Genomic DNA, 72,089 nt, shown 5'->3' on the forward strand with positions numbered 1-72,089 from the left:
GGTTACCCGAGAGTAAAGTGATTATTCACGGGTGAAACATTTGCAAAATACTGGGAAAATATTCAACTCTAGTCTATAACTTATTCTTTAGATGTTTGGGGCTGCTGCCAGAGTATTTAGGGTGTCTATAGGTTTCCATCCAATTAGCGACAGATTTTCATGCAAATATTCCAAACTCTGCATAAAAACAATATGCACTATTCAGGATTTCCTTTTTGGAAAATCTGTCGGTGGACAATGTGACCGGAAATATTTTAATTTACCAGACATTTGAGAATTTTACCGGACATCCATATGCATTCAGATCCGACGAGAGATATTGGCTAAATGAGCCACATTTACGTGTCCTTAACAGCTTATAACAAATTACAAAAACCTTATTCCTTGTGTTTCGATGTGTAGGATACGTATGCAAAATGTTTTTTGTTTTGTTTTGTTTTTGGGCTACTTTCCTAAACAAATCATTGTCCACCTCACGGTTCACCTGTCTGAGATTTGAGTACCAAAATCATCAGGGTATTGCATGCATAGGCCTATAGGCTTAGGTGTCCACTGTATGATATTAATATTTAAAAATATATATAGCCTATATAAAGGAAGAGAAGCTTAAGCCTAGCCCCAGAGTGAGAGATAGATAGATATATGGCTGCGGCATGCCATGACACCGACATGCATTTCTTTATGTCAGATGGCTACTGCGTCTGCTATACAGATATAGATGTACAGAAGGAGGCTAATTCATACATTTTTTGATCAGAATATTTTGTATAAGCATTATATTGTTAGATTATAGGAGTAACTCTGGTAGGACAGGAACATTTTTCCTCACTTCAAGTTCAACTGTTGGAGTCAGTTGGTGCGCAGGCGCACACTGCCTTCCTATCATAGGTCTGCAGTAGCTAAAGCTTAATAATAGCCACACCAAACCTTCACAAAAGTTTCTAAACTTTATTAGGGTAATATCAAAAGTAAGTCAAGCCATTGTGGCAAACACACCAGTACAGTTGGAACTTAATTTGGCCAAAGAGAATGGCTCAACAGAATGAAACAAAACACTTGCAAACTGGTTTAAACCTTCACAAAACGTTTGAACAGTCTATATTGCAGTAACTACCAACAAAGACAAGTGCCTACCATAACCAACAAATGACCGAAATAGGCTAATGTTATTTATTTTACAACAAACTGCTTAAATTAAAATATTAAAATAACTGGTTTCGATTAATAAATAGGCTGTCACACCCTGACGTATGGGACTCTAGTATGTTGAGTCAGGGTGTGGAGTTCTATGTTGTATTTTCTATGTTCTCAGTCTAGGTGTTGTACTTCTATGTTTGGCCGGGTGTGATTCCCAATCAGAGGCAGCTGTCGCTTGTTGTCTCTGATTGGGGATCATACTTAGGCAGCCTATTGGTAATCATTAGTTGTGGGATCTTGTTCCGTGTAGAGGCTTGTGTTGTGTTTAGCCTGAGGACTTCACGTTACGTTGTTTTGTTGTTTTGTTCTTTGTGTTTATTTTGGTTAATAAACATGTATGCATTTCACTCTGCGCCTTGGTCTGACCCGTCCTTAAACGACCGTGACATAGGCCTACAATAATAACAATGATATACAATAATAATAATAGTGATTATTTATACATTTAAGTTCCAAAATTGCATCCTACCTGAAAAGAGAGTTGCACAGTAGCCTGCATTCTTCTCATCTTAGTCCACTACAATATTAAAACGTACATTAAATTCCCTTTCTAGGCTTTTCACGACAGGCATACTCTTTTTCCTCTAACTTTTGTTTTACTTCAATGAAAAAAGCCTCCATCTTCGCAATCAACAGTAGCCTAGGTCAAGGCTCCTCTGTTTCTCTCTCCACAGCAGCAGGCACACGTGCACGCACGGCGTGAGAAAATAGTGCTGAAGAGCGAATTCGGGGTGTAGTCTATGATAGACAGCCTCTCCTCGACAATTTTGCCTGCTACAATTGTATTGACAAAAATAAAATTACCAGCTAAGGGAAACTCTGGAGCATTTTCCCATCAGAGTTATGTTTCCATCAAATTGACTTGTTGCAGATAAAAGTCTATGTGTAAAAATATATTTTCAGGTTAAATTCCCATGTACCAAATAAGAAATACAACTTAAATGGTTTCCATCACATTTTCAACTCTAGGCATACTGATGGTTTTGTCACTAAAAATGTTGCGTAGGTATAGCGAGTGTGCCCACTCTGGTTTTGGTTGCGGATACAGTGCTGGTATAGCCTACTACATGATGAGATTATTATGGACAGAAGTGAAAGATTATTTTTATTTGTCAAATGGCAGCCAAGCATCGATTATCATGTCACCAGAATAAGATCCTCAATATTTATCGAAAGGAGCATCAACCTCATCACTGTGCACTTTCACCATCATGTGAAGTTCATCATAACTTATTTCATCTGTAGCCTAATAAACTGTATGCTTTCCCATGATGTGTTGACATTTTTTAACAGACATGTAGGCTACTTTACTTGCATAAAAAGGTTGGAAACCTGGTTAATGTCAAGCAATTTTGAGGATGCTGGAATAATATTTTGGATGAACGTGCGCATGCCTATAGGAGACTTTTGAAGTAGCCTAATTAGATTAAAACATTGTGACTGGTTGTGTTTATGCCACATATAAAAGATAATACATTTCAAAAGTTAAATGATAAATATTTAGGCTATATTAAAGTGTTAGGTTCTAGGTGTGTGAGGAATAGCCGCTTGGATTGGAGAGGAGGGAGAGCGTGTGTTAAGCTTTCCTGAATAACTGGGCCTGCCGAGAGTATAGGTGGCCACATTATTATAGGACGACTTGGGAGAATGATGATCTACAACAGACAGCGCATTCAGTATCAGAAATAAAAAATACAGCCATACTGGCCTGCTACTGTGCCTTTCTAGACCTTATAAACTGTTGAGAGTAGGCCCACAACTGATCCAAATCGAATGAAACATTCAAATCACAGGGCTTTTGCGCCGTTATTCAAATGACATTTTCACTGCAGCCTAGAGTAGGCTAGAATGTTGTACTCAATTGAAAACAATAATGCAATTGTGGTGTTGTAGGCTAGTCTAGGTAGGATAATTGTATTGTCCCTAAACAAGATCAATAGGGGCGTTGTTTTGTTGTCACATCTTCACTGTTCTTTTATGTGCAATGATGCACCTGGCCTCTCCGCTGCCTATCAGCTATTTCTATTTGTTCTTGTCGATTCATAAAAAAATGTATGCAGCTTTGAATGTTTTTATGTGTGATATGATTGCTAGTTAGCCTATTGCAGATCTGGACAAATACTATTGTCATTATGAATGGTGGATAGAGGGCAGGATAGACTGTTAGACTGGTAAACTCACTATACTTACCTGTGGTATAGTAAAAGTTAGCACACGGAAAAGCGTAGTGCATAAGGGAAGTACCAAAACACTTTGATAAAGGGGAGGCACATGCAAGCAGATGAGGAAATGTGGCTAGTATGGAAGAAATTATATAGTAAAATCTGCCAAAGTGCGAATGTAAAACACAGAGAAAACACACTACCCTCCCCTGTGGCCATGAAAAAACCACACAACCCTCCCCTGTGGCCAATAAAAAAACACACAACCCTGCCCAAAGCAAAGAAAAAGTGTGACAACCCTCCCCTATTTTGGACCACCCCTCCCCCCAGTAAATTGTGATCTGTCCCTTACTGAAACTACTGTACATAGCCAACTGTGTACTTATCGTTCTACATACTATTTAGAACATACTGTTTAATAAAAACAAATGCAGTAAGCAACATATATTAACATACTAGACTCAAATGCACAATTGCGTTGATTCCCGCCATTCGTTCATTTAGCTACAGTGCGTCATCATATCTGATTATCAGTTGTTGTCACTCACACTTGGGTCTGGAAAGAAGATTCTCTTCCTCAATAGTGTGCAGCGAATTCTGCTAGATGAAAAGCAAAAATCAGTATGATATCCTGGCATTTAAAGCCTATTCCATTTCTGAAATTCCACATACTATAAAACGTTCTTTTTTCACATACTCAAAATGCCTACTATTTAGAACGCAAGTATGGGTATTCGATTTCGGACACAGCCTCTGTCAGGCCAGGGTCAGTAATGCTTGCGTTCCCCTGCTCAGACGTTGCATCTGTCAACCAATGGTTGCGTGGCACGTCATTGACTGTGGTTAGCGGATAGGTAAAACACCTATCCAGGCGTTGTAAGATCTGACATGCGTCATCAACGTCTGAGCAGGGGAACACGAACAATATGTCCACTGTGTTCCGTGGCCTTCCGTTAACAAAGGCAGACAAATTCTGATCTTTTGCTCAATTATTGTCAAAAGGCCAATTAGTGGAAAATTATATCATAATTGGGCTACCTGTGTAAACGCAGCCATAGAGAGCATGTAATTATCATTGTACACGACTCTGTCAAGGAAGCAATGTGAACTAAAGGATCAATGAGTCTAAGGGGAAGTGATTGTGGCCTTGGAAATCGTTTTGAAAAGTAAACTTTCCCAAATGTAAAATGTAACCATAAAGCTGCCTCAGTAAATGGGTTTAAAAAGTCAAAAAAAACTAAGTATGGCCAACTTGACTGTGACATTTTTCTTGCCTTATCTGTTGTTTTATTGAAAATGGGCGTGGCATTACTGCTCCATTATACCCACCCTGTCCTTTCCTATGAGTGCCCACTGGCTTGGATTATCTTTTTCTGATTGAGCTCATCTCTACAGCATCATGTCTAAAATGAGTACCACGTAAAAAATAACAGTTTTCAATAGCCAATCAAGATAACGTCAAACTGACGCTGAACTAGAAGAGATGAATTTCGGATAACTCTAATAAATTGATTAAAGGAATGTAGGCTACAACTGAACTCAAGATGACCGGCCACTTTTAGACCCTGGACTAACTTAACTGTGCTAAGGCTGGTCCCATGATGGTGGTTATTGACTTGGCTCCTGTCCTGCTGTCTTGGCATAACCTCATATTCAACAATAGGAAAGCCTTTAAACCATGGATGTTATACCATGTTAAACATAGACAGTAACCAGGTTTCCATCCAAACTTTTTAAGCGAGTAAAGTACGTCGGATAAACAATGTCACGACAGGCCTGATGGAAACAGCAAATGTGTCGATAAACTTTCCAAATGACAACAAAATGAAATCCGCTAGATCTTTTTGTGTCTGTACAATTAATTATGCGAGAAATGGTGATGGAAATGCCTTTAGGCGCAAATATTGATATAATAACCATCTTATCGAAGTAAACTTGGAGTCATGTGTTGATATGTTGTGTTGTCCTCCCACTATTTTGACAAATAAAAATAATCTCGCTCTTTTGTCCATTATAATCTCATCATGTAGGCTATCCTACCCACACTGTATCTGCGAGCTGTTGGCTAGAGTGCAGGTGCCAAGACCAGAGTGGTCACATTCGCAATATAACGTTTTTTTTTTTTTTTACAAAACCATCAGTAGAGTTGAAAATGTGATGTAAACTCATTTAAAGCTGCAATATGTAACTTTTTGGGCTACCTGACCAAATTCACATTGAAATGTTAGTTATAGATCTATCATTGTCATTGAAAGCAAGTCTAAGAAGCGGTAGATCTGTTCTATGTGTGCTATTTCTATGCTTCTCGTTCTTAAGTTTCATTTTTGCATCTTTTACTTCAAACAGCTGAAAATACAATATTTTTGCTTATGGACAATATATTTCACAGCGGTTTAGATGGTACAATGATTATATACACAATGACTGCATGTTTTGTCATTTAACCACAAAAGTTATTTTTATGTGCACTATGTCATCAATATTAGGGAGAGCTTAGTGAGATCTGACCTGGCCCCTGAGCCCACTCAGACACTCTTGACACTCATTCCAAATGAGAACTACAAATGTGGCTCATGCGCACAGTGCAATAGCATTACAAAAACATCCTTCTTCAGACACCCACATACAGGTTGAAAAATCCCTGGAGTAACTCATCACCTGTTCATGTGGGAAAGCCTACGTAGGACAAACGAAAAGACAATTAAAACAACGCATAGCTGAACACAGCAGCTCAATCAGGTGTAAGAACACTGACTATCCAGTAGCAGCTCACTTTGTTGAAGCTAACCATCCCATCTCCTCCCTCAAATACACAGGCATTGAGCATGTTACTCTACCAAGGAGAGGAGGTAACATCGAGATCTTACTACTACAGAGGGAGGCCTACTGGATATCCTATCTAAAAACATTGACCCCTAGTGGTCTGAATATTGACTTTGATCTCAGACCCTTCTTATAAACAATATTCTTATAAATGAATATATTCTTTCTACAGGTTTATTATTTTTTTACCTTTATTTAACCAAGTTCTCATTTACAACTGCGACTTGGCCAAGATAAAGCAAAGCAGTGCGATAAAAAACAACAACACAGAGTTACATATGGGGTAAACAAAACATAAAGTCAAAAATACAACAGAAAATATATACAGTGGGGAAAAAAAGTATTTAGTTAGCCACCAATTGTGCAAGTTCTCCCACTTAAAAAGATGAGAGAGGCCTGTAATTTTCATCATAGGTACACGTCAACTATGACAGACAAATTTAGGAAACAAAATCCAGAAAATCACATTGTAGGATTTTTTATGAATTTATTTGCAAATTATGGTGGAAAATAAGTATTTGGTCACCTACAAACAAGCAATATTTCTGGCTCTCACAGACCTGTAACTTCTTCTTTAAGAGGCTCCTCTGTCCTCCACTCGTTACCTGTATTAATGGCACCTGTTTGAACTTGTTATCAGTATAAAAGACACCTGTCCACAACCTCAAACAGTCACACTCCAAACTCCACTATGGCCAAGACCAAAGAGCTGTCAAAGGACACCAGAAACAAAATTGTAGACCTGCAACAGGCTGGGAAGACTGAATCTGCAATAGGTAAGCAGCTTGGTTTGAAGAAATCAACTGTGGGAGCAATTATTAGGAAATGGAAGACATACAAGACCACTGATAATCTCCCTCGATCTGAGGCTCCACGCAAGATCTCACCCTGTGGGGTCAAAATGATCACAAGAACGGTGAGCAAAAATCCCAGAACCACACGGGGGGACCTAGTGAATGACCTGCAGAGAGCTGGGACCAAAGTAACAAAGCCTACCATCAGTAACACACTACGCCGCCAGGGACTCAAATCCTGCTGCGCCAGACGTGTCCCCCTGCTTAAGCCAGTACATGTCCAGGCCCGTCTGAAGTGTGCTAGAGTGCATTTGGATGATCCAGAAGAGGATTGGGAGAATGTCATATGGTCAGATGAAACCAAAATAGAACTTTTTGGTAAAAACTCAACTCGTCGTGTTTGGAGGACAAAGAATGCTGAGTTGCATCCAAATAACACCATACCTACTGTGAAGTATGGGGGTGGAAACATCATGCTTTGGGGCTGTTTTTCTGCAAAGGGACCAGGACGACTGATCCGTGTAAAGGAAAGAATGAATGGGGCCATGTATCGTGAATTTTTAAGTGAAAACCTCCTTCCATCAGCAAGGGCATTGAAGATGAAACGTGGCTGGGTCTTTCAGCATGACAATGATCCCAAACACACCGCCCGGGCAACAAAGGAGTGGCTTCGTAAGAAGCATTTCAAGGTCCTGGAGTGGCCTAGCCAGTCTCCAGATCTCAACCCCATAGAAAATCTTTGGAGGGAGTTGAAAGTCCGTGTTGCCCAGCGACAGCCCCAAAACATCACTGCTCTAGAGGAGATCTGCATGGAGGAATGGGCCAAAATTGGGCCAGCAACAGTGTGTGAAAACCTTGTGAAGACTTACAGAAAACGTTTGACCTGTGTCATTGCCAACAAAGGGTATATAACAAAGTATTGAGAAACTTTTGTTATTGACCAAATACTTATTTTCCACCATAATTTGCAAATAAATTCATTAAAAATCCTACAATGTGATTTTCTGGATTATTTTTTCTCATTTTGTCTGTCATAGTTGACGTGTACCTATGATGAAAATTACAGGCCTCTCTCATCTTTTTAAGTGGGAGAACTTGCACAATTGGTGGCTGACTAAATACTTTTTTCCCCCACTGTATACAGTGTGTGCGAATGTAGTAAGTTATGGAGGTAAGGCAATAAATAGGCCATAGTGCAAAATAGTTACAATTTCGTATTAACACTGGAATGATAGATGTGCAAAAGATGATGTGCAAATAGAGATACAGGGGTGCACATTAGCAAAATAAATAACAATATGGGGATGAGGTAGTTGGGTGGGCTAATTTCAGAATGGCTGTGTACAGGTGCAGTGATCGGTAAGCTGCTCTGACAACTGACGCTTAAAGTTAGTGAGGGAGATAAGAGTCTCCAGCTTCAGAGATTTTTGCAGTTCGTTCCAGTCATTGGCAGCAGAGAACTGGAAGGACTGGCGGCCAAAGGAGGTGTTGGCTTTGGGGATGACCAGTGAGATATACCTGCTGGAGCGCAGACTATGGGTGGGTGTTGCTATGGTGACCAGTGAGCTAAGGTAAGACAGGGATTTGCCTAGCAGTGATTTATAGATGACCTGGAGCCAGTGGGTTTGGCGACGAATATGTAGTGAGGGCCAGCCAACAAGAGCGTACAGGTCACAATGGTGGGTAGTATATGGGGCTTTGGTGACAAAACGGATGGCACTGTGATAGACTACATCCAATTTGCTGAGTAGAGTGTTGGAGGCTATTTTGTAAATTACATCGCCGAAGTCAAGGATCGTTAGGATAGTCAGTTTTACGAGGGCATATTTGGCAGCATGAATGAAGGAGGCTTTGTTGCGAAATAGGAAGCCGATTCTAGATCTAACTTTTGATTGGAGATGCTTAATGTGAGTCTGGAAGGAGAGTTTACGGTCTAACCAGACACCTAGGTATTTGTAGTTGTCCACATACTCTAGGTCAGACCCGCCGAGAGTAGTGATTCTAGTCGGGTGGGCGGGTGTAAGCAGCGTTCTGTTAAAGAGCATGCATTTAGTTTTACTAGTGTTTAAGAGCAGTTGGAGGCTACGGAAGGAGTGTTGTATGGCGTTGAAGCTCGTTTGGAGGTTTGTTAACAGTGTCCAATGAAGGGCCAGATGTATACAAAATGGTGTCGTCTGCATAGAGGTGGATCCGAGCGTCACCAGCAGCAAGAGCGACATCATTGATATACACAGAGAATAGAGTCGGCCCGAGAATTGAACCCTGTGGCACCCCCATAGAGACGGCCAGAGGTCCAGACAACAGGCCCTCCGATTTGACACATTGAACTCTATCTGAGAAGTAGTTGGTGAACCAGGCGAGGCAGTCATTAGAGAAACCAAGGCTATTTAGTCTGCCAATAAGAATGCGGTGGTTGACAGAGTCAAAAGCCTTGGCCAGGTCGATGAAGACGGCTGCGCAGTGCTGTCTTTTATCGATCTCGGTTATAATATCGTTTTGGACCTTGAGCGTGGCTGAGGTGTCCCCATGACCAGCTCGGAAACCGGATTGCATAGCGGAGAAGGTACGATGGGATTCGAAATGGTCGGTGATCTGTTTGTTAACATGGCTTTCAAATACTTTCGAAAGGCAGGGCAGGATGGATATAGGTCTGTAACAGTTTGGATCTAGAGTGTTACCCCCTTTGAAGAGGGGGATAACCGCGGCAGCTTTCCAATCTCTGGGGATCTCAAACGTTATGAAAGAGAGGTTGAACAGGCTAGTAATAGGGGTTGTAACAATTATGGCGGCTAATTTTAGAAAGAAAGGGTCCAGATTGTCTAGCCCAGCTGTTTGGTAGGGGTCCAGATTTTTCAGCTCTTTCAGAACATCAGCTGTCTGAATTTGTGTGAAGGAGAAGGGGGGGGGGGGGGGGGGCATGGGGAAGTTGCAGCGGAGGGTGCAGAGCTGGTGGCCGGGGTAGTGGTTGCCAGGTGGAAAGCATGGCCAGCCGTAACAAAATTCTTGTTGAAATTCTCGATTATTGTAGATTTATCGGTGGTGACAGTGTTTCCTAGCCTCAGTGCAGTGGGCAGTTGGGAGGAGCTGCTCTTATTTTCCATGGACTTTACAGTGTCCCAAAACTTTTTGGAGTTAGTGCTACAGGATGCAAATTTCTGTTTGAAAAAGCTAGCCTTTGCTTTCCTAACTGATTGTGTATATTGGTTCCTGACTTCCCTAAAAAGTTGCATATCGCGGCGGCTGTTCGATGCTAATGCAGTACGCCACAGGATGTTTTTATGCTGGTCAATGGCATTCAAGTCTGAGGAGAACCAGGGGCTATATCTGTTCTTAGTTCTGCATTTTTTGAATGGGGCATGCTTATTTAAGATTGAGAGGAAAGCACTTTTAAAGAACAATCAGGCATCCTCTACTGACAGAATGAGGTCAATATCCATCCAGGATACCCGGGCCAGGTCAATTAGAAAGGCCTGCTCGTCAAAGTGTTTTAGGGAGCGTTTGACAGTGATGAGGGGTGGTCGTTTGACCGCGGACCCATTACGGACGCAGGCAATAAGGCAGTGATCGCTGAGATCCTGGTTGAAGACAGCGGAGGTGGATTTAAAGGGTAAATTTGTCAGGATGATATCTATGAGGGTGCCCATGTTTACAGATTTAGGGTTGTACCTGGTAGGTTCGTTGATAATTCGTGTGAGATTGAGGGCATGTAGTTTAGATTGTAGGATGGCGGGGGTGTTAAGCATATCCCAGTTTAGGTCACCAAGCAGTACGAACTCTGAGGATAGATGGGGGGCAATCAGTTCACATGTGGTGTCCAGGGCACAGCTCAGGCTGAAGGGGGTCTGTAGCAAGCGGCAACAGTGAGAGACTTATTTCTGGAAAGGTGGATTTTTAGAAGTAGGAGCTCAAACTGTTTGGGCACAGACCTGGATAGTACGATAGAGCTCTGCAGGCTATCTCTACAGTAGATTGCAACCCCACCTCCTTTGGCAGTTCTATCGAGACAGAAAATGTTGTAGTTGGGGATGGACATTTCTGAATTTTTGGTGGCCTTCCTAAGCCAGGATTCAGACACTGCTAGAACATCAGGGTTGGCAGAGTGTGCTAACGCAGTGAATAACTCAAACTTAGGGAGGAGGCTTCGAATGTTAACATGCAAGAGACCAAGGCTTTTACGGTTACAGAAGTCAACAAATGATAACGCCTGGGGAGTAGGAGTGATACTGGGGGCTACAGGGCCTGGGTTAACCTCTACATCACCAGAGGAACAGAGGAGAAGTAGAATAAGGATACGGCTAAAGGCTTTAAGAACTGGTCTTCTAGTGCGTTGGGTACAGAGAAAAAAAGGGGCAGGTTTCCGGGCGTTGTAGAATAGATTCAGGGCATTATGTACAGACAAGGATATGGAAGGGTATGAGTACAGTGGAGGTAAACCTAAGCGTTGGATAACAATGAAAGAGATAGCATCACTGGAGGCACCGATTGAGTCGGTCTCCGCGTGTATGGGAGGTGGGACAAAGGAGCTATCTAAGGCAGGATGAGCTGGGCTGGGGGATCTACAGTGAAATAGTACAATAAGAAATAACCGAAACAGAAATAAGCAAGGCATATTGACATGGGAGAGAGGCATAAAGCAATCACAGGTGTTATTCGAGAGAGCTAAGACAATAGCTGGTAATGGTGGCAAAGTTTGGGCTGAGGCTAAACATAAACAGGATGTGTTACCGTAAAAAGGAACAGTCCATTAGGCACCAGCTGTATAGCTGAGTTATCATAAGGTCCGGTGAACAGTAATAGGAGAGTTCGGAGGTAGTTTGGGGGTTGCTATAGCACTGGCGAGCAAGAGGCCACCGCTAGCGTGTGTTAGCGGGCCGGGGCTAGCAGATGGATCTTCGTGGTCGACGTCGTAACGGGAAGCCTGTTTTAACCACATCAGACGATTTCGTCGGCAGACCAGTCGTGTTGGATCGGCGGGGCTCCGTGTCAACACTAGGAGGTCCCGTCTGGTTGACAGAGAGGTAGATAGCCAGGAGATGGGCCTGGCTCTAGGCTGATTAGCCAACAACAACGTCCATTTGGTTGCAGCTAGCTAGCTGCGATGATCCGGTGTTAAAGGTCCAGTGATTCAGTGATTCCGGCAGAAAAACCAATATGTTTATCAGCGTACACCCAATATGTTCCCCCTGTTGATGATGCTTACTATGCATTATGGTTGAACCAAAAGATTACATGTAACAAAAATTAAATTAAATTGGAAACAAATAAATATATATACAGTATATGTATAGATATATTTTTTATCACTATTTCATCACCCACAGGCCTTTTATCCACAACAGGTAAATTTGATGGAAACACATTTCTGGTGGGAAAATGCGTGTATTGTTTTTATGTGGATTTTAGAATATACGCATACATATCTGTCACCAATTGGATGGAAGCCTAGCTAATAACCACAATTCCATCAATAGTTTTTATATCAGTAAAGTCATTCCGTATAATTAGATAAAGAAATCAGGACACCTGTGATGAAAACAGGAAGTTTCGGTAATAATAACCATCATATCGAAGTACACTTGGAGTCACGCGATGATATGGTGTGTGGTCCTCCCACTACAACTTGGGAAACCATGCAGTTTATTAGGCTACAGATGAAATAAGTTATGATGAACTTCACAGAGTGGTGAAAGTGCACAGTGATCTTGATGCTTCTTTCCAATAAATATCGAGGGTCTGACTTTGGTGACATGATGATCGATGCTTGGCTGCCATTTGACAAATAAAATGATTCTCGTTCTTACCCATAGTTATCTCATCATATACAGTGAGGGAAAAAAGTATTTGATCCCCTGCTGATTTTGTAAGTTTGCCCACTGACAAAGACATGATCAGTCTATAATTTTAATGGTAGGTTTGTTTGAACAGTGAGAGACAGAATAACAACAAAAAAATCCAGAAAAACGCATGTCAAAAATGTTATAAATTGATTTGCATTTTAATGAGGGAAATAAGTATTTGACCCCTCTGCAAAACATGACTTAGTACTTGGTGGCAAAACCCTTGTTGGCAATCACAGAGGTCAGACGTTTCAGTCAACCTTCAGCTCCCTCCACAGATGTTCTATGGGATTAAGGTCTGGAGACTGGCTAGGCCACTCCAGGACCTTAATGTGCTTCTTCTTGAGCCACTTTGTTGCCTTGGCCGTGTGTTTAGGGTAATTGTCATGCTGGAATACCCATCCACGATCTATTTTTAATGCCCTGGCTGAGGGAAGGAGGTTCTCACCCAAGATTTGACGGTACATGGCCCCGTCCATCGTCCCTTTGATGCGGTGAAGTTGTCCTGTCCCCTTAGCAGAAAAACACCCCCAAAGCATAATGTTTCCACCTCCATGTTTGACGGTGGGGATGGTGTTCTTGAGGTCATAGGCAGCATTCCTCCTCCTCCAAACACGGCGAGTTGAGTTGATGCCAAAGAGCTCGATTTTGGTCTCATCTGACCACAACACTTTCACCCAGTTCTCCTCTGAATCATTCAGATGTTCATTGGCAAACTTCAGATGGGCCTGTATATGTGCTTTCTTGAGCAGGGGGACCTGTGGGCGCTGCATTATTTCAGTTCTTCACGGTGTAGTGTGTTACCAATTGTTTTCTTGGTGACTATGGTCCCAGCTGCCTTGAGATCATTGACAAGATCCTCCCGTGTAGTTCTGGGCTGATTCCTCACCGTTCTCATGATCATTGCAACTCCACGAGGTGAGATCTTGCATGGAGCCCCAGGCCGAGGGAGATTGACAGGTCTTTTGTGTTTCTTCCATTTGCGAATAATCGCACCAACTGTTGTCACCTTCTCACCAAGCTGCTTGGCGATGGTCTTGTAGCCCATTCCAACCTTGTGTAGGTCTACAATCTTGTCCCTGACATCCTTGGAGAGCTCTTCGGTCTTGGCCATGGTGGAGAGTTTGGAATCTGATTGATTGATTGCTTCTGTGGACAGGTGTCTTTTATACAGGTAACAAACTGAGATTAGGAGCACTCCCTTTAAGAGTGTGCTCCTAATCTCAGCTCGTTACCTGTATAAAAGACACCTGGGAGCCAGAAATCTTTCTGATTGAGAGGGGGTCAAATACTTATTTCCCTCATTAAAATACAAATCAATTTATAACATTTTTGACATGCTTTCTTCTGGATTTTTTTCTTGTTATTCTGTCTCTCACTGTTCAAATAAACCTACCATTAAAATTATAGACTGATCATTTCTTTGTCAGTGGGCAAACGTACAAAATCAGCAGGGGATCAAATACGTTTTTCCCTCACTGTAGGCTATACCCGCACCGTATCTGCAAACTGTTGTCTAGAGCGCATGTGCCAATACCAGAGTAGGCACATTCACCATACCTATGCAACATTTTTGTGACAAAACCATCAGTATGCCTAGAGTTTAAAATGCGATGGAAACCTATTGTGGAAATTCTACACAGGGACACTCGAAGTCAATCTTAAATGAATCATTGTTTATTAACAGTTAACGTTGAAGCTCGCATCTGCTACAAGACCATGGTGCTTGCCTACGGAGCTGTGAGGGGAACGGCACCTCCGTACCTTCAGCCTCTGATCAGTCCCTACACCCAAACGAAGGCACTGCGTTCATCCACCTCTGGCCTGCTGGCTCCCCTACCTCTGCGGAAGCATAGTTCCCGCTCAGCCCAGTCAAACTGTTCGCTGCTCTGGCACCCCAATGGTGGAACAAGCTCCCTCACGACGCCAGGACAGCGGAGTCACTCACCACCTTCCGGAGACATTTGAAACCCCACCTCTTTAAGAAATACCTGGGATAGGATAAAGTAATCCTTCTACCCCCCCCCCCCCCCTTTACTCCAACCCCCCCCCCAAAAATAAAAATAAAAAGAAAACATTGTAAAGTGGTTATCCCACTGGCTATAAGGTGAATGCACCTATTTGTAAGTCGCTCTGGATAAGAGCGTCTGCTAAATGACGTAAATGTAAATGTAACTGGAGAGGTTCCATCAAACTTGATGCACCATAGTACACGTCTGTCAGGAGCTCTCTCGGGGCAGTCCCATTAGATCTCTTATATACTGCTTACAGATATGTTACATAGGCATGATTTAGCTTAATTATCATTCATAAATAATTCATCATTAACGTTTGGTTCATGCATGTGACTGACCAATACCTCACGAGGCTTCTTCTCTCCAAGCTGAAACCTTGAAACTGAGATATCCTTTCGTTCTCAAAACAAGGTTCTGGGCGTACTGCCAAATTGCAGACACTGATAGTGAGGATTCCTTCAATCAGTCACTTGCATGAACACGGAAATTGGTTATTAGAAAAGCGCAAATATAGAACACAGAAATTGGTTATTAGAAAAGCACAAATATAAAATGTTCCATCACAAACCCATTTAACTAGTATTTTATTATGTATTTATTCAGTATATGGGAATTTAACCGCAAAAATTATTTTCATATATACTATGTATTTAGGCACAGACTTTTATCTGCAACAAGTCAATTTGATGGAAACAAAACTCTGATGCATATTGTTTTTATGCAGATTTTAGAACATTTGCATGAAAATGTGTCACCAATTGGAAGAAAACCTAGCTATAGACACCCTAAAGACTCTGGCAAGTGCACTAGTCCAGTGTCACTTTGATTATGCCTGCACATCATGGTTCACCAGCAGCCCCAAACATCTAAAGAATAAGCTACAGACCAGCCAAAACAAGCTACATTGTAGTTACTCCACAATACTAGCCTAATTGACAGAGTGAAAAGAAGGAAGCCTGTACAGAATACAAATATTCCAAAACATGCATCCTGTTTGCAACAAGGTAATGCTGCAAAAAAAATTCGCTAAGAAATTAACTTTTTGTCCTGAATACAAAGTGTTATGTTTTGGGTAAATACAAATACAACACATCACTGAGTACCACTTCATATTTTCAAGAATAGTTGTGGCTGCATCATGTAATGGGTATGCTTGTAATTGTTAAGGACTGGGGAGTTTTTCAGGGAAAAAAATGAAACGAAATGGAGCTATGCACAGGCAAAATCCTGAAGAAAAAACCTGGTTCAGTCTGCTTTCCACCAGACACTGGGAGATGAATTCACCTTTCAGCAGGACAGTAACCTAAAACACAAGGTGAAAAATACGCTGGAGTTGCTTACCAAGAAGACAGTGAATGTTCCTGAGTGGCTGAATTACAGTTATGACTTAAATCTACTTGAAAATCTAGGGAAAGACGTGGAAGTGGTTGTCTTGCAATGATCAACAATCAATTTGACTGAGCTTGAGGAATTTTTGAAAGAATAATGGGCAACTGTTGCACAATCCAGGTGTGGAAAGCTCTTAGAGACTTACCCAGAAAGACTCACAGCTGTAATCGCTGCCAAAGGTGCTTTTACAAAGTATTGACCCAAGGGTGTGAATGCTTATGTAAATGAGATATTTCTCTATTTCATTTTCAATAAATTACTAAAAACATGATTTTACTTAGTCACTATGGGGTATGTATTGTGTGTAGATGGGTGAGAAAAAAAATCAATTTAATCAATTTTTAATTCAGGCTGTAACACAACAAAATGTGGAATACGTCAAGATGTATGAATACTTTCTGAAGGTAATTATTTTAAACTGACAAATAAAATCAAAAAATCAATCAATCCAAACTGTGCAGCGGCCATTTGATGAATGGAAAGAGACATCTGTTACAAAACACCAAAAAGTGTAATGATATTTGAAGATTGTCAAGCCAAGCCTTCAATACTGGGTAGGCCTACAAGATAGGGAGGGATGTATTTTCTGTTTGTTGAGATTGACATAGTCATAGTATATTTCTTTTGGTGTTGAAAACGCAAACCATGACATTGAAACACCCGAAGTCTTTATGCTTTGTTTATTGGTTGTGTGGTGCATTGGCACACAAACCTGTTGGTGGAAAATGTATTGCATGTATTTTATATAATTATAAATATGGCATCAAAATGTTGAAAATCAGATTCCCCCTAGCTGATCATTGTCTGCTGCTGGCTCTGATTGTAGGGTAGGCCTAACAAAACAGGCAGGGAGAGTGAGCTCGTCTGTGGTGGTCGGCGAATCCTAAACCTTCTGGCCTGTAGCCCTGCGTGGCATTCACTGTGCCACAAAAGCAAGCTTAAGTGACAAAGTCGATATCCACGTTTATAAACACAGGGTAGTTATTGTTATTCGTGATCATAAACTAATTTTGAGTAAATTCTATGAGGGGGAGGGTGAGCACATTTTGTTACTTAAAAGATAAATAATTACAGTACATTTCAAAGTGTCCCATAGACCTGCTTGCTTATTGGTCAAAAATCAGTGGAGGCTGGAACGAAGTGAATGGAATGGCATCGAACACATGGAAACCATGTTTGATGTATTTGATACCATTCCACCTATTCCGCTCCAGCCATTACCATGAGCCTGTCCTCCCCAATTAAGGTGCCACCAACCTCCTGTGGTCAAAAGGGCTTCAGTGATGTTTGCAGTTGTTTTCACATTATACAAAAGGTAACATCATTTATTGTTCTGCCTCCTAATTTCAAGAGCTTCCATTTCAATGGGTATTTCATCATTTCACCGCCATCAAGATAAGTCATAGAAACAAATATGAATCATTACCAATATCCCACGCCTTTAAGGACAGGTCGAGATGCCCAGTCCAACTGAGCCAATTACTACCAATTGTACAATATGGATTTGTTCTAAATTATAGTACTTGTTTTATATTATAAACATTCTGTAAAAATAGTTGTCACTAGTTCAGGGGTCTCCAACCCTGTTCCTGGAGAGCTACCCTCCTGTAGGTTTTCACGCCAACCCTAGTTGTAACTAACTTGGTTCAGCTTATCAACCAGCTAATTATTAGAATCAGGTATGCTAGATTAGGGTTGGAGTGAAAACCTACAGGACGGTAGCTCTGCAGGAACAGGGTTGGAGAGCCCTGCTCTAGTTGTTTGTAGATGTGGATTTGAGTTGTATGTGCACATAATTGTATCACGTTTCAGGAGAAGACCCAGATGCAGACAGTGTCGAAGTAACAAAAGTTAATTACAAAAACAGGGGGCAGGCAAACGACAGGTCAAGGGCAGGCAGAGGTCAGTAATCCATATCAGAGTCCAAAAGGTACAGAACGGCAGGCAGGCTCAGGGCAGGCAGAATGGTCAAAACCGGAAAAACTAAAGACAGGTGCACAGGGAAAACCACTGGTAGGCTTGACAAAACAAAACAAACTGACAACAGACAAACAGAGAACACAGGTATAAATACACTGTGGATAATGGGGAAGATGGGCGACACCTGGAGGGGGGTGAAGACAATCACAAAGACAGGTGAAAGAGATCAGGGTGTGACACAGTGTGCTTCATCTCAGTGCGTGTCTGAGGTAAGCGTACATTACTTACAATGAAACATTTGTGATATGAGATCCTTGTTATTCATTCTGAAAGCAATGTCCTCAAGCCCAGATCAAGGGTAGATTACATTATCTTTGTCCCAATAACCAAACTTGTGCACTACCAAGTATGAAGTGATTTATTGGCCAAAGTATACTGAACAAAAATATAAAAATATAGATTTTACTGAGTTACAGTTCATAGAAGGAAATCAGTCAATTTAAATAAATTCATTAGGCCCAATTTTATGGATTTCACATGACTGGGCAGGGGCGCAGCCCTGGGTGGGCCTGGGAGGGCATAGGCCCACCCACTTGGTAGTAAGGCCCACCCACTGGGGAGCTAGGCCCAGCCAATCAGAATGAGTTTTTCCACAAAAGGGAAACAGACAGACATACTCCTCAGCACAAGGTTCACCTGTGTAATGATCATGCTGTTTAATCAGCTTCTTGATATGCCACACCTGTCAGGTGGATGAATTATCTTGGCAAAGGAGATATGCTCACTAACAGGAATGTAAACAAATGTGAGCACAACATTTGAGAGAAATAAGGTTTTTGTGCGTATGGAAAATTTCGGGGATCTTTTATTTCAGCTCATGAAACATGGGACCAACACTTTATATTGCGTTTATATTTTGGTTCAGTATAAGTATGCTATGAAAAATTCCTATACAAATTACAGAAACCCTTTAAGTACTGCAGATACACTGTGTGAAGATGACATTTTATTGCATTCGATGCGTCTTCCTTTATACCTTTTAAATGTGCGATTCTGTTACTTGTGTGTTAATTGGGCCCAAAACTGTTTCATTATTCAAACCATTCCATATATTTATACATTTACCATGAACTTCATCCTCAAGTCAGTAGTTTGTGTTGTCAATTTGAGTGTGTTCAGGTGTGTTGGCCACACCTGATCTTAATTGGTTTGTGTCTTGAAAGGTGGTCTATTTGAACAGTGGGAGGGAGAGGTAGACATGATATATACACTGCAGCAAATGTTTTTGTTGTTTTAATAAGCTTTTAGCATGATCTGTTTTAACCTCTTTAAAACCATCTGTTTTATAGCCTACTAAATATTTATTGAATTTTGACAATTTTTATCAGTCCAGTTATTATTTTAACCTCTTGATGTGCACGGGGTACGCCCAGCACTGTCACACACTGTATGAATACACTATAATTTCTCAATAGTTCTTGATTGTATGATTTTGTTTGTTTGTGTCACAAGGTGTGGTGTGTTGTCAGACCAACCCACCCTGAAGAAGTGATGGCGGTGTGGAACAGCGGTGAAGAGGAGGGTCTGACTGAACTGGAGGGCTCCTCAGACACCATGACAGCCCTGACCTCCTCCAAACACCACCTCCTCCACCACGGAGCTATTAACGACTCCAACTACACCACAACCAACAACATCACCTACTTCCCTTACTACCAACACTCCCTCCCTGTGGCTGCTAGCTTCATCCTGGCCTACCTGTTCATCTTCCTGCTGTGCATGGTGGGTAATGTACTGGTGTGTCTGATCGTGCTGGGGAACCGCCGCATGAGAACCGTCACCAACCTCTTCATCCTCAACCTGGCGGTCAGCGATCTGCTGGTGGGCATCTTCTGCATCCCCACAACGCTTGTGGACAACCTCATCACAGGTAGGTAACACAACTTAGTTTAACTAAGCTGGTGAATGCAACTCTGTCTGAGCTGGTGAATGCAACTGAACAGGTTAACGCAACTCAGCATCATCAACTCCATTACATCCCATTCATTTAGTCCCGTGTAGCTCAGTTGGTAGAGCATGGCGCTTGCAACGCCAGGGTTGTGGGTTTAATTCCCACAGGGGACCAGTATGAAACTGTATGCACTCACTAACTGTAAGTCGCTCTGGATAAGAGCGTCTGCTAAATGACTAAAATGTACATTTAACTACATATTAAGGTGAATGTGTTGATCTATGTGAATTAATTCCACTCTAGAAACATTCCCTGAACTGTATAATAACCTTGACACATCAATATCACAGACTCAAACTCAATATTGCATTTCTAAAGATTGAGTCAGATCCATTTCCACTCAGGTCTTGTATTTAGATGTTAAAGTAATTTGTGAATTGAATGTCGTGGAAATTCTAATGAAGTGATAGAAACTTTGTAATTTCTTCAAACAATCAATCTTTATTTGATATCGATTAATTATTGCTATAATGGAGCTGGTCATGAGAGCCCAACAAACAAGAAATGCTGACGTCTTATATAGTGGACCTAAAAATGCTTAGTCATGGCACACAGCTGTGCCCTTGGAAGATAGTAAAAGACAGGATGAACTGAAAAACTGTGGTCACTCTCAGAGGCTCTTTCTCTTGACCATGTGACCAAGTGGAACAGAAGCAAAGATTAGGGGAGACAATACAGGTCTGTTCTGTTAATAAAACTATCTCTAAACTCGAGTCACACCATGTCCTTGACGATACACCCAGACCAGCTGCAGGGAGCTAGAGGGAACAGGAAACCCAATGTAAATGTTTCCCTCACAATGACTCATCAAAAAGAAAGAACATCAGCAAACAATTATAATGAATATAAACTAAGTACAGTTGAAGTCGGAAGTTTACATACACTTAGGTTGGAGTCATTAAAACTTGTTTTTCAACCACTCCACAAATTTCTTCTTAACAAACTATAGTTTTGGCAAGTCTGTTAGGACATCTACTTTGTGCATGACACAAGTAATTTTTTCCAACGATTGTTTAGAGACAGATTATTTCACTTATAATTCACTGTATCACAATTCCAGTTTACATACACTAAGTTGACTGTGCCTTTAAACAGCTTGGAAAATTACAGAAAATGATGTCATGGCTTTAGAAGCTTCGGATAGGCTAATTGACATCATTTGAGTCAATTGGAGGTGTACCTGTGGATGTATTTCAAGGCCTACCTTCAAACTCAGTGCCTCTTTGCTTGACATCTTGGGAAAATCAAAATAAATCAGCCAAGACCACAGAAAAAAAACTGTAGACCTCCACAAGTCTGGTTCATCGTTGGTACCTTCAGGCATTTGGAAATTGTTCCCATGTTCATCTGTACAAACAATAGTACGCAAGTATAAACACCATGGGACCACACAGCCGCCATACCACTCAGGAAGGAGACGCGTTCTGTCTCCTAGAGATGAACGTACTTTGGTGCGAAAAGTGCAAATCAATCCCAGAACAACAGCAAAGGACCTTGTGAAGATGCTGGAGGAAACAGGCACAAAAGTATCTATATCCACAGTAAAAAGAGTTGTATATCGACATAACCAGAAAGGCCGCTCAGCAAGGAAGAAGCCACTACTCCAAAACCGCCATAAAGTCAGACTACGGTGTGCAACTGCACATGGGGAAGAATATTGTACTTTTTTGGAGAAATGTCCTCTGGTCTGATAAAACAAAAATTGAACTGTTTGGCCATAATGACCATCGTTATGTTTGGAGGAAAAAGGGGGTGCCTTGCAAGCCGAAGAACGCCATCCCAACCGTTAAGCACAGGCGTGGCAGCATCTTGCTGTGGGGGTGCTTTGCTGCAGGAGGGACTGGTGCAATTCACAAAATATATGGCATCATGAGGAAGGAAAATTATGTGGATATATGGATATATTGAAGCAACATCTCAAGACATCAGTCAGGAAGTTAAAGCTTGGTCGCAAATGGTCCTTCCAAATGGACAATGACCCCAAGCACACTTCCAAAGGTGTGGCAAAATGGCTTAAGGACAACAGTCAAGGTATTGGAGTGGCCAACACAAAACCCTGACCTCAATCCTATAGAACATTTGTGGGCAGAACTGAAAAAGTGTGTGCGAGCAAGGAGGCCTACAAACCTGACTCAGTTACACCAGCTCTGTCAGGAGGAATGGGCCAAAATTCACCCAACTTATTGTGGGAAGCTTGTGGAAGGCTTCTCGACACGTTTGACCCAAGTTAAAAAATGTAAAGGCAATGCTAACAAATACTAATTGAGTGTATGTAAACTTCTGACCCACTGGGAATGTGATGAAAGAAAGAAAAGCTGAAATAAATCATTCTCTCTACTATTATTCTGACATTTCACATTCTTAAAATAAAGTGGTGATCCTAACTGACCTAAGACAGGGATTTTTTACCAGGATTAAATGTCAGGAATTGTGAAAAACTGAGTTTAAATGTATTTGGCTAAGGTGTACGTAAACTTCCGACTTCAACTGTATATCTGCAGGCAATATTAAATGATCAAAGGAGACATTAACAGAGTGAGGGAATCATAGATCCTTCCTTCTGAATGTCTTTCATGAGTTTTTACTTTTACCACCAGCCATTTTCTTCATACAGTATCTTCCAAAAGCAGAACAATTTCATTTTTTTACTCTGCTACTTCAGAACTCAATTTACATAACTATTGATATCTTATCGTTCATAGACTGGGTTTGGATTTTGGCGGGACCAATGGATCCCCAAAAGCATTGAACATTTTAAACTTTGTCCACTCCACTATCTTTTCATCGCCCCCAAGACCAATGTGAAGGCCAATTCAAACCCTGCCTGTCCATATAATTAACATGACATTGCTAGAAGGTTAATTAGAAAATATGATTAATTAATCTTCATATTAAAATGTCCATGCATAGTTGATGCCACATCATTTCCAACCTGAAGCAAATACAAGGAATAGAGGGGTTGATACCGACACCCGGGAGTGCTACTGCTGTGGCGAAATAGGACACATCGCATGGAACTGTCCCAAGAAGGAGGAACCCATGCAGGTCGACATTTCCAATCTACACCACTGCCATGTTATTTCTGCCCATGTCCAAGCCCACCACCACCCACTGCACCGCAGTCGAGTACGGGTACAAGGGAAAGAAGTAGATGCTCTTCTATACTCCGGGAGCATGGTCTCCCTCATCATGCCGTCACTACTAACCCAGCCACAGAGGACTGCAGCTCCAACCATGGACATCACCTTTGTACACAGGGACACCAAAACTTATCCAACTGCAGATGTAGAGATTAACGCCACCAGAGGGCGGTTCAGAGGTAACCTAGGGTTGATTGAAAATCTACCATTTCCCGTGCTACTGGGACGCGACTGTCCATATTTTCAAGAATTGTGGAAAGGACTACAGGACAAAGGAGATGGCTGTGCCAGTAATATGGCATGCCAGGTACCATTTAAATTTTCCAGTGAAAATAAAATGAAACCGCTACCAAAGAACTACCTGTCCTATGAAAGGAAAATTAACAAATTGGTACTTACCTGTCCGACTCCTGTAGCCAACACTTGCATTCTCCTGGGAGAGGAAGGGGAAGAAACCGACGAAGAGACAGGAAACCCAATGGGGATAAACGGTCACGAAACGGAGGAAGAGGAGGAACCGGAAGAGCAGGGCGAGGGGCCTGGAAATTCTTATGCCAATGAGATTTTTTCCTCCTGAGTTAACACAACACAATATAGGGGAAAGTTTGGTACTGCTCAGCTGGAAGACACGACAGAAAGTCTAGGTAATAGATGGTATACCTATAAATCCTGCTAATGTACTCACTTTTCCCGGGTAGGTTTACCCCGAGAAATCCTGACGTACGAAGGCACTGTGTTCATGTCCAAGGTGATGAAAGATTTATGTAAATTGCTTCAAATCAAACAACTGCGCACTACTGTATATCACCCCCAGACCGACGGCCTAGTCGAGAGATTTAATAGAACCCTGCTGTTTTTGATGTTTGAGCATACAGACTTCAGTATTTTCGACCAGTTCCTCTTCTTCAGAGAACCTGCTGGAAGAGATTGTCCTCGGAGATGTTTCGCCTTCCCAGACCCAGGAGTTACGTGAGTTGGTGATGAATAATAAAGATGTGTTTTCTTCCTTACCAGGACACGCCTTCCGGGGATACGGGTCCATCAAAAACCTTACCGGGCGCCAGAAGCGAAGAGAGCGGCAATAAAAGAAGTGCAGAAGATGTTGGAGCTGGAAGTCATTGAAGAATCACACAGTGCGTGGTCCAGCCCGATAGTCCTGGTGTCAAAACCAGATGGTACAGTACGGTTTTGTAATGACTTCCGTAAGTTGAATGCCATTTCGGAATTTGGTGCTTATCCCATGCCGAGAATAGATGAGATGATAGAAAGACTAGGAGATGCACGATTTATTAGTACACTTGATCTAACCATGGGGTATTGGCAGGTTCCTCTGACCCCTGCAGCTCGGGAGAAGACTGCATTCTCTACTCCAGACAGCCTGTTCCAATATATGCGACTGCCCTTTGGAATTCATGGAGCCCCCGCCACGTTCCAAAGGCTGATGGACCGCATTGATGGCGCCCTCATCAATCCTATGCTGCAGCATATCTGTACGATGTGATAATCCACAGCCACACTTGGGAGGAGCACCTAACCCGATTTAATAGTGGTCATCAACGCCCTTCGGCAAGCAGGACTCACGGCCAACCCAAAGAAATGCACGCTGGGGGTAAGTGAAGCATAGTATCTGGGCTATTCCATAGGGCGAGGGTTGATCAAACCACAAGAGAAGAAGGTCGATGCAATCCAGAATTGGCCTCGACCAGTAAATAAGAAACAGGTACGTGCTTTCCTGGGAATAACCGGTTATTACAATAACCGGTTATTTTCATCCAGGATTATGCAATCATTTCAGGACCTCTGTGTGACCTGACCCGGAATGCCCAACCTGCCATGGTACAGTAGAACCCTGCGGCCAAAGAGGCGTGTCAAAAACTGAAAACTGCCTTATGCACTGCCCCGGTGTTGTATTCGCCGGATTTCTCGAAGCCCCTGATTGTACAGACCGATGCATCGGGCACTGGAATTGGAGCTGTACTCTCGCAGGAAGTTAATGGAGAGGAACATCTGGTGCTGTACATTAGCCGTAAATTGATTCCCTGTGAAACCAAATATGCAACAGTGGAAAAAGAATGTTTGGCAATTAGATGGGCTCTGGAGTCCTTGAAATATTATGTTCTGAAGTTTGTATTGATGACAGATCACACAACCCTTCCCTGGATGAAGCAGAATAAGGACACTAACGCCCAAATCCCCCGTTGGTTCCTCAGCCTCCAGCCTTTCCACTATCGGATCGTCCACCGTTCGGGATCTAAACATGGTAATGTTGATGCCATGTCTCGTATGCATGCCATGTTTTCTATGACCGCTCTGACCACAGGGTCAATGCTGAGGGGGAAGGTATGTAGTGGTTTCAAGGGTTGTGTTGTGGATGGACATTATGTGCCTGCGAGGTTTCTTTGTTGTTTGGCTGCCAGGACCACGGACAGCAATGTGAAGTATTCCCCAGAAGCAGGACCACGGACAGCTCAGTGGAAACTTCTAGACTGCAGCAGAACAGCCACAACTGTCTCCAGTTGTAATCAGAGCCAAACTGCAGACAGGTGAAACCAATCAGTTTCTCTATTTAACCGCGCCCTGGGTTTCTTGCTTTGTCTTTTTTTGACCCGGAAGGAGTAGGTTATTGGAGAGACAGAGTGTACGGTGGAGAAGGTTTTAAAGAAGAAAGGAAAATATGATTACAACAAGGATTGAACCCCCAAAGACAAAGCTTGGAGGACCTTCCACTGGTGGCGTAGTGTTAACTTAGTTTGTTTTGGGTTTTATATATCAAGAACGCTGCCAAATCCTGATAATAATAAACAGGTTTAACCCTTTACTTGGACTTGTGTTGTGTGGCTGTATGTGTACACCCCACCTTAAAAAGAACCTGGCACAGAAAACACTACAATACATAGTGTGACATTTCAGTCATATACTGTACCTTCATCAGACATATGAGGCTAAAGCAGACTTGACTGTGAATATAATGGGGACAAAGAAAGGGTTAGTGTAGGAGGAATACTCGAATCAGCAACAAGCATTAGAAACAATAACAAAGCACATCCCCGCCCTTGTTTTGGTAAAAAGCTGAGGGATGGGTCTGGATGAATGTAACCACTCAAATTCATAGACAGAGCTATGGATGCAAGGACTGACCATCCATGATATAAAAATTATAGTTTTAACCATGTTTTGAGGTTAGTGTTTGTTTTCATTTACTTTAAATGAAAACAAGCTTTTAGTTTGGGTCCTGATGTGGTACGACAGTTGAACTAAGCTCATGAGGCATTTATAGGTTATATTCTTCAAGAATCAATGGGTACATATCATTCAAGTCCAAAAATGGGTGCATTTTCCTAGTGCCAAAATGCAATATTTTAACATGTCCCTCCGTCATCCCTGTGTCACTTCTAGGAAGATTGAAACCCACTTAATCCCAAAATGTATCCAAGTTTCACCATCATTCTAAAGGCCTAGCTATTTTGCTGCATTGACAGTCATTTCTGAAGATTATTATTTGTATTCATGTGATTAGTGATGCATTTATGTCTGTCCCTCATTTTAAGGCCAACCCTGTTATGCAAACAATTTACCCCTTTAAAATAATGGACTATTCCACCAAGATAAATTATTCACAGCAGGTGATATCATTTGGGTCCTCTGAACAGCATGGTGGAAAAGTAAGTAAATCTTCGCTCACTTTTTGGTCTATTTATAATTGTTTTATCATCTTTGACTGAGGTGGTCGAGCTCAGCACGTCAACCCTGGTCGCTCAATTAATGATAGGAAAACTTGAATTTGATTTAACTTTCATTATGTGTGGAACATGGTCCCATGCTCTTCACCACATGATCAGTAATGGCCGATCTTCACCTAAATCCTCAACCCTATTATCGTCAACCATGTTAAGAGGCCCAAGGTTACATTATCAGTTTTATATTATATGTGAGTTTATTTGTAAAAGGGATACTTGATCAATGAGAAAATGTTGGCTTTATCTCAAACATGCTTTTAATAAGTGTCTGTAACAAGGTTGTCTGCTAAATGGCATATCATTATTTTTATATTATATTGACACAGTGTGGTACAAGTGCAGAAAAAATGCTCTTAGTTCATAGGATTTTAATGCCTGATGTGGGAAAAGGTTTTTTTCCGTAGGCTAAACATATCCTCCATGCAATTGAATGTTGAAAGAATAAATATTTTAAAGTTAATTTCTTATAAGTTTGCATGTCCAAAATTCACCCATTTCATGGAACAACCCAGCAAGTGCTGATTGCCACTTTAATTGTTCTTTAATATCCTCTTGTACACAATCTACTGTCCTCATCATTCATTATGTCCACCTATTGCATTTGGGTGAAATTAAATTGCCATTGAACTAACAAAGGTTTTGCAGAAAGCAATTTAATGGACAGCAAATCATTGCTTGTTATATCTTGGTAATATACATTTTCTAGACAACGGGATATAAATTGTGCCTATACCCTGCTGAGCTTGGAGTGATGAAAAGCTTTGTTCAAACATAACTTAGATACATTTTAGTGGTTACATTTCTCCAGCCCCATCCCTCAGCTCAGCTGTTTACCAAAACAACAGTGGGGTGCCTACTTTGTTATTGTTAAAACTGCAGATTGCTCCTTTAATGCATATTTCATCATGTCCATAGTCAATGTTGAAAAGACTGTCGTTATGTACCTTTCTACTAATGTAAAAGTAATTTATAGACTAATTGTATTACTGTAATAGTCACATGTAAAGAATGGCTCATCTATAGTTGAATAACTTCATAATAGGACATTACAGCCCACATACAGCCTGGGACATCTTGCTCCCGGACAAGCTAAACACCTTCTCCTGCTTTAAGGATAACACAGTGCCGCCAACGCGGCCCGCTCCCGATGACTGTGGGCTCTCGTTCTCAGTGGCCGACGTGAGTAAGACATTTAAGCGCGTTAACCATCGCAAGGCTGCCGGCCCAGACGGCATCCCTAGCCGCGTCCTCAGAGCATGCGCAGATCAGCTGGCTGGAGTGTTTACGGACATATTCAATCTCTCCCTATCTCAGTCTGATGTCCCCACTTGCTTCAAGATGTCCACCATTGTTCCTGTACCCAAGAAAGCAAAGGTAACTGAACTGAATGACTATCGCCCCGTAGCACTCACGTCTGTCATCATGAAGTGCTTTGAGAGGCTAGTTAAGGATCATGTCACCTCCACCTTACCTGACACCATACACCCACTTAAATTTGCATACCGCCCCAATAGATCCACAGACGATGCTATCGCACTGCACACTGCCCTATCCCATCTGGACAAGAGGAATACCTATGTAAGAATGCTGTTCATTGACTATAGCTCAGCATTCAACACCATAGTACCCTCCAAGCTCATCATTAAGCTCGGGGCCCTGGGTCTAAACCCCGCCCTGTGCAACTGGGTCCTGGACATCCTGACGGGCTGCCCCCAGGTGGTGATGGTAGGAAACAACACCTGCACTACGCTGATCCACAACACAGGGGCCCCACAAGGGTGCATGCTCAGCCCCCTCCTGTACTCCCTGTTCACCTATGACTGCGTGGCCACGCACGCTTCCAACTCAATCATCAAGTTTGCAGACAACACAACAGTAGCAGGCCTGATTACCAACAATGACGAGACAGTCTACAGGGAGGAGGTGACGGCCCAGGCGGAGTGGTGCCAGGAAAATAACCTCTCCCTCAACGTCAACAAAATGAAGGAGCTGATCTTAGACTTCAGGAGACAGCAGAGGGAGCATGCCCCCATCCACAGAAGGTTAAAAGCTTCAAGTTCCTCTGCGTACAAGTGGTCTCCCGAGTGGCGCAGTGGTCTAAGGCACTGCATCACAGTGCTAGCTGTGCCACTAGAGCTCCTGGTTTGAATCCAGGCTCTGTCGTAGCCGGCCGCGACCGGGAGACCCATGGGGCGGCGCGCAATTGGCCCAGCATCGTCCAGGGTAGGGGAGGGAATGGCCGGCAGGGATGTAGCTCAGTTGATAGAGCATGGCGTTTGCAACGCCAGGGTTGTGGGTTCGATTCCCACAGGGGGTATGAAAAAAATAATGTATGCACTAACTGTAAGTCGCTCTGGATAAGAGCGTCTGCTAAATGACTAAAATGTAAATGTACAAAATCTGAAATGGTCCACCCACACAGACAGTGTGGTGACGAAGGCGCAACAGCGCCTCTTCAACCTCAGGAGGCTGAAGAAATTTGGCTTTGCCCCTAAGACCCTCACAAACTTTTACAGATGCACCATTGAGAGCATCCTGTCGGCCTGTATCACCATCTGGTACGGCAACTGAACTGCCTGCAACCGGGGGCACACTGCCTGCCCTACAGGACACCTACAGCACCCGATGTTACAGGAAGGCCAAAAAGATAATCAAGGACATCAACCACCCGAGCCACAGCCTGTTCACCCCGCTATCATCCAGAAGGCGAGGTCAGTACAGGTGCATCAAAGCTGGGCCCGAGAGACAGCTTCTAGCTCAAGGCCATCAGACTGTTAAATAGCCATCACTAGCCAGCCTCCACCCAGTACCTGCCCTGAACTTAGCCACTGTCACTAGCCGGCTACCACCCGGTTACTCAACCCTGCACCTTAGAGGCACTGGTCACTTTAATAATGTTTACATACTGTTTTACTCATTTCATATGTATATACTGTATTCTAGTCAATGCCACTCTGACATTGCTCGTCCTAATATTTATATATTTCTTAAAATAATGGAATTACTTTTAGATTTGTGTGAATTGTTAGATACTACTGCACTGTTGTAGCTAGGAACACAAGCATTTCGCTACACCCGCAATAACATCTGCTAAATATGTGTATGTGACCAATAAAATTAGATTTGACATAGAAAATGATACTTGTGTTATGATTCCCCATTATGCAGACACATTTGAATTTGTTTTCATTACCTGCTTATGTCTTGTTCATCAAATCCTTCAAAGCAAACAGAAAATAAGTTTACCCAGTATTTCTATCACCATCTGTGGGTTGAGTGATGATTATGTGTCTATGCAAATGTACAGATTGTACCATCAACTTTTTGGTGCACATGAAACAACAGCCTGGTCTTGAGTTTGTGAGAACATTTTGCACAAAGCTTAGCATACGCTTCACTTAATGAACTGTATTAAATTATTGTAAAATAAAGTTTTGCAATGACGTATTACCATTTGAAAAGGAAAGAACAGAATAATAATAAATAAAATACTGTTGAAGGCCCAATCCAGACGTTTTTATCTCAGTATTAAATCATTTCTGGGTCACAATTTAAGTACAGTGCCTTCAGAAAGTATTCACACCCCTTGACTTATTCCATATTTTGTTGTGTTACAGTCTGAATTCAAAACCTGATTTTGAAAACATTTTCTTGCCCATCTACACACACTATGACAGTGAAAACAACATGTTTTTAGAAATTTTAGCAAATTTACTGAAAATGAAATACAGAAATATCTAATTAAGATAAGTATTCACACCCCTGAGTCAATAAATGTTAGAATCACCTTTGGCAGCAATTACAGCTGTGAGTTTTCTGGGTAAGTCTCTAAGAGCTTTGCACACCTGGATTAATATTCTTCAAGCTCTGTCAAGTTGGTTGTTGGTCATTGCTAGACAGACATTTTCAAGTCTTGCCATAGATTTTCAAGTAGATTTGAGTCAAAATTGTAACTAAGCCACTCAGGAATTTTGCTTGGACTGTCTGGGAGTGGTCTGAGTGAGGGACCTAATTGGAGGGGACAATTTTGTGATAAGAGGCACCAAATATTACACACAGCTAGGGCATGTCTAAATAATTATTTTTGGCTATAGTGCCATCGCAGATTTTGTCCATTACCCCCCTGGCGACCATTTCCAATATGGCTGCCAACCAGCGCCATGGGGCCATATTGGACAAGAGTCACATGGCCATATCTCTATAAATTATATGTAAATAAAGACCAATGATTGCTTAAAATGTTTGGGGTGATGTGGAGAACACAATAAAATGACTCATATGTAATATACAGTGCCTTCGGAAAGTATTCAGACACCTTGACTTTTTCCAAATTTTGTTACGTAACAGCCTTATTCTGAAATGGATTAAATAAATACAAATCCTCAGCAATCTACACACAATACCCCATAATGACAAAGCAAAAACTGAGTTTTTAGAAATGTGTGCAAAGTTATACAGAAAATAAAATAAAGTATTCAGACCCTTTGCTATGAGACTCGAAATTGAGCTCAGGTGCATCCTGTTTCCATTGATCATCCTTGATGTTTCTACAACTTGATTGGAGTACACCTGTGGTAAATTCAATTGATTGGACATGATTTGGAAAGGCACACACCTGTCTATATAAGGTCCCACAGTTCACAGTGCAGGTCAGCGCAAAAACGAGGTCGAAGGATTTGTCCGTAGATCTCCGAGACAGGATTGTGTCGAGGCACAGATCTAGGGAAGGGTACCAACAAACTTCTGCAGTATTGAAGGTCCCCAAGAACATAGTGGCCTCCATCATTCTTAAATGGAAGAAGTTTGGAACCACCAAGACTCTTCCTAGAGCTGGCCGCCCAGCTCTAGGGAGGTGACCAAGAACCCAATAGTCACTCTGACAGAGCTCCAGAGTTCCTCTTCGGAGATGGGAGAACCTTCCAGAAGGACAACCATCTCTGCAGCACTCCATCAATCATGGCCTTTAAGGTAAAGTGGCCGAATGGAAGCCACTCCTCAGTAAAAGGCACATGACATTCCGATTGGAGTTTGCCAAAAGGCACCTAAAGACTCTCAGACCATGAGAAACAAGATTCTCTGGTCTGATGAAACCAAAATTGAACTCTTTGACCTGAATGCCAAGCGTCACGTCTGGAGGAAACCTGGCACGATCCCTACGGTGAAGCATGGTGGTGGCAGCATCATGCTGTGGGGATGTTTTTCAGCGGCAGGGACTGGGAGACTAGTCAGGATCAAGGCAAAGATTAACGCAGTAAAGTACAGAGAGATCCTTGATGAAAACCTGCTCCATAGCACTCAGGACCTCCGACTGGGGCGAAGGTTCACCTTCCAACAGGACACATCGACCCTAAGCACACAGCCAAGACAACGCAGGAGTGAATGTCCTTGAGTGGCCTGAATGTCCTTGAGTGGCCCAGCCAGAGCCCGGACTTGAACCCGATCAAACATCTCTGGAGAGACCTGAAAATAGATGTGCAGCAACGCTCCCCATCCAACCTGACAGAGCTTGAGAGGATCTACAGAGAAGAATGGGACAAACTCCCCAAATACAGGTGTGCCAAGCTTGTAGCGTCATACCCAAGAAGTCTCAATGCTGTAATCGCTGCCAAAGGTGCTTCAACAAAGTACAGAGTAAAGGGTCTGAATACTTATGTAAATGTGATATTTCCGGTTTTTATTTTATTTTGCAAAAATGTCTAAAAACCAGTTTTTGCTTTGTCATTATGGTGTATTGTGCGTAGATTGAGGGGGGGTGGGGGGGACAATTTAATCAATTTTAGAATAAGGCTTTAACGTAACAATGTGAAACGTCAAGGGGTCTGAATACTTTCCGAAGACACTGTATATGTATACTTTAAAGAGCGACTGCCATTAAAAAGCAACGAATCCCTTTGAAACAAATCCCTATTCTAGTTTGAAAATTGACTACAAAGTGTAAATAAGATCATTTTGGTCATAAAGTCAGTCTTGTCAAAAAAAGAGTTTGGAACTTCCGTGCGTCACAACAGGTAAATTAAGGTTGTGTTTTGATTTGACAATGTCCACTAACATGGGGTGAACAGCTGCAGTGATTGCTCTCTATCCAATAGCATAGACAATGAGACTTTGTTTGCATAAGACATGTCGCACATTTCTGAACTTGAGAAATACTGCACCAAACACCTTAGTTAGATGTAAAATTGCGCAATTAAAACATCCTTGGCAAAAATGTCTACATTTATTGCGGATTTCTTGAGTTTTATCATTTTTATAGTGCCCCAAATTACAGTTTTTTTGTAATGTCCACATGCCTAGTTACAATAATTTACATGTACAGTAAACACTCTAAAAAGCGAGATGTTCCCTGAAGTCTGCTGATTACAATGATACACTACTGTGAATGGCCAAAAGTATGTGGATACCCATTCAAATGAGTGGATTCGGCTAGTTTAGCCACACCTGTTGCTGACAGGTGTATAAAATCGAGCACACAGCCATGCAATCTCCATGGACAAACATTGGCAGTAGAATGGCCAGTACTGAAGAGCTCAGTGACTTTCAAAGTGGCAACGTCAAAGGGTTGCACTTGTCCAACAAGTCAGTTCGTCAAATTTCTGCCCTGCTAGAGCTGCCCCGGTCAACTGTAAGTGTTGTTATTGTGAAGTGGAAATGTCTAGGAGCAACAACGGCTCAGCCGCAAAGTGGTAGGTCACAGAACGAGACCGCCGAGTGCTGAAGCGTGTAGCACGTAAAATGTGTCTATCCTTGGTTGCAACACTCACTACCGAGTTCCAAACTGCCTCTGGAAGCAACGTCAGCACAAGGACTGTTCGTCGGGAGCTTCACGGCCGAGAAGCCACACACAAGCCTAAGATCACAATGCCAAGCGTCGGCTGGAGTGGTGTAAAGCTCACCGCCATTGGACTCTGGAGCCGTGGAAACGCGTTTTCTGGAGTGATGAATCACGCTTCACCATCTGGCAGCCCGACTGACAAATCTGGGTTTGGCGGATGCCAGGATAACGCTACCTGCCCCAATGCATAGTGCCAACTGTAAAGTTTAGTGGAGGAGGAATAGTGGTCTGGGGCTGTTTTTCATGGTTTGGCCTAGGCCCCTTAGTTCCAGTTAAAGGAAATCTAACACTACAGCATACAATGACATTCTAGACGATTCTGTGCTTCCAACGTTGTGGCAACAGTTTGGGGAAGGACCATTCCTGTTTCAGCATGACAATGCCCCCGTGCACAAAGTGAGGTCCATACAGAAATGGTTTGTCGAGATCGGTGTGGAAGAACTTGACTGGCCTGCACAGAGCCTTGACCTCAACCCCATCGAACACCTTTGGGATGAATTGGAATGCCTACTGCGAGCCAGGCCTAATCGCCCAACATCAGTACCCAACCTCACTAATGCTCTTGTGGCTGAATGGAAGCAAGTCCCCATAGCAATTTTCCAACATATAGTGGAAAGCCTTCCCAGAAGAGTGGAGGCTGTTAAAGCTGCAAAGGGGGGACCAACTCCATATTAATGCCCATGATTTTGGAATGAGATGTTCAATGAGCATGTGTCCACATACCTTTTGGCCATGTAGTGTATCTGTGACCAACAGATGCATATCTGTATTCCCAGGCGTGAAATCCATAGACTATTTTAGTTTACCGATTTTCCTTATACAGTGAGGGAAAAAAGTATTTGATCTCCTGCTGATTTTGTACATTTGCCCACTGACAAAGACATGATCAGTCTATAATTTTAATGGTAGGTTTATTTGAACAGTGAGAGACAGAATAACAACAACAAAAATCCAGAAAAACGCATGTCAAAAATTTTATTAATTGATTTGCATTTTAATGAGGGAAATAAGTATTTGACCCCTCTGCAAAACATGACTTAGTACTTGGTGGCAAAACCCTTGTTGGCAATCACAGAGGTCAGACGTTTCCAGGTTTGCACACATCTCAGGATGGATTTTGTCCCACTCCTCTTTGCAGATCTTCTCCAAGTCATTAAGGTTTTGAGGCTGATGTTTGGCAACTCGAACCTTCAGCTCCCTCCACAGATTTTCTATGGGATTAAGGTCTGGAGACTGTATAGGCCACTCCAGGACCTTAATGTGCTTCTTCTTGAGCCACTCCTTTTTTTGCCTTGGCCGTGTGTTTTGGATCATTGTCATGCTGGACCAACCATCCATGACCCATTTTCAATGCCCTGGCTGAGGGAAGGAGGTTCTCACCCAAGATTTGATGGTACATGCCGCCGTCCATCGTCCCTTTGATGCGGTGAAGTTGTCCTGTCCCCTTAGCAGAAAACCCCACCCAAAGCATAATGTTTCCACCTCCATGTTTGACGGTGGGGATGGTGTTTTTGGGGTCATAGGCAGCATTCCTCCTCCTCCAAACACGGCAAGTTGAGTTGATGCCGAAGAGCTCGATTTTGGTCTCATCTGACCACAACACTTTCACAGAGTTCTCCTCTGAATCATTCAGATGTTCATTGGCAAACTTCAGACGGGCCTGTATATGTGCTTTCTTGAGCAGGCGGACCTTGCGGGTGCTGCAGGATTTCAGTCCTTCATGGCGTAGTGTGTTACCAATTGTTTTCTTGGTGACTATGGTCCCAGCTGCCTTGAGATCATTGACAAGATCCTCCCGTGTAGTTCTGGGCTGATTCCTCATCCGTTCTCATGATCATTGCAACTCCACGAGGTGAGATCTTGCATGAAGCCCCAGGCCGAGGGAGATTGACAGTTATTTTGTGTTTCTTCCATTTGCGAATAATCGCACCAACTGTTGTCACCTTCTCACCAAGCTGCTTGGCGATGGTCTTGTAGCCCATTTCAGTCTTGTGTAGGTCTACAATCTTGTCCCTGACATCCTTTGAGAGCTCTTTGGTCTTGGCCATGGTGGAGAGTTTGGAATCTGATTGATTGATTGCTTCTGTGGACAGGTGTCTTTTATACAGGTAACAAACTGAGATTAGAAGCACTCCCTTTAAGAGTGTGCTCCTAATCTCAGCTCATTACATGTATAAAAGACACCTGGGAGCCAGAAATCTTTCTGATTGAGAGGGGGTCAAATACTTATTTCCCTCATTAAAATGCAAATCAATTTATAACATTTTTGACATGCGTTTTTCTGGATTTCTTTGTTGTTATTCTGTCTCTCAGTGTTCAAATAAACCTTCCATTAAAATTATAGACTGATCATTTCTTTGTCAGTGGGCAAACGTACAAAATCAGCAGGGGATCAAATACTTTTTTCCCTCACTGTATGAACTGTAACTTAGTAAAATCTTAAATTGTTACATGTTGCGTTTATATTTTTGTTCAGTGTAGATTCGATAATCAGAATTGTGGGTATATTTCTGGGCACTTTTTCCCCACAAAAAAAAGAAAGAAAATAATTTACATATCCTGGTAACTACCAAAATAAAGGAAGCTCCAACCTAAAGCGTCTTAATAGGGCGTTGGGCCACCACGAGCCAGAACAGCTTGAATGTGCCTTGGCATAGATTCTATATGAGGGAAGCGACCCCATTCTTCCACTAGAAATTCCATAATTTTGTGTTTTGTTGATGGTCATGGAAAACACTGTCTCAGACCCTCCAAAATCTCCCATTTTAGTCATCTAGCAGACGCTACATGTTTAAAAAAAAATATATATATATATATATATATATATATATATACAGTGGGGGAAAAAAGTATTTAGTCAGCCACCAATTGTGCAAGTTCTCCCACTTAAAAAGATGAGAGAGGACTGTAATTTTCATCATAGGTACACGTCAACTATGACAGACAAAATGAGAAGAAGAAAATCCAGAAAATCACATTGTAGGATTTTTAATGAATTTATTTGCAAATTATGGTGGAAAATAAGTATTTGGTCAATAACAAAAGTTTCTCAATACCTTTGTTATATACCCTTTGTTGGCAATGACACAGGTCAAACGTTTTCTGTAAGTCTTCACAAGGTTTTCACACACTGTTGCTGGTATTTTGGCCCATTCCTCCATGCAGATCTCCTCTAGAGCAGTGATGTTTTGGGGCTGTCGCTGGGCAACACAGACTTTCAACTCCCTCCAAAGATTTTCTAAGGGGTTGAGATCTGGAGACTGGCTAGGCCACTCCAGGACCTTGCAATGCTTCTTACGAAGCCACTCCTTCGTTGCCCGGGCGGTGTGTTTGAGATCATTGTCATGCTGAAAGACCCAGCCACGTTTCATCTTCAATGCCCTTGCTGATGGAAGGAGGTTTTCACTCAAAATCTCACAATACATGGCCCCATTCATTCTTTCCTTTACACGGATCAGTCGTCCTGGTCCCTTTGCAGAAAAACAGCCCCAAAGCATGATGTTTCCACCCCCATGCTTCACAGTAGGTATGGTGTTCTTTGGATGCAACTCAGCATTCTTTGTCCTCCAAACATGATGAGTTGAGTTTTTACCAAAAAGTTCTATTTTGGTTTCATCTGACCATATGACATTCTCCCAATCCTCTTCTGGATCATCCAAATGCACTCTAGCAAACTTCAGACGGGCCTGGACATGTACTGGCTTAAGCAGGGGGACACGTCTTGCACTGCAGGATTTGAGTCCCTGGCGGCGTAGTGTGTTACTGATGGTAGGCTTTGTTACTTTGGTCCCAGCTCTCTGCAGGTCATTCACTAGGTCTCCCCGTGCGGTTCTGGGATTTTTGCTCACCGTTCTTGTGATCATTTTGACCCCACGGGGTGAGATCTTGCGTGGAGCCCCAGATCGAGGGAGATTATCAGTGGTCTTGTATGTCTTCCATTTCCTAATAATTGCTCCCACAGTTGATTTCTTCAAACCAAGCTGCTTACCTATTGCAGATTCAGTCTTCCCAGCCTGGTGCAGGTCTACAATTTTGTTTCTGGTGTCCTTTGACAGCTCTTTGGTCTTGGCCATAGTGGAGTTTGGAGTGTGACTGTTTGAGGTTGTGGACAGGTGTCTTTTATACTGATAACAAGTTCAAACAGGTGCCATTAATACAGGTAACGAGTGGAGGACAGAGGAGCCTCTTAAAGAAGAAGTTACAGGTCTGTGAGAGCCAGAAGTCTTGCTTGTTTGTAGGTGATCAAATACTTATTTTCCACCATAATTTGCAAATAAATTCATTAAAAATCCTACAATGTGATTTTCTGGATTTTTTTTCTCAATTTGTCTGTCATAGTTGACGTGTACCTATGATGAAAATTACAGGCCTCTCATTTTTTTACGTGGGAGAACTTGCACAATTGGTGGCTGACTAAATACTTTTTCCCCCCACTGTATATCCACATCACCATCAGACAATTTAAATGGTAAACTACATGGTAATGTAAAAAAATAATTTTTTTGTGATCCATAATTTGGTTGTAATCCTCTATGAGGCTGTGGAGTGATTCTAGTTGTGGATTTAAAAGAAAACATGAATCATCAGCATACAATGACACCTTTGTTTTTAAGCCCTGGATTTCTAATCCCCTGATATTATTGTTGGATCTGATTTTAATAGCTAACATCTCGATGGCCATAATAAATAGATATGCCGATAGTGGACAACCTTGTTTCACTCCTCTTGACAGTATAAAACTTTCTGAGAAATAGCCATTATTTATTATTTTACACCTAGGGTTACTATACATGATTTTGACCCATTTTATAAGAGATTCTCCAAAATTGAAATGCTCCAGGCATTTATATAAAAAACCCAGTCGTACTTTATCAAATGCCTATTCGAAGTCTTCTATTAATAGCAGGCCTGGTTTCCCAGATTTTCCATAGTGTTCTATTGTTTCCAATACTTGCCTTATATTATCTCCAATGTATCTTCCATGTAAAAAACCTGTCTGATTAGAATGAATAATATCCGACAATACCTTTTTAATTCTATGCGCTATACATTTTGCTAGAATTTTTGCATCACAAACCTGAAGTGTAAGGGGCCTCCAATTTTTTTAATGGACTGGATCTTAATATTTTCCACTTGTATCCTGTTTCAGTAATAATGAGATCTTCTTCTTGAGTGTCAGATAATCTACCATTTACATAGGAGTGGTTAAAACATGCTAATAACGGTCATCTTAGTATATCAAAAAAGGTTTGGTATACCTCGACTGGGATGCCATCCAACCCTGGAGTTTTCCCGGACTTAAAGTCTTTAATTGCATCCAGAAGTTCCTCCTCTGTAATTTCACCTTCACATGAGTCTTTCTGTATGGCTGTTAATTTTACATTAACAGTAGAAAAAAAATCTCTACAATTAGCTTCAGTTAGAGGAGATGGAGGCGACTGAAACGAAAACATATGCTTAAAGTACTTTGTTTCCTCCTTCAAAATATCATTTGGTGAATCATGGGTAACTCCGTCAATTGTAACCAGTTTCATAAAATTCTTTTTGGTAGCATTCCTATGTTGAAGATGACAAAATAATTTGGTGCATTTTTCCCCATATTCCATCCAGTTTGCTTTATTTGTATAATATATTACACTTGATCTTTCTTGAATAAGTTACTCCATTTCTTTTTGTTTTTCCTCTAATTTATTCTGAGCCTCTATGTTACAGTTTTTATTGCCATCTATCTGTTCTGTTAGACTTTCTATTTCCTTTGTTAGTATAAACTCTTTTGACCTAAATTGCTTTTGTTTTCGAGATGAGTACTGAAAGGCACATTTAAAGGTGTCCCATACAATAAGGGGATTTGCTGTACCTATGTTATGTCGGAAAAAGTCAGTTATAAATTCCTTTGTCCTAGTTAAAAATAAATTATCATCCAATAGGCTTTGATTAAATTTCCAATATCCTCTTACCCAGAGCGACTTACAGTTAGTGAGTGCATACATTTTTTATACTGGCCCCCCGTGGGAATCGAACCAACAACCCTGGCGTTGCAAGCGTCATGCTCTACCAACTGAACTACAGGAGGCCTGTTCAATTAGGTTGATATCTGATCGCACGCACACACACACACACACACACTTTAAACCCCCTACGGTCCTTTGAGACCCCTCTTTCAAAGTCAATGAGATCTCTTAGCCAAAAATAATGGGCAACTGGGCGTTTTTATACATGACCCTAAGCATTATGGGATGTTAATTGCTTAGCTCAAGAATCACACCTGTGTGGAAGTACTTGTTTTCAATATACTCTGTATCCCTTAGTTACTCAAGTGTTTCCTTTATTCTGGCAGTTACCCATATGGCATATTTGAGCCATTTTTTTGTGTTCTCCTCACTACCTTTTAAGGAGAAGTTTACCTAAAATCCAGAATGTCCCAAGTGATTTCATACATTGAAACTAGTTGGAGTTTGCTCTTTCCCTCTTGTCTCTCCCTGCAAAAAAAACGGGTCACGTGATTCGCTCTGCTGAAATCCACAAATTGTGGACAAATACGTTGTTTTATTGAAAGTGTACGGCTGAATTAGCTACTTTTTTTATCAAAAGTACTATCGGTTTTGAGTCAGGAAATTTGTACTTTTTCACCTAAAACATTTGCGATTATTTTATATAATTATTTTATATGGCCGACTGACACAAGCAGAGACGGGTAACAACTGCGCATGTGTGCTCGTTGGGGAATGCCTGCTACGTAAAAAGGACACGTCATTCCCTTCCACAATATTCCCTACCAACGACCAAATGAAGCATTCAAAGAAAAGAACACCCTCCCTACAATCAAACATGGGGGAGGTTTGATAATGCTGTAGGGTTGCTTTGATGCCTCTGGTCTGTGGGCCTTGAAAATATGCAAGACATCATGACATCCATCAGCAGATTATCAAGGTGTTTTGGAGTGCAACCCAGTGTCAAAAATATGTCTCTTTTGAAGGTTGTGGACCTTCCAGCAGGACAACGACCCCAAACACACAAAGCACCCTGAAATGGTTCAAGAACGAACGCTGGACTGTTCTGGAGTGGCCAGCGACGAGTCCAGATCTGAATCACATCCATAACCTGTGGCGAGATCTAAACAGCAGTTTGTAGAGGGCACCCCTCAAACATGAAAGAATTAGAGCAGTTTTCTGCTGAAGAATGGGCCAAATTGCCAGTAGAAAGATGCAGCAACCTCATTGATGGCTACATGAATGGCTGCATTTGTCGGCAGTTATCTTGGCTAAAAGCTGTGCAACCAGGTACTAGCTCCGGGTTGCCAATCATTTTGTCCATGCCCTTTGTCTTTATTTTAAATTAAGTTGGGTCTGCAATGTTGGAAATCTAATACCAAGGTTTATACATTTATTTTCAATTTCAACTTATTTTAGAATAAATAGGGAATTATTTAAGAAAAGTGTAAGGGTGCCAATATATTTTGCCACAACTGAACCTCCACACGATCACTTTGCAGCTTTCTCTTCTCAAACACGACTCTGTATTTTGGCCCTGCACCAGATCCAGTCCATGGTAATAAAGAAGGAACAGCTGTATCTGAGTATTCTTCGGGGATCTGTCCCCATAATTTTCGATTGCACATCTTTTTCATAGTCATCGGCGCTTAAGTACTTACTACACACACGTAGCAACGTAATATTGGCTGCAGGAGTATTTACATCATATTTATTGTTTATCATTGCTACTAACCGTTTTCTACATCTTTTACCGGAAAACTGTGACATTTTGTGCCTTCTTCCCTAGATTTCATATATAAACTGCAGCCAGAGACCGAACACCAGCTGCCATCTCTTCAGATTTCCACTTTTCAGAACTAACTTTACCTGTGGTAACTCTCTAAACTTTCAAACCAGTTCCTTCTAAATTCAAAAGCCACTTGCACATCTGAGCTATCTTTGTTGCAGGTGTATGGTAAGAGTTGAATAACATGAGAAAAAAGAAGAAACCTGCACACTGCTCTTGCTAGTATCACTGCTCTTTATTTAGCTTTACGTATCGGCTCTGGCGAAGGCCTTGAGGCCAATACGTAAAGCTTAATAAAGAGCAGTGATACTAGCAAGAGCAGTGTGTGGGTTTCTTATTTTTTCTCATTAACCAGTTCCTTCTCCCACCAAAAAGTAAGGGGAGGTAGTGTCCTTTTACTTAGCAGGGATTCCCCAACGAGCGCACATGTGCAGTTGTTACCCGTCTCTGCTCTTGTCAGTCGGTCACAAATAATGCTATAAAATAATCGCAAATGTTTGAGGTGGAAAAGTACACATTTCCTGACTCAACCTGTCACGTATACGCAGGGAGTCAGGAAGCAGGTGCAGAAGGAGAGTTTAATAACTATGATGCAAGGCAATTGAACAAAACAGGGGATGCGTACTGAACATGAAAACAAACCAATACTGCCTGATGACTGAGGCTACTGAGGGCTAAATAAAGGGAAGGTAATCAAGGTGATGATGAAGTCCAGGTGTGCGTAATAATGGTTGCCAGGGCCGGTGGTTAGTAGACCGGTGACATCGAGCGCTGGAGAGAGGGAGCGTGAGTATGCATGACAAAACCGATAGTACTTTTGATAGAAATACGCTTTCAATAAAACATTGTATTTGTCCATGATTCACAGATTTCTGAAACACCCATTTCCTCACAACAGAGAAGAGCAAGACCTGCTGCAGGGAGAAAGAGAGGGAGAGCGTAAACTCCATTGAACTAGTTTCAATGTATGGAATCACTTGGGAAATTTTGGATTTTAGGTAAATTTTAAGCAATCACTGGGCTTTATTTACCTACAGTGCCTTCAGAAAGTATTCACACCCCTTGACTTTTTCCAAAATGTGTTGTGTTACAGCCTGAATTTAAAATGGATTAAATTGCACACAAAAAAAATGTCAATGGCCTACACACAATAACCCATAATGTCAAAGTGGAATTATGTTTTTGAAATTTTTACAAATGAATAGAAATTGAAAAGCTGAAATGACTTTAATCAATAAATATTCAACCCCTTTGTTATGGCAAGTCTAAATAAGTTCAGGAGTAAACATTTTGCTTAACAAGTCAAATAATAAGTTGCATGGACTCACTCTGTGTGCAATAATAATGTTCAACATGATTTTTGAATGACTACCTCATCTCTGTACCCCACTCACAATTATCTGTAAGGTCCTTCTGTCGATCAGTGAATTTCAAACACAGATTCAACCACAGAGTTTTTCCAATGCCTCGCAAAGAAGGGTACCTATTGGTAGATGGGTAAAAAAAACTATTGACATTGACTATCCCTTTGAGCATGGTGAATTATGAATTACACTTTGTATGGTGTATCAATACACCCAGTCACGACAAAGATAGAGGCGTCCTTCCTAACTCAGTTGCAGGAGAGGAAGGAAACCACTCAGGGATTTCACCATGAGGCCAATAGTGACTTTAAATTAGCTACAAAGTTTAATGGCTGTGATATGAGATAACTGAGGATGGATCAACAACATTGTAGTTACTCCGCAATACTAACCTAATTGACAGAGTGAAAAGAAGGAAGCCTGTACAGAATACAAATATTCCAAAACATGCATCCTGTTTGCAACAAAGCACTAAAGTAATACTACAAAAAATGTGGCAAAGCAATTAACTTTATGTCCTGAATACAAAGCGTTATGTTTAGGCCAAGTCCTATACACCACATTACTGAATACCACTCTCAATTTTTTCAAGCATAGTGGTGGCTGCATCATGTTATGGGTAAGCTTGTAATTGTTAAGGACGGGGGAGTTGTTCAGGATAAAAAAGAAACGGAATGGCACTAAGCACAGGCTAAATCCTAGAGGTATGACGCTACAAGCTTGGCACACCTGTATTTGGGGAGTTTCTCCTATTCTTCTCTGCAAATCCTCTCAAGCTCTGTCAGGTTGGAGGGGGAGCGTCGCTGCACAGCTATTTTCAGGTCAAACCAGAGATGTTCGATCGGGTTCAAGTCTGGGCTCTGGCTGGGCCACTCAAGGACATTCAGAGACTTGTCCCAAAGCCACTCCTGCGTTGTTTTGGCTGTGTGCTTAGGGTCGTTGTCCTGTTGGAAGGTGAACCTTCGCCCCAGTCTGAGGTCCTGAGCGCCCTGGAGCAGGTTTTCACCAAGTATCTCTCTGTACTTTGCTCCGTTCATCTTTCCCTCGATCCTGACTAGTCTCCCAGTCCCTGCCGCTGAAAAACATCCCCACAGCATGATGCTGCCACCACCATGCTTCACCGTAGGGATGGTGCCAGGTTTCCTCCAGATGTGACGCTTGGCATTCAGGCCAAAGAGTTCAATTTTGGTTTCATCAGACCTGAGAATCTTGTTTCTCATGGTCTGAGAGTCTCTAGGTGCCTTTTGGCAAACTCCAAGCGGGCTGTCGTGTCTTTTACTGAGGAGTGGCTTCTGTCTGGCCACTCTATCATAAAGGCCTGATTGGTGGAGTGCTGCAGAGATGGTTGGTACCCTTCCCCAGATCTGTGCCTCGACACAATCCTGTCTCGGAGCTCTACGGACAATTCCTTTGACCTCATGGCTTGGTTTTTTCTCTGACATGCACTGTCAACTGAGGGACCTTTATATAGACAGGTATGTGCCTTTCCAAATCATATCCAATCAATTGAATTTACCACAGGTGGAGTCCAATCAAGTTGTCTGAATACTTATGTAAATAAGGTATTTCTATTTTTTATTGTGTGTAGATTGATGAGGGGGAAAAAATAACGTAACAAAATATGGAAAAAGTCAAGGGGTCTGAATACTTACCGAATGCCCTGTAAATGGGAGATTTCTGTATTTCATTTTCAATACATTTGCAAAAATGTCTAAACATGTTTTCACTTCACCATTATGGGGTATTGTGTATAGATGGGTGAGGAAAAAAATGTTTTTTTTTTTATTCAGGCTGTAACAACAAAATGTGGAATAAGTCAATGGGCATTAATACTTTCTGAAGGCACTGTACTATTTATGGCGATATGACCATGTGACTCCTGTCCAATATGGCCCCAGGGAGCTGGGGTAATATAAAAAAATCTGCAATGGCACTATAGCTTAAAATACTTCTAAGGACTTCTCCTAGCTGTGTAAAATTTGATGCCTCTATCACAAAAGCCACAATTCCCTTAAGATTTTACGCTTAGCCGCTGGACTATACCGCCTGGTGATGTCACCAGGGAAGCCAAAACTCCACCCATGCAAAGCCTGCTGATTAGAAGGGCCTGTGTGAATTATATTTTCAAACATCAACTATGAGGAAATAACACTGATAAAAACAGTGTTCGTTTTATTAGCTGTTGTACAATAAGATACAAAGCACAGTAAAAACAGAATTTTGACTGCACTGGGCCTTTGAAGCAGTTTCTGCAGTTACAATGTTTCCCTGACCTGCAGCAATACATACTGGATGCCAATTCAAATCAAATCAAATTTTATTTGCCACATGCGCCGAATACAACAGGTGTAGACATTACAGTGAAATGCTTACTTACAAGCCCTTAACCAACAATGCAAAGTAAAACAAATAAAAAAAGTGTTAAGCAAAAAAAATACAAGCAAATAACTAAAGAGCAGCAGTAAAATAAAATAACCGTAGGGAGGCTATATACAGGGGGGTACCGGTGCAGAGTCAATGTGCGGGGGCACCGGCTAGTCGAGGTAATTGAGGTAATATGTACATGTGGGTAGAGTTAAAGTGACTATGCATAAATAATAAACAGAGTAGCAGCAGAGTAAAAAAGGGGGATGGGTTTGGGGTGGGGGGGCAGTGCAAATTGTCTGGGTAGCCATGATTAGCTGTTCAGGAGTCTTATGGCTTGGGGGTAGAAACTGTTAAGAAGCCTTTTGGACCTAGACTTGGCGCTCCGGTACCGCTTGCCGTGCGGTAGCAGAGAGAACAGTCTATGACTAGGGTTGCTGGAGTCTTTGACAATTTTGAGGTCCTTCCTCTGACACCGCCTGGTATAGAGGTCCTGGATGGCAGGAAGCTTGGCCCCAGTGATGTACTGGGCCGTACGCACTACACTCTGTAGTGCATTGCGGTCGGAGGCCGAGCAGTTGCCATACCATGCGGTGATGCAACCAGTCAGGATGCTCTCGATGGTGCAACTGTAGAACTTTTTGAGGATCTGAGGACCCATGCCAAATGTTTTCAGTCTCCTGAGGGGGAATAGGCTTTGTCGTGCCCTCTTCATGACTGTCTTGGTGTGTTTGGACCATGATAGTTTTTTGGTGATGTGGACACCAAGGAACTTGAAGCTCTCAACCTGTTCCACTACAGCCCCGTCGATGAGAATGGGGGCGTGCTCAGTCCTATTTTTTTTCCTGTAGTCCACAATCATCTCCTTTGTCTTGATCACGTTGAGGAAGAGGTTGTTATCCTGGCACCACACGGGAGTATGTTAATACTATACTCTATTGACGTTTAGGCCAGGTTATAAGCCAGATCATTCATTAAGATCATTCATTTCACTGAACACATATCTTCTATAAAGAAGGGTCAAATCTATACTCCCATTTGTGCAAAATCTAACCACACAACACACACGTATCTTCACCACTGTGCTGTACATGGCCTAGTACTGTACACACTAAGATTATACAAATTGCTTCTGGGAAAGTCTATATTTTTTATTTACAATTATTTTACCAGGTAAATTGAACTCTATATGGATGCTTTCTCTTTGTTGTTGTTGGTAATTGTAATTTATTTTGTCGACAGGCTGGCCATTTACCAACACTGTGTGTAAAATGAGTGGTCTGGTGCAGGGGATGTCTGTAGCTGCCTCAGTCTTCACCCTGGTGGCCATCGCAGTCGACAGGTTGGTATGCTGGAGCTCTACAGTGAGGCTGGGGCGTGTGGTGTGAAGGACAGGTGGTGGTGGTGAATGGTGAATTGTAGATTTGATCATTAAATTACCACTTGTTTTGTTTGAGGTTTGCCAATGCCTCTTCCTCTAACTCTTTTCCAGTTTATTTGCTTCATTATTTAAACTTGTTTAAACTTGTTGATTGGATGGATGGATAGATAGAAGAGACAGGAAGGATAGAGAAAGATTTGCAGAGCTGTTGATAAAAACAGTAAGCATTCTTCCTTTTCCTCTCTCCACAGGTTCCGCTGCATTGTGTACCCTTTTCAGCCCAAACTCACCCTAATAGTTGCCAAGGCGACCATAGCAATGATCTGGGTCCTGGCTGTGGTAATCATGTGTCCCTCAGCAGCTGCCCTGACCGTGGAGGAGGTGGCCGATCACTACATGGTGTATAACCAGGACTACAACATGACTTACCCCCTGTACTCCTGCTACGAGAACTTTGCCGACCCGAAGATGCGGAAGGTCTACACCACAGTGCTGTTCACCCACATCTACTTGGTGCCCCTGGCTCTCATCACTGTCATGTACGGACGCATCGGGGTGAAGCTCTACACATCCGTGGTGTCAAGAAGAGAGCCTCAGGATGCAACACATCCTCCTCCTCCAGCCAGGCTTGAGGGGGGCAGGCAGCTGATCTCCCAGAAGAAAATCAAGGTGATCAAGATGCTGATTGTGGTGGCCCTGCTGTTCATGCTGTCCTGGCTGCCCCTGTGGACCCTGATGCTGCTAACGGACTACGCAGGGCTGGACGAGGAGCAGCTGGAGCTCCTGACCGGATACATCTTCCCCTTCGCCCACTGGCTGGCCTTCTCCAACTCCTCTGTCAACCCCATCATCTATGGATACTTCAATGAGAACTTCAAGAGGGGCTTCCAGGCAGTCTACCAGACCAACTCCTGCTGCCGCCCAGGGAATAGGATTGAGGTAGCAGGGAGGGGAAACCGGGAAGGCAGAGCAGGGGGTGGGGGTAATGGTGGAGAGGGGGGAGGCGGCCAGAGGGAGCCAACAAGTAACCCCAATCCTCTCCCGTTTGGGGCTAGAAACAAAGCGTATACCGACGACAATGTGACGCACTCTGTGCGCCTTGAGCTGGAGTTGAAGAAGAATTCTAAAGTGGGAAGCAACACGGTCCATGTTGAGGTCGGGGGGACTGGGGCGGGTGGAGGAATAGGGAACGGCAATGGAATGAACAAAAAGGGTCTACATGTTGAAGAGCATACCAGCCCAATGGGAGCGTGTCAGGCCTGGGATCATTAGTGGGGATGGAAACCGTGTAGGTGCTTTCAGCATCCCTAATGATATTTGATGTTTAGATTTACATTACATTTACAATGTTAATGCATAGAAAAGATAGGCACAGTCTTATTTTCTTTTCTTTCAGATGGCATGGCATGTGTGGACTCAAATTACGAGGGAAGGGGACTCATCTCAACGTTCGATTAGATCGTATAGGGGTTTGAAAATGTCTGACAAACTATAATCTAAGAGCCACGAAGTTCTCTCCAATCACCAAAGATAGACTTCAAAAGAAAGAGAACAAAGCAAAGATGGTGATGCCCTTATTCTGTTTTTGCTTTGAATATGAATTAGTGGAATATGAATTCTGTTTTGCTCAGCGAGGATTTCTTTGAACACTGTCAGCAAAACAGGGAGAGGGGATATAGTTGAGACTGTTTAATGTCGACGTTTTAGCCCTAAAGTAGTCTCAATCTGAACACTGTCAACAATATAGACGAGAAACCAATAGATATAGGGGTGGCAGGTAGCTTAGTGGTTAAGAGCGTTGTACCAGTAACCGAAAGGTCGCTGGTTCTAATCCCCGAGCCGACTAGGTAAAAAATCTGTCGATGTGCCCTTGAGCAAGGCACTTAACCCTAATTGCTCCTGTAAATCACTCTGGATAAGAGCGTCTGCTAAATGACCAATTTATTTATTTTAATGTTTATTTAATTTATGCAAAGAACATAATGCCTCAGAAAAAGGCAGTTTGGTTCAACTCCATCTTGAAACATTTTTATTTTCAGTACACAGGGGAAGTGCATTATCTGATACTGCAGAGCATGATAAATCAAATGTAATCAAATCAAAGGTTATTCATCATATACACAGGTTAAACGGTGCAATTAAATACTTACTTGCGAGCTACCTCCTTAACAGTGCAGTGAAATATAAAAAAAAGTCAAAATAAGAGTAACGACAATAACACAATCAGTTAATACGTTTTAGACAAATATTAAAAAGTATACAGGTGGAAAATAACTGTTTTGGAGAAGCAGTATTGGACTGAAATCTAGTCCCTGTCCCAAGTGAAAACGGGGACCAAATTAAACTATTTATTGATCAATACATTTGTACTTGTTACTGAACAAACATATCAGTTCAATAAGGAGTGAGAAAGATGTATTTTTATGTAAGGTTTTATTAAAGGTTTCTGAGAATGCCCTTACTCTATAGGACCGATGAAAACGCCAAAAGGGGCTGAGAGTCAAACAAAACAAACTCACAAATATTGCTACGGGCTAGTCAGACAGTTTTTCTAACTAGGGAAACATGAATAGGCCTTCCATAGAGTAGGACCAAATGTATGTGTATAAACCAGGGTTTGTTAATCTATGGGTCGCGAGTTGTGAGAATACATCTCTAATCACACATTATTTATTCTTAATTTGGGTCGTTGGAGGACGATTTGGGTCACGGGAGGATGCTAAATTTCTCATTTTTGTCTCAAGCTAAAAAAGTTTAAGAACCCATGGTACAAACCAATTATTTATATATACACTAGATTACTGACAGGGGGTGTCGTTTTGGAAGCCACTGCACCTCCATTTCAGTACTCCCCCACCATTGTAAAAAATATTTTGGAAGCCATTTTTTAAAGTCTACATTAGTTATTAATTCATACTTTTACAGGTAGACTCAGCGAAATTATGTTGCCACGAGCAGCACCGGAGATATTGAGATGAGCTAGACGCAACACACACAGTATCTGCGTATGTGCACGGGTTAGCTTCATGCTGTTCACAGCATGGTAGCCAGGGCAACAAAAACGAGGAAAAGTTGAGCCTCGCGCTTCAACGCTCTTAGTTGTTGCGGAAATTTACCCACGTCATATCACATTTACATTATATTATGTGAGCTAAACATACAAATAAAAAATACAAAAATATGTAAAAAAAATGTTTGACAGTACTAATTTTACGTCCCGACTACGTCAGAAATACTTAAATACTGTACATGTAATTGTGTGCTTGAAACATTTAATTGAAATACTGTAGAATTCCATTTATTCCTATGGAGGACTGCTTCTTTTAAGGAGTACCAATATGGTCGACCGATGACTTCAAAGCCTCTCATTGGCCAATACATAGCATCAGCAATCTAGAGTTTATATACGTCATTAGTATAAACACTAGAAGCCACTACGCAGCCATTTTTGTATTCCTCCACCATTGTAAATGAAGATTTTGGAAGCTATAAACATTAATTTATTAATGTATACATTAGTTTTGCCAAGAACATTTTATTACAGACACCTTAATGCATACTTTGAACTTAACATAAACATTTTTAATATAAAACATCAAAATCCACAAAGAAATGGTAAATTGGACACAAAATCAACATTTTGCAATGGCCCTCTCAGTCTCCGGACATGAAACCCATTGAAAACCTGTGGTTTGAATTGAAGAGGGCAGTCCATAAGCGCAGACAAAGGATATCAAGGATCTGGAAGGATTCTGTATGGAGGAATGGTCTAAGATCCCTCCCAATGTGTTCTCCAACTCATAAAATATATTAGAAATTGGCTCAGTGCCGTTATCCTCGCAAGGTGAGGTATTGAAAACGGGGGTGCCAATAATTTTGTCCCCTACCTTTTTGAGAAAAAGTATTACTTGTTATTAAACAAAATCTCTTTCTCTGAGCAATTTAATTAGTGTAGAATAATATAATTTTCAAAAATTTTCAAGCATACAACATAGCTCAGTATTTGAATTGTTTATTTTATACTGTCATTTTTGCTCATCTTTATCAAGGGTGTCAATAATTTCGGACCCCACCATACATCATTGGGTAGGACTCACTCAGGTGCTGAAAAGAGAGAGCACTAATTAAACTGAAAAGCACGCTCAGGTCAGAGGTTTGACACATTTTTACATTTTAGTCATTTAGCAGAAGCTCTTATCCAGAGCGACTTACAGTTAGTGCATACATTTTCATACTGGCCCCCCGTGGGAATCGAACCCACAACCCTGCCGTTGCAAACGCCATGCTCTACCAACTGAGCTACACGGGACACAGTAAAGTTTGTATAAATTGCTATTTTTCTATTCCATATGTCATTGTTAAACAATGTCGTTATGGTTACTGTACTTCAGTCAGTTTTACCCATAGAGATCCTATTCAATTACTAATAATATAGTTTACTGCTAATCATCTGGCAAATCCTTACATAACTCAATCTAGCTAATATTTTATAGAACACAACATAACGAACCATAAACTGATAAGACAAATACAATCTAACAAAAGATAGCACCCTCATCTGTTTAAATATCAAAGTGGCTTGCTTGCAGAAAGATCTGCTGAATACCGTTTCTGTTAGTGTTTACACCGTATGGTTGCTATGGCGTTATACTGCTTTTGTGTACTGCAAGCCTCCACATTTGTGTTGTGTACAGTATATTGTATTATGTGGTTTATTTTGTGGTGTGAGCTTTGTGGAGAGGAGGGGATGGGGCTTAAGGAGAAAGCATGGCGTCAAAGGCTTTTCAGCTTCTCCCATTTACAGACTGAAAATGCATGCAGCTGTTGTTTGTTGAAAGGAAGCAGGGTTGGGGTCTATTTCAAATTTGTCAGTTTGGTAAAATGGCATTTCCTCTGTGGCAATGTGTGGGGGTAAAAAAAAAACAGTGCCAGCAGAACCAGAGTAGAAATAACCGATACGTTTTAATAAACATTGGACTGAAACTGAAAAAAGCTTGTTGTCAGAACAACAAAGGATGTCCGAACTGGATTAGGTGCTGGCCAGACAGGTAGTAGCAAGGCTGAGGTCTCAGGCCTGTCTTTACCATGATCCTCCTGAGATAGAAACAGAAGGAAACAGAAGACAGGGTAGCTTTGTTTAGGCAGTGGCATGGCAACAGATAAGCTCTGGCCCAATCCTAATGTCAACCTTAAGTCCTCGTGCCCTTTGCACTTTGGAGATCTCATCTCACTGGAAAACCTTGAGGAACATTGGATTTTCAGTTTACCTCCTGAATTAAATTGGAAATTGAATTGACCCCATCTGTAATGGCAGTGTTTATGCAGTATCCAATATTCTATGTTGATACAGACAGAAGGCTACTTACTGCCTGCTAACACAGGCATAATTCTGACAACTGGAAGCCTCTCCTGTGAGGGATGCCTACCAGGTCATAGTAGAAAGTTTTTTACAATACCCAAATGGCATTTAGTGTATTTTATTTAACGATGGGATAAGAGCCACTTTGTAAATACTAATGCAGGATCAATTTAATCAACCCATTGCTTGCATCATATGATTGTCAGATTACTGTATGTGTTTGTGTTATCTATTTGTAGTGGGAGTGGTCTTTGTAATTTTATGTTTATGTATCCTGATATTATTGATGTTCTGAGAGGAATTGTTTTATCATAACAAACAATGTTTAACCTGAGTTCATGTTGCAATGACAGATTAGTCAAAATGACTCATATTAAAGATTTAAATCAAATCAAATTGAAAGTAATCAGTGCAATTAATTGAATCTGTCTTGAAACATGAACATGATAATTGTGATAATTGGTTGCTATGCTACATGTAAATTGATACTCCACTGTGTGTTTTAAATGGTGCCTTGCATTGAAAATAGTCTATAAAGTGGGTGGAGGAACATTACTTAATAAACGTATTTTGAAAATGAAGTGTAAGGTTCTGCACTTAAAAAGATGTTAGAAGTTTTCTAATCATCCTTCTCTTAAAGATCAAAACCGCATTTGGGAAAATAGTGCAACTGTTCACAACAGCGCCTGTTATTGTTTTTGTTGACGAAACTGAGGAGAGGAGCGTCTGGCAGCATGGTAAAATTCTGCTATTTATCCCGCAAGCAATGACGTCAGAGGGGGGAAAAAACTGTTTGTTGTTTGCAGTAACTTCTTTGTTGTTGTAGTATCCAAAAACGGATGTGGAAGTTTCACCAGAGTACTAGCTTTAAAGCGGCAATAAGCAGTAGAAACAATAAGAGTTCTGCACGCCCTGTTTTGGTAAAAATCTGAGGGATGGGGCTGGAGAAATGTAACCACTCTCAAATTCATAGACCGAGCTAAGGATGCAAGGACTGACCATCCATGAAATAAACATTATAGTTTAACCATGTTTTGAGGTTATATAGTGTTTGTTTACATTTACTTTGTTTACAAACATTGGAGTAAAACAAGTTAATATTTTGGGTTCTGATGGGGTACGACAGTTGGACTACGCTCATGAGACATAAGTTATATTTTTCAATAATGTACTCAAGTTGTTTGATTTATATTGCAACAGTGTTGTCATAATGCACCACAAGGCATACCGGGTAAATTAAATGGCTGAATCTGTGTTAATCTTTCTTTCAAGGCACATTTGCTAAAGTGTTGTGTAACAGTTGTTTACTAGTATAAGACATTCTGTACTGTATGTCAGCATACTTCTGTCAACTTCTTCATGTGAGTGCCTATGCATGACAAACTGCTATTGCAGTTTTTGCAAACCTATTTTCTTTCTCTGCATTTGCCTTTTTCTGTACAAGTTGCTCTGCCAAATATTTGGTATTTATTAGGATCCCCATTAGCTGCTGTAAAAGCATCAGCCACTCTTCCTGGGGTCCACATGAAACATGACATAATACATAGTACAGAACATTATTAGTCAAGGACTGAAATACATAAATGTAAAATGTCACACATAGCCTACATATCAGCACATACACACAATATCTAGGTCTAATACATAGTACAGTGCAAATTACAATACAACATATATAAAATGGCTGTGTTTCTACACAGTCCCCTTTGTAATAATAATAATATGCCATTTAGCAGACGCTTTTATCCTAAGCGACTTACAGTCAGCGTGCATACATTTTTGTGTATGGGTGGTCCCGGGGATCGAACCCACTACCTTGGCGTTACAAGCGCCGTGCTCTACCAGCTGAGCTACAGAGGACCACAGTAAGGTGTTCTTTTATCAGTTTTTTTTAAACTGGTATTATTGCTAGCTTGAGGTACTGGGGTGGCAGAGAGTTCTATGTAGTCATGGCTCTATTTAATACTGTGCGTTTCCCAGCCTCTGTTTTGGACCTGGGGACTGTGAAGAGACCTCTGGTTGCATGTCTTGTGTTGTACCGATGAGTGTGCGAACTGTGTGCCAACTGGTTGAACAGACAGTTCGGTACCTTCAACACATCAATACATTGCACAAAGACCAATAGTGATGCAGTCAGTCTCTCCTCAACTTTGAGCCATGCATGTTACTGACACTTTCCCTCCATGTACATCTAAGTGTGATACGTGCTGCTTTGTTCTGGACCAACTGCAATTTACCTATGTCCTCCTTTGTCACACATGACTACACAGCTGGGCAGTAGTCCAGGTGCGGCAAAACTAGGGCCTGTAGGACCTGTCTGGTTGACTGAGATGTCAAGAAGCCAGAGCAACGCCCTATCATGGACAGACCTCTTCCCATTTTAGCAACCATTGAGTCTATATGTTTTGACCATGAAAGCTTGCTATCTAGGGTTACACTCAGCAGTTTAGTCTCCTCTAAACAGCCACATTATTCTATAATAGATCTGAATGAGGTTTAGCATTGAGCGAGTGATTTGTCCCAAAAATGATGCTTTTAGTTTTTTTGATATTTATCACTAGCCTATTGCTAGTTACCCATTCTAAAACTGACTGGAGCTCTATGTTAAGTGTTTCAGTTATTTATTTTACCATTGCAGCCGACGTGTATACTGTTGAGTCGTCAGCGTACATAGACACACAGGCTTTATTCAAGGTCAGTGGAAGGTCATTTGTAAAAACAGAAAACAATAATGGCCCTAGCCAGCTGCCCTGCGGTACACCACACTCAACTGAATTTGCATGAGAGAGGCTTCCATTAACGAAAACCCTCTGTTCTATTAGATAGGTTTCTCTCAATCCATAATAAGGCAGAGGATGCAAATCCATAACACCTAAGTTTTTTCAGCAGTAGGTTATGATCAATGACATCAAAAGCTGCACTGAAGTCTAACAAAACAGCTTCCACAATCTTCTTACTATCAATATTTTTCTGCCAATCATTAGTCATTTGTGTCAGTGCCGAGCATGTTGAGTGTCCTTCCCTATAAACATGCTGAAAGTCTTGTTAATTCGTGTTCTGTAAAATAACTTTGTATTTGATCAAACAAAAAAGTTTCAAAAAGTTTGCTTAGCACTTGTAACAGGCTGATTGGTCAGCCTATTCTTGGGTAAAAGGATGAACTTTGCCTCCCTCCATGTCTGAGGGCACATGCCGTCTTCTAGGCTTTTAAATTGAAGATGTGGCAAACAGGAGTCACAATGTATTCCGCTACAAACCTCAGCAATTTACCATCCAGGTTGTCGGTACCAGGTGGTTTGTCCTTATTTATAGATATCAACAATTTTTTCACCTCTTCCACACTCACTTTGTGGAACTGAAAACTACAGTGCTTGTCTTTCAATATTTGGTTCATTATGCATGAAAATGAAGGCTCAGCATGTGTTGTTTGCATGTCATGCCAAAGTTGGCTAATCTTGTCAACAAAAAGGTTATTAAAGTGGTTTGCAATAACAAAAGTCTCAATGAAAGATGGAGCCGAGTTTGATTTCTTGCGTAGAAGTTTATTTAAACTATTCCAGAGCTTTTTACTATAATTATTTATTTATCTTTGTTCCATAGTATAGTTTCTTCTTCTTTTTGTTTAGTTTAGCTATGTGATTTCTCAATTTCCTGTATGTTTGCCAGTCTGCTTGGATGTCAGACTTATTTGCTATTCCCTTTGCCTCATCCCTCTCAGCCATACAGGTTTTCAATTCATAATTTATCCATGGGGATTTGGCAGATCTAACAGTCAGTTTCTTGATGGGCGCATGCCTATCAGTAACCAGAAGAAGCAGTTTTATAAATGCTTTAAGTGCAGCGTCCGGATGTTCCTCATTACACACATCAGACCAACAAATATTTGACATCTTCGACATAGGAATCATTGCAAAACCTCTTGTATGATTGTTTATACACAATTTTAGTTCTAGTCTTTGGAAATTTGGTTTTTCTAGATATGGCTATTATATTATGATCACTACATCTGATGGGTGTGGATACTGCTTTAGAGCAGATTTCTGCAACATTAGTAAAGATGTGATAAATACACGTGGATGATTTAGTTCCTGTTCTGTTTGTAAATACCTTCGTAGGTTGACTGATAACTTTAACCAGATTACAGGCGCTGGTTACAGCTTGGAGCTTATTTTTGAGTGGGCAGCCTGAATATATACCTCTCTGTTGATATCACAAACATTATCCAACATTTCACATACTTAGTCCAAATACTGACTTTTAGCATTTGGTGGTCTATAGCAACTTCCTACGAGAATAGGCTTAAGGTGAGGCAGATGAACCTGTAGCCATTTTACTTCCACATCATCTGACATGAGATCCTCTCTCAGCCTAACAGGAATATGACTCCAGACATACATGGCAACACCTCTTACATTTGCATTTCTATCTTTCCTATATATTCTATAACCATGTATAGCTACTAATACATCATCAAATGAATGATCTAAGTGTGGCGCAGTGGTCTAAGGCTCTGCATCGCAGTGCTAGCTGTGCTACTAGAGAGCCTGGTTTGAATCCGGGAGACCCACGGGGCGGCGCACAATTGGCCCAGGGTAGGGGAGGGAATGGCCGGCAGGCATGTAGCTCAGTTGGTAGAGCATGGCGTTTGCAACGCCAGGGTTGTGGGTTCGATTCCCATGGGGGGCCAGTATAAAAAATAATGTATGCACTCACTAACTGTAAGTCGCTCTGGATAAGAGCGTCTGCTAAATGACGTAAATATAAGTGTGTTTCAGAGATGGCCAGAATATGAATGCTTTCTGATGTTTTTCATGAACCTTGTTTCTCATGCTACATATGCTAATACGGGCTATTTTTTGTGCTTTTCTGGGTTGCTTGTTTGTTTTTAGTGCTATTCTGAGAGGCTCATCCGAGGTAGACATGTCAGTGACATTTACATTTGAGTTAATGGTACTGAGTGGGATGCCCACAGTGGGCTTCTTCCTAACGTGAGTGACAATGGTGCCAATATTAGAGTAGTTGTTTAGAACTGTGGGCAGGGGGGAGTTGATGTCTTGGACACGGCCACTTGGTGACAGTGGACCTTGGTCGGCCCACAGGCCGCAGGCAGGCCAAAATCTCTCATCATCCAGCTGCCCACAAAGATGGTGGTCGTTATGGAATCCGATGGTGAAGGAAGAAGGGGAACAGAACGGCCTGCCTTGGGCAGGGGAGAGGAGGTGTGCTTCGACTCATGCCAGACTGACTCACCGGATGGTGTCGGAATCCTCTCGGAGATGGAGGAGGGCCCAAAACCTTGTTTCCTTTGGTCAGCGACCAGCTGAGCTGTGGCAGGTGCCCCTGGACAGCTGCTGGCTGTTGGTGTACTCCCATGATCAGAGCTGACTCCCGGGGCCGGTATGTCCACCTCCAGTGGGGCAAAGCTGTTTAATAGCTGGATCTGATCTTCTAGGATATATGGAGGCCGACCAGACTGCCTCCCACCTGACCGCCTTCGCCTTGCCAGTGTCCAGTCTCCCACTGGCCCCGGAGTTGAGCCTACCATCTGTTCAGTGGATTGGAGCAGGTCAGTACCGCCCGACTCATCGACCCCTTGGCTGTAGAAGTGTGCCTGGGCTGCATCAAAGTACTTGGAAAGTACATCTTGTTTTTCCCGCAGCTGAGCTAGCAGCCGGAGAATCTCTTCCCTAAGCTGCTTGATGATGATACATTTGGAACGGACAAAGAATTTATGTTAATTTTTCAGTTCCACCTTATCTTCCTCCTCTTGCGTAGATATCATCTCGCACCTAGTGCATTTGAGCCCAGATGTAGTCACAAATAACACTGGTGTTTTGACTTTAGCACTGCTAGCATTATCTTGCTCTGTTAGCATGATGGCTAACTGATAACTATTGTGTTTCTTTTTGCAGGAATACGGGACACAAACTTGTGGTCCCAGCCGAAAAAGCTAACCTCGTTACGAAAGCTTGTAGCTTCATACCCAAGAAGACTCAAGGCTGTAATCGCTGCCAAAGGTGCTTCAACAAAGTACAGAGTAAAGGGTCTGAATACTTACGTAAATGTGATATTTCAGTTTTTTGCAAGATTGTCTAAAAACCAGTTTTTGCTTTGTCATTATTGGGTATTGTGTGTAGATTGATGAGGAAAGAAAACTATTAAATAAATGTTAGAATAAGGGTCTGAATACTTTGCGAATGCACTGTGTGTGATCCCTGTGAAAATTTAACCCCAGAACCTTGTATTGATGTTAGCAGTGTCACAATCTTATGCTAGGTATACATACTTGATTTCTAAAATCTTAACAACTTAGACGTGCTCACATTTCACGATTTCATTGTCCCAAAAAGGTACTCAGACTAGGAGTGAATGCCAGGGAGAGAGATAAAGGTGGAACACAGTGATGAAGTGCAGTTTGAATCAATCCCAGGCAGGCAGAAGAATATACAGAATTTGCTAAAGGCTGCAGAACTACCTGTTAAAATGCATCACAGGTTTACACAGTCAGCTACCTGTAGGGACATGCCATCCGCTGAGGGCTTGCTGGCTGATTTCTGTTTAAAACACTTTACAAGGAACAGCATGGTAGACCTATGTGACCAGGGCCATGCCTTTTGATCCAGTTAGAAGGAACAGCATGGTAGACCTATGTGACCAGGGCCATGCCTTTTGTTCCAGTTATTTTCTACTCAGCATTTTGATAATCCCAACTCAAGACGCCATTACAGGGCCTATATAGCACCTTCTCACACCACGTGTGAATTAATTGTCACGTGTGTAGGCCATGAATAGAGCCGATGTGATTTCTTATTTATTCTACGCCTCTGGCTGCGTTTACTCTGTTCTTTTTTCCACTAATTGTCTTTTGACCAATCACATCAGATCTTTTCACATCAACTATTTTTCAGAGCTAATCTGATTGGTCAAAAGACCAATTAGTGAAAAAAAGATCAGAATTGGGCTGCCTGTGTAAAAGCAGCCAGAGAGACATGTTTGTTCTACATACATGTGGTAAAGAGATCATTGGAACACAGACAGAATGGGGAAGAAGAAGGATGCCATCATTGGTGGACATTCAAAAAATCTGATCTTACAAAGTGGATATTTGTCAAATCCGTCATGTGTTTTGTGTTCCAACAGGCCCACAATCACAATGTGGTTACTAATATCCAATTTAGATATATTTCGTCATTTTCGCAGGTTAGAAAACATTTCTGCTAAGTGCTATCTCCCGTCCGTATAAGCTGGTAGCATAGCTAGCCATATAAAATCGGTGGTGGTACTTGAAGCCGTTTTAGTAATGCAGTTGATTGGTGACGATGACATGAACATGTATTGGGGTTGACATCCATACAAGCATCATACTCCGGTTTTACCCAAAAAATTGTGTAATACACATATACAGTCAGGTCCATAAGTATTTGGACAGTGACACAATTTGCGTAATTTTGGCTCTGTATGCCACCACAATGGATTTGAAAGGAAACAATCAAGATGTCCTTTAAGTGTAGACTTTCATCTTTAATTTAAGGTTTTGTCAAAATTATTGTATGAACCGTGTAGGAATTACAACCATTTTTATACATAGCCCCCCAGTTTTAGGGGCTCAAAAGTAATTGGACAAACTAACATATCATAAATGAAATTGTGAGTTTTAATACTTGGTTGCAAATCCTTTGCAGTCAATGTTCTCTCCTCTCTGCACAGGCTACACAAACGCCCCACACCGCGTGGCTGCTGCCTCTCTAACCTGGTGGTCCCTGCACGCACCCCACACCTGGAGTTCCAGGTCTCAGGCAGCCTCTGGAACTGCCGTTCTGCTGCCAACAAAGCTGACTTCATCCCAGCCTATGCTAATCTCCAGTCCCTCGACTTCCTGGCGCTGACGGAAACATGGATTACCACTGAAAACACTGCTACTCCTACTGCTCTCTCCTCGTCTGACCATGTGTTCTCGCATACCCCGAAAGCATCTGGTCAGAGGGGTGGTGGCACAGGAATCCTCATCTCTCCCAAGTGGACATTCTCAATTTTTCCCCTAACCCATCTGTCTATCTCCTCATTTGAATTCCATGCTGTCACAGTCACTAGCCCATTTAAGCTTAATATCCTTGTCATCTATCGCCCTCCAGGTTCCCTTGGAGAGTTCATCAATGAGCTTGACGCCTTGATAAGTTCCTTTCCTGAGGATGGCTCACCCCTCACAGTTTTGGGGGATTTCAACCTCCCTATGTCCACATTTGACTCATTTCTCTCTGCCTCCTTCTTTCCACTTCTCTCCTCTTTTGACCTCACCCTCTCACCGTCCCCCCCTACTCACAAGGCAGGCAATACGCTTGACCTCATCTTTACTAGATGCTGCTCTTCTACTAATCTCACTGCAACTCCCCTCCATGTCTCCGACCACTACTTTGTTTCCTTTTCTCTCTCGCTCTCCTCCCACACTACTCACTCTGCCCCTACACAGATGGTAATGTGCCGCCGCAACCTTCGCTCTCTCTCTCCCACTACTCTCTCCTCTTCCATCCTATCATCTCTTCCCTCTGCTCAATCCTTCTCCCTCCAATCTCCTGATTCTGCCTCCTCAACCCTCCTCTCCTCCCTTTCTGCATCCTTTGACTCTCTGTGTCCCCTATCCTCCCGGCCGGCTCAGTCCTCCCCTCCAGCTCCGTGGCTTGATGACTCATTGCGAGCTCACAGAACAGAGCTCCGGGCAGCGGAGCGGAAATGGAAGAAAACTAAACTCCCTGCCGACCTGGCATCTTTTCACTCCCTCCTCTCTACATTTTCTTCATCTGTTTCTGCTGCTAAGGCCACTTTCTACCACTCTAAATTCCAAGCATCTGCCTCTAACCCTAGGAAGCTCTTTGCCACATTTTCCTCCCTCCTGAATCCTCCCCCCCCCGCCCCCCCCCTCCTCTCTCTCTGTGGATGACTTCGTCAACCACTTTGAAAAGAAGGTTGACGACATTCGATCCTCGTTTGTTAAGTCTAATGACACTGCTGGTCCTACTCACACTGCCCTACCCTATGCTTTGACTTCTTTCTCCCCTCTCTCTCCAGATAAAATCCTGCGACTTGTGACTGCAGGCCGCCCAACAACCTGCCCGCTTGACCCCATCCCCTCCTCTCTTCTCCAGACCATCTCCGGTGACCTTCTCCCCTACCTCACCTCGCTGATCAACTCATCCTTGACCGCTGGCCATGTCCCTTCCGTCTTCAAGAGAGCGAGAGTTGCTCCCCTTCTCAAGAAACCAACACTCGATCCCACTGATGTCAACAACTACAGACCAGTATCCCTTCTTTCTTTTCTTTCCAAAACTATTGAGCGTGCCGTCTTTAGCCAACTCTCTTGCTATCTCTCTCAGAATGACCTTCTTGATCCAAACCAGTCAGGTTTCAGGACTGGTCATTCAACTGAGACTGCTCTTCTCTGTGTCACGGAGGCTCTCCGCACTGCTAAAGCTAACTCTCTCTCCTCTGCTCTTGTCCTTCTAGACCTGTCTGCTGCCTTTGATACTGTGAACCATCAGATCCTCCTCTCCACCCTCTCCGAGCTGGGCATCTCCGGCGCGGCTCACTCCTGGATTGCGTCCTACCTGACCGGTCACTCCTACCAAGTGGCGTGGCGAGAAGCTGTCTCCGCACCACGTGCTCTCACGTGCTCTGTCATATCCTCACATGGCCTCTCCTATCATTGCTACGCTGACGATACACAACTAATCTTCTCCTTTCCCCCTTCTGATAACCAGGTGGCGAATCGCATCTCTGCATGTCTGGCAGACATATCAGTATGGATGACGGATCACCACCTCAAGCTGAACCCTGGCAAGACGGAGCTGCTCTTCCTCCCGGGGAAGGACTGCCCGTTCCATGATCTCGCCATCACGGTTGACAACTCCGCTGTGTCCTCCTCCCAGAGTGCGAAGAGCCTAGGCGTGACCCTGGACAACACCCTGTCGTTCTCCGCCAACATCAAGGCGGTGACCCGCTCCTGCAGGTTCATGCTCTACAACATTCGGAGAGTACGACCCTGCCTTACACAGGAAGCGGCACAGGTCCTAATCCAGGCACTTGTCATCTCCCGTCTGGACTACTGCAACTCGCTGTTGGCTGGGCTCCCTGCCTGTGCCATTAAACCCCTACAACTCATCCAGAATGCCGCAGCCCGTCTGGTGTTCAACCTTCCCAAGTTCTCTCACGTCACCCCCCTCCTCCGCACACTCCACTGGCTTCCAGTTGAAGCTCGCATCCGCTACAAGACCATGGTGCTTGCCTATGGAGCAGTGAGGGGAACGGCACCTCTGTACCTTCAGGCTCTGATCAGTCCCTACACCCAAACGAGGGCATTGCGTTCATCCACCTCTGGCCTGCTGGCTCCCCTTCCTCTGCGGAAGCATAGTTCCCGCTCAGCCCAGTCAAAACTGTTCGCTGCTCTGGCACCCCAATGGTGGAAAAAGCTCCCTCACGACGCCAGGACAGCGGAGTCACTCACCACCTTCCGGAGACATTTGAAACCCCACCTCTTTAAGGAATACCTGGGATAGGATAAAGTAATCCTTCTACCCCCCCCAAAATTGTAAAGTGGTTATCCCACTGGCTATAGGGTGAACGCACCAATTGGTGAGTCGCTCTGGATAAGAGCGTCTGCTAAATGACGTAAATGTGCCCCTGAGCAAGGCACTTAACCCTAATTGCTCCTGTAAGTCGCTCTGGATAAGAGCGTCTGCTAAATGACTAAAATGTAAATGTAAAATGTAATGACTGGTCTGGAACCCATAGACATCACCAGATGCTGGTTTTCTTCCCTGGTGATGCTCTGCCAGGCCTTTACTGCAGCTGTCTTCAGTTCCTGCTTGTTCTTGGGGTGTTTTACCTTCAGTTTTGCCTTCAGCAAGTGAAATGCATGCTCAATTGGATTCAGGTCAGGTGATTGACTTGACCATTGCAGAACATTCCACTTCTTTGCCTTAAAAAAGTATTGGGTTGCTTTCGCAGTATGCTTCGGTTCATTGTCCATCTGCACTGTGAAGCGTCGTCCAATGAGTTTTTAAGCATTTGGCTGAATCTGAGTAGATAATATAGCCCTAAACACTTCAGAATTCGTCCTGCTGCTTTTGTCAGCAGTCATATCATCAATAAATACAAGGGAACCCGTTCCATTGGCAGCCATACATGCCCACGCCATAACACTACCTCCACCATGCTTCATAGATGAGGTGGTATGCTTCAGATCATGAGCAGTTCCTTCCCTTCTCCATACTCTTCTCTTCCCATCATTCTGGTACAAGTTGATCTTTGTCTCATCTGTCCATAGGATGTTGTTCCAGAACTGTACAGGCTTTTTAAGATGTTTTTTGGCAAACTCTAATCTGGTCTTCCTGTTTTTTAGGCTTACCAATGGTTTACATCTTGTGTATTTACTCTGGTGAAGTCTTCTCTTGATTGTTGACTTTGACACAGATACGCCTACCTCCTGGAGGGTGTTCTTGATCTGGCCAACTGTTGTGAAGGGGTTTTTCTTAACCAGGGAAAGAATTCTTCTGTCATTCACCACAGTTGTTTTCCGTGGTCTTCCGGGCCTTTTGGTGTTCCTGAGCTCACCAGTGCATTCTTTCTTTTTCATAATGTACCAAATAGTTGATTTGGCCACACCTAATGTTTTTGCTCTCTCTCTGATCTGTTTGTTTAGATTTTTCAGACTAATGATGGCTTTCTTCACTGGCAGTGACAGCTCTTTGGACTTCACATTGAGGGTTAACAGCAACAGATTCCAAATGCAAATGCCACACTTGAAATTAACTCTAGACCTTTTAACTGCTTACTTGTAAATGAACTAATGAGGGAAAAACACACAGCTGGCCATGGAACAGCTCAGCAGCCAATTGTTCAATTACTTTTGGTCCCTTAAAAAGGGGGGGACCACATATAAAAAGTGCTGTAATTCCTACACCGTTCACCCGATTTGGACGTAAATACCCTCAAATTATAGCTGAAACTCTGCACTTCCAGCTCATATTCATTATTTAATTTCAACTCCAATATACTGTGGTAGTAATGTTGATGCAGGGCAATGAGGAGATTATTAATATTTCCCCACGGGTGACGTGTGAGTGGCGTTGCCATGGCATTTCCATTGTTTTGGTCGAGTTTGATTGAGCTCTACCGCATCCATACAGAAAAGTGAGCTGTAGAATGAATGATCTACAAATAGTATTCCTGCTTAATAACAGATTTTGTGCGATCGAGATTTGCAGAGCTATGCCTCCCATGGCTCAGGCGATCCCCCCCCGCCAAGCATACGTGCACACAACCAGACATTGATTTGTTGATTGTAGACAGCTTGTGTCAACTCCAGAACATTTCCTTGGATTTTCTACATGCAGTAACCCAAGAGTGGGAAAATGCTGGATATACTGGTAAAAGCACAGTGCAACCATTTCTGCACCAAAAGGAAGGGCCCTAAATCTGATTTACATTTCTGTCATTTAGCAGACGCTCTTATCCAGAGCGACTTACAGTTTTAGTGAGTGCACACATTTTTTATACTGGCCCCCCGTGGGAATCGAACCCACAACCCTGGCATTGCAAGCACCATGCTCTACCAACTGAGCTACAGGAGGTCCTACCTTAACAGTGTGTGTTTCTAGTGCAGTTGTTTATGTGGAGCTTGTTCAGTTGTCCTTGGAGAGTATACCAGCTGTGCTATGAATCATCTACACACCACATGAGCTGTAGCCTAACGACCAGATACCGGCCTAAACATATACCACTTAGCAGACACTTTTATCCACAGGTGGATATGTGATCCCTGGGGGAAATGAACCCTTGACCTTGATGTTGCTTCTTATAATTTGTGAATGTGAATAATCAGAATCATCAGTCTAAAGGTAAAACCTTTCAAAGAAAGACAATTCTTCCAAGTATGTGGTGATGGACTGCAATTGTTGATTTAATTGGTGGGTAATTGGTTTATTGAGCTCAGTCGATCTACAAACACATAGCCTATTAGCTATACAATTGTAATGTTATACCCCTGAAAGGGGGGAAATATGATAAATAATTCACACTTACCTGTAGCATCAGCGACTGTTCAGTCAGTTGTAATGATGAATTGCATAAAATCATAAACTCTTTACATAGATATATATTTTCTCAAATTGAATAGCGTTCAAATTTTATTCCTAGGCATTACTGATGATCATATTATCACATTCACATGAATTGTATTAATCACTGTATTTTATATCAGTGATGTTGTGGTAAAAAAGGTGGGTAATGGGTAAACTATAAACTCCAGTGGGCGATTGAGATAAGACGAACAACCACAGATACTATATTGTTTGCATTTTCATTGCATTTTAATGGAGGCCTATGGGGAAGATAGGCCATGTGGAGATGTTCATAACTTGTTTGATAAGATTAGTTCAGCTTTTCTAAAGGGACCCCACAATGGGCCCCGACCCCACGTTTGGGAACCCCTGTACTAACCTCTCTCTGCTTGATTCCTCTCTCCCTGCCTCAGCCTTACCACCGAGCGCCAGTGCACCACATCACTGTCTGTCTCAGTAGCCTACTCTCTGTAAAGCAAAGTTATTATGATAATTTAGTAGCCTATTTCTTGCTCCTGCTGAGCAGCTGAGGTTGGCTCCGTTTAACGTTAGCTTCTTACATCATCCTTCTAGCTGGCTAAATAATAAAGCTCTACTACCCAGCCAAGCCCGACAGGCCCAGACATTCATTATACATCTGGTTAGGGCCGGGTAGGGCCTGTTTTTTCATCATTTACTAGGGTACGGGCAGGGTTTGGGTATCACTAAATTGATCACTAACATTTTGAAGCTGAGCCATTTGCTTGCGCTCTGCTGCGCAGTAGGCTACAGTCATATTTGACTAAGATCATAACATTGTGTCAGAAGTACTTCAACCTTGTAAAATATAAGACAGGAGAGATTATTTCACAGAAAATAATAATGTTCCTTGAGTTTTTTCGGAGTTTAGAGTGATGAAAAGCAGTGCTTAATTTGAGCCGGATCCTGCCGGAACAGGATTCTCCACCTCTTTGTTTTTGACTGTTTCGTTCCAGGACCTCTCATGGCCTGACTTTGTTTGTTTGCTATGTAAAAATTCTAATAAAAGTGATCAAAGTTCATTAGAGTACTCTTCGTTAATTCTTCATTATTTTTGCGCTGAACGCGATACACAACATCCGGGATTAGTATTTAGCCATTCTAGCATGGTGGTGGACAATGATATTTCATATGGAAAGTATTTTTTTCTCGCCTTCTCGGCATTAAATAAAGTAATGGAGGAAATCGAAGCCTATGCAGCCTGAATGGAGAATGTTTTAGGTACGAACTGGTCCACGAGGGATACGAATGTATTGCTGGCTGCATTCATACCGCCATCTGCCGGCCTTTGGGCTAATGTAGTACATTTACATTTTAGTAATTTAGCAGACACTCTTATCCAGAGCGACTAGGGTTAAATGTCTTGCTCAAGGGCACACCAACAGATGTTTCACCTAGTCGGCTCGGGATTCAAACCAGGGACTTTTTGGTTACTGGCCCAACACTCTTAATCGCTACCTGCCGTCCCCAGTACACCTACAAATACAGCTAAACAAATAAAATAACACTGTAGAAAGAAAGAATGAAAGAAAGAATCATTCCTTTGCTCTATCCTTGTCCTCCATAGGAGTACATGAATGAAAACCCAGTTCCCTCCCTCAGTCATTTTCAATGGACAGATTAGAGCAGCAGCAAAGACAATGGACTTGATGGATTGAGTCTCCTGTCACGAACAAATGCCCTAATTACAATGATTGTCACAAATCAAACCAGACTGATTGGACAATGGCGGCATAGCTTCTACTCTGCCAATCAGTCTATAGTTTTGAGAGCCTCTTTGGGGGTATCCTCGGCTACTTTGGTAGGGTACACAGAGGCTACATGTTGATTGAATAATTTTATCACGCTATTATAATTTGCTTACTGGAAATCAGTTAGCACTGTTTGCCTAATTTGATATCCACCCCTCTCAACGCCTCTGCCAAAGCTTGTCCTCAGCCACATCACCTCCCCTTTCAGAAAGTCCACAGTCTGTATTTGTTTACAATCCTTTGTGTTGGTCCAAATCCCCAGCCACCTTGACATTCTGGACAACAGTGTTCCCCAATATGTGACCCACGGGCCAAATTCAGCCCGCAAGTGATTTTATTTGGCCCCCAATATTTTCTGAGTCAAAAAATTAATTACTTTTTTATCATTTTAATTGTTGGACATAAAACACTGTAAAATCACCAGGAAATCAACTAATTTAGGAAATCTGTTCACAATTATTCCCATGCATAAATAGAGAGGCATACAGTGAGGGAAAAAAGTATTTGATCCCATGCTGATTTTGTACGTTTGCCCACTGACAAAGAAATGATCAGTCTATAATTTTAATGGTAGATTTATTTGAACAGTGAGAGACAGAATAACAACAAAAAAATCCAGAAAAACGCATGCCAAATTTTTTTGAAATTGAATAGCATTTTTATGAGGGAAATACGTTTTTGACCCCTATGCAAAACATGACTTAGTACTTGGTGGCAAAACCTTTGTTGGCAATCACAGAGGTTAGACGTTTCTTGTAGTTGGCCACCAGTTTACACACATCTCAAGAGGGATTTTGTCCAACTCCTCTTTGCAGATCTTCTCCAAGTCATTAAGGTTTCGAGGCTGACGTTTGGCAACTCGAACCTTCAGCTCCCTCCACAGATTTTCTATGGGATTAAGGTCTGGAGACTGGCTAGGCCACTCCAGGACCTTAATGTGCTTCTTCTTGAGCCACTCCTTTGTTGCCTTGGCCGTGTGTTTTGGGTCATTGTCATGCTGGAATACCCATCCACGACCCATTTTATATGCCCTGGCTGAGGGAAGGAGGTTCTCACCCAAGATTTGATGGTACATGGCCCCGTCCATCGTCCCTTTGATGCAGTGAAGTTGTCCTGTCCCCTTAGCAGAAAAACACCCCCAAAGCATAATGTTTCCACCTCCATGTTTGACGGTGGGGATGGTGTTCTTGGGGTCATAGGCAGCATTCCTCCTCCTCCAAACACGGCGAGTTGAGTTGATGCCAAAGAGCTCCATTTTGGTCTCATCTGACCACAACACTTTCACCCAGTTCTCCTCTGAATCATTCAGATGTTCATTGGCAAACTTCAGGCGGGCATGTATATGTGCTTTCTTGAGCAGGGGGACCTTGCGGGCACTACAGGATTTCAGTTTTTCACGGCGTAGTGTGTTACCAATTGTTTTCTTGGTGACTATGGTCCCAGCTGCCTTGAGATCATTGACAAGATCCTCCCGTGTAGTTCTGGGCTGATTCCTCACTGTTCTCATGATCATTGCAACTCCACGAGGTGAGATCTTGCATGGAGCCCCAGGCCGAGGGAGATTGACAGTTCTTTTGTGTTTCTTCCATTTGTGAATAATCGCACCAACTGTTGTCACCTTCTCACCAAGCTGCTTGGCGATGGTCTTGTAGCCCATTCCAGCCTTGTGTAGGTCTACAATCTTGTCCCTGACATCCTTGGAGAGCCTGTTGGTCTTGGCCATGGTGGAGATTTTGGAATGATTGATTGATTGCTTCTGTGGACAGGTGTCTTTTATACAGGTAACAAGCTGAGATTAGGAGCACTCCCTTTAAGAGTGTGCTCCTAATCTCAGCTCGTTACCTATATAAAAGACACCTGGGAGCCAGAAATCTTTCTGATTGAGAGGGGGTCAAATACTTATTTCCCTCATTAAAATGCAAATCAATTTATAACATTTTTGACATGCGTTTTTCTGGATTTCTTTGTTGTTATTCTGTCTCTCAGTGTTCAAATAAACCTACCATTAAAATTATAGACTGATCATTTCTTTGTCAGTGGGCAAACGTACAAAATCAGCAGGGGATCAATTACTTTTTTCCCTCACTGTAGGTAGGGATAAAGTGACTAGGCAACAGGATATACAGTGGCTTGCGAAAGTATTCACCCCCCTTGGCATTTTTCCTAGTATTCACCGTAGGGATGGTGCCAGGTTTCCTCCAGACGTGACGCTTGGTATTCAGACCAAAGAGTTCAATGTTGGTTTCATCAGACCAGAGAATCTTGTTTCTCATGGACTGAGAGTCTTTAGGTGCCTTTTGGCAAACACCAAGCGGGCTGTCATGTGCCTTTTACTGAGGAGTGGCTTCCATCTTGCCACTCTACCACAAAGGCCTAATTGGTGGAGTGCTGCAGAGATGGTTGTCCTTCTGGAAGGTTCTCCCATCTCCACAGAGGAACTCTGGAGCTCTTTCAAAGTGACCATCGGGCTCTTGGTCAATTCCCTGACCAAGGCCCTTCTACCCCGATTTTTCAGTTTGGCCGGGTGGCCAGCTCTAAGAAGAGTCTTGGTGGTTCCAAACTTCTTCCATTTAGAATGATGGAGGCCACTGTGTTCTTGGGGACCTTCAATGCTGATAACATTTTTTGGTACCCTTCCCCAGATCTGTGCCTCGACACAATCCTGTCCCAGAGCTCTACGGACAATTCCTTTGACCTCATGGCTTGGTTTTTGCTCTGACATGCACTGTCAACTGCGGGACCTTATATAGACAGATGTGTGCCTTTCCAAATCATGTCCAATCAATTTAATTTACCACAGGTGGAGTCCAATCAAGGTGTAGAAACATCTCAAGGATGATCAATGGAAACAGGATGCACCTGAGCTCAATTTCAAGTCTCATAGCAAAGGGGCTGAATACTTATGTAAATAAGGTATTTCTGTTTTACATTTTTTATAAATTTTCAAACATTTCTAAAAACCTGCTGTCGCTTTGTCATTATGGGTTATTGTGTGTAGATTGATGAGGAAAAGTTTTTATTTAATCCATTATAGAATAACGCTGTAACGTAACAAAATGTGGAAAAAGTCAAGGGGTCTGAATACTTTCCGAATGCACTGTAGATAATAGACAGTAGAAGCAGCAGCATACGTGGTGAGTCTGAAAGTGTGAGTGTGTGTGTGGCGTCAGTATGTGTGCGAGTGGTGTGTGTTTTGGGGTGTCAGTGTAAGTATGGGTGAGTGTGTGGGTAGAGTCCAGTGTGTGTGCATAGAGTCAATGCAGGAGAGTTAGTGCAAATAAGTGTATGTGTGTGTTGGGGTGTCATTGTAAGTATGTGCTAGTGTGTGGGTAGAGTCCAGTGTGTGTGATAAGAGTCAGTGCAAGAGAGTTAGTGCAAAAAAGGGTCAATGCAGGTAGTCCTGTAGCCATTTCATTAGCTATTTAGTAGTCATGTTTAGCAGTCTTATGGCTTGGGGTAGAAGCTGTTATGGGTCATGTTGGTTCCAGACTTGTTGCACTCGTACCACTTGCCATGCGGTAGCAGAGAGAACAGTCTATGGCTTGGGTGGCTGGAGTCTTTGACAATGTTTTGGGCCTTCCTCTGACACCATCTGCTATAGATGGATGGCACGGTGCTCGGCCTCAGTGATGTACTGGGCCGTACTCATCATCCTCTCTAGCACCTTGCGGTCGGGTGCCTGGCAGTTGCCGTACCAAGCGATGAAGCAGCCACTCAAGATGTGGTGCAGCTGTAGAACTTTTTTAGGATCTGAGGGCCCATGCCAAATCTTTTCAGCCTCCTGAGGGAGAAGAGGCGCTGTCATGTCCTTTGTGTGTGGACCATGTTAATTCCTTAGTGATGGGGACACCGCAGAACTTGAAGCTCTCGGCTTGAACTTGAAGCTCCATTGATGTGGATGTAGTCCACAATCAGCTCCTTTGTCTTGTTGAGGGAGAGGTTGTTGTCCTGGCACCACACGGCCAGGTCTCTGACCTACTCCCTATAGGCTGCCTCATCGTCGCCGGTGATCAGTCGTACCACCGCCGTGTCGTCAGCAAACTTGATGATGGTGTTGGAGTTGTGTGTGAACAGGGAGTACAGGAGGGAACCAAGAACACACCCCTGAGGGGCCCTCGTGTTGATGGTCGCGTGGCGGATGTGTTGTTGCCTACCCTCACCGCCTGTGGTCAGCCAGTCAGGAAATCCAGAATCCAGTTGCAGAGGGAGGTGTTCAGTCCCAGGGTCCTGAGCTTGGTGATGAGCTTGGATGGAACTATGGTGTTGAATGCTGAGCTATAGTCAATGAACAGCATTCTTACATAGGTATTCCTTTTGTCCAGGTGGGTGAAGGCAGTGTGGAGTACAATAGAGATTGTGTCATCTGTGGATCTGTTGGGGCGGTATGCAAATTTGAGAGGGTCCAGTGTGTCTGGGATGATGGTGCTGATGTGAGCCATGACCAGCTATTCAAAGCATTTCATGGCTATAGATGTGATTTAGGCAGGTTACCTTGCACGGGGACTATGGTGGTCTGCTTGAAACAAGTTGGTATTACAGACCGGGTCAGGGATATGTTGAAAATATCAGTGAAGACTCTTGCAAGCTGGTCAGCGCATGTTCTGAGTACCCATCCTGGTATTCCGTCTGGCCCCGCGGCCTAGTGAATGTTAACCTGTTTAAAGGTCTTACTTAATCGGCTACGGAGAGAGAGATCACACAATCGTCCAGAACAGCTGGTGCTCCCATCCATGGTTTAGTGTTGCTTTCCTCGAAGCGCGTATAGAAGGCATTTAGCTCATCATTCATAATCATTCAAATAATTGGCAACATCAAATGGTTCTGTGATGAATAAGCCATCTGATTCAATTTAAGATGGAGTTTAATTTGTCTTTTTGCCCATAATTTCATTTAAAGTACTCCAAAGTTTTTTTCCATCATTCTTTATATCATTGATATTGGCTTCATAATACAGTTTCTTCTTATTTTTGTTGAGTTTAGTCACATCATTTTTTAATTTGCAATAAGTCAGCCAGTCAGATGTGCAGCCAGACTTATCAGCCACTCCTTTTGCCCCATCTCTTTCAACCATACAGTTTTTAAATTCCTCATCAATCCATGGAGC

At 42.4% G+C, this 72,089-nt stretch overlaps 1 protein-coding gene across 1 annotated transcript; it reads left to right on the plus strand.

Moving 5' to 3' along the window:
- Positions 1 to 19,688: 19,688 nt before the first annotated feature.
- Positions 19,689 to 48,017, plus strand: LOC311144371 (neuropeptide FF receptor 1-like; the record flags this gene model as incomplete). Its single annotated transcript, XM_084180393.1, has 3 exons — positions 19,689 to 20,067; positions 46,607 to 46,706; positions 46,997 to 48,017. The coding sequence occupies 3 exons, from the start codon at positions 19,689 to 19,691 to the stop codon at positions 48,015 to 48,017; spliced, it is 1,500 nt and encodes a 499-aa protein (XP_084036519.1).
- Between the last annotated feature and the right edge of the window lie 24,072 nt (positions 48,018 to 72,089).

The sequence above is a fragment of the Coregonus lavaretus genome (genome assembly GCF_964263955.1).
Source record: "Coregonus lavaretus genome assembly, chromosome: 17".
Lineage (NCBI taxonomy): Eukaryota > Metazoa > Chordata > Actinopteri > Salmoniformes > Salmonidae > Coregonus > Coregonus lavaretus.